The following is a 72,089-nucleotide window of genomic DNA, read 5'->3' as shown; positions in this document are numbered from 1 at the left end:
GGGGCTCACAGTGCCAGACGGGTACAATGTTACAGCGGCCCTGCCCCAGGAGGGCGCTCAGAGCGTCAGATGGGCACAACATCATGGCAGCCCTGCCCCCAGGGAGCTCAGAGTGTCTGACAAACCCATTGTCAGTTGTGGTGGCCCTGCCGCATCGGTGCGGTGCAGGGGGCTCACAGTGCCAGACGGGTACAATGTTACGGCGGCCCTGCCCCAGGGGGGCGCTCAGAGCGTCAGGTGGGCACAACATCATGGCAGCCCTGCCCCCAGGGAGCTCAGAGTGTCTGACAAACCCATTGTCAGTTGTGGTGGCCCTGCCGCCTCGGTGCGGTGCAGGGGGCTCACAGTGCCAGACGGGCACAACGTTATAGTGGCCCTGCCCCAGGGGGGTGCTCAGAGCGTCAGATGGGCACAATATCATGGCAGCCCTGCCCCCAGGGAGCTCAGAGTGACAGACAAGCCCACTGTCGTTTTCTGTAGCCTGGGGGCCACAATGTCACATAGGCACAACGTTGCAGCAGCCCTGCCCCAGGGGGGTGCTTAGAGTGTCAGATGGACACAGCATCACAGCAGCCCTGCCTCCAGGGAGCTCAGAGTGTCTGACAAGCCCGTTGTCAGTTGTGGTGGCCCTGCCCCTCGGTGCGGTGTGGGGGCTCACAGTGTCACAGGCTCAATGGTAATGGCTGCCTAATCCTAATCCTACCCCCAGGAGGCTCATAATGTCACACATTCATTCATCCATTCAATCGTATTTATTGGGCACTGTGTGTGCAAATCATTGTACTAAGCACTTGGGAGAGTACAACAATAAACAGACATTCCCATCCCACAGTGAGTTTACAGTCTAGAGATATGCTTACAGTGCCAGTGCCGGGCAGGTCCAACAACGTGGCAGCCCTGCCCCAGGTGGGCGCTCAGAGTGTCAAAGGGGCACAACATCACAGCAGCCCTGCCCCCAGGGAGCTCAGACAGGCACATCGTCAGTCACGGCGGCCCTGTCCCTCGTGCGGTGCTGGGGGCTTGGGGGTGGGAGGGGGGTGGCGGCGGCTCCTCGGTTTCAGACGGGCACAACGTTGCGGCGGAGCTCAGAGTGTCAGAAAGGCGCATAGGTCCGAGGCACAAAGCCGGCCCCCTTTTGCCGACTAGTATTTTTAGTGTGCTTCCAGGCACCCAGGCCGGGAATATCCAAATGGGTACCGTCAAAACCTGGGTATATGATATGGAGGTAGTACGGCCTTTTGCCAGCACTCATGTTATCGTTCTTCCCGGTGCCTGGGTCACAAAGCTCCAAATGGCAAGACAAATCTGGGGTTCGTGGCATGAAGCCAATTCCCCCTTTTGCCGGCACCCATGTCGTTATTGTTGTTCCCGGTGCCTGGGCCATGAAGACCCAAATGGGAAGAGTCAAATATGGGGTTCGTGGCATGAAGCCCCTACCCCATTTTGCCGGCACCCAAGTTTTTAAATTGTTCTCCTCAGTGCCCGGGCCATGAAGACCCAAATGGGAAGACTCAAATCTGGGGTTCATGGCATGAAGCCACGACTCCTTTTTGCCGGCACCAAATTTTTTTGATTATTTTCCCTGCTGCCCAGGCCATGAAGACCCAAATGGGAAGACTCAAATCTGGGGTTCTTGGCTTGAAGCCAGTCCCCCCCCAACTTTTACCGTCATCCATATTTTCATTGTTTTTCCTCAAAGCCTGGGCCATGAAGACCCAAATGGGAAGACACCAATCTGGGGGGTTTGGCATGAAGCCAGAACCCCCTTTGCCGGCACCCATATTTTTCATTACTGTCCCCGGCACCCAGGCCATGAAGACCCAAATGGGAACATTGAAATCTGGAGTTCTTGGCATGAAGCCAGTCCCCCTCATTTGCCAGCATCCATATTTTCAGTGTTCTTCCCGGCACCTGGGCCGTGAAGACCCAAATAGGAAGACACAAATCTGGGGGCTTTGGCATGAAGCCAGTTCCCCCACTTTGCCGGCACCCATAGTTTTCATTACTCTCCCCGGCACCCAGGCCGTGAAGACCCAAATGGGAACATTGAAATCTGGGGTTCTTGGCATGAAGCCAGTCCCCCTCATTTGCCGGCACCCATATTTTCAGTGTTCTTCCCGGCAGCGGGGTCATGAAGATCCAAATGGGCACATTGAAGTCTGGGGCTTTTGGCATGAAGCCAGGTCTCCCTTTTGCTGGCACTCATATTCTCAGTGTTCTTCCCGGCACTTGGGCCTTGAAGACCCAAACGGGAACAATGAAATCTGGGGTTCTTGGCATGAAGCCATTCCCCGCTTGAGCCGGCACCCATATTTTTATTATTCTTCCCGACAACTGGGCCATAAAGACCCAAATGGGAACATTGAAATCTGGGGTTCGTGGCATGAAGCCACTCCCCACATTTGAGATATCCATATTTTCATTGTTCTTCCCAGTGCCTGGGCCATGAAGACACAAAATGGAAAAATTTAAATGTGGGGTTTGGAACGTGAAGCCAGTTCCCATTTTTGAGAGTACCCATGTTGTTGTTCTTCCCGGGAGGACCTAAATCTGGGGTTCATGACATCAAGCCAACCCCGTTTTTCTAGCATTCGGATTTCTGTTTGTTCTTCCCAGTGATCGGGACAAGAAGATCCAAATGGGAAGACTAAGGCCAGCCCCCTTTTGCCACCACCCATATTTTCAATCATTCTTCCCAGCACCCAGGCACTAAAGGCTCACAGTGCTACACAGACACAACGTTGCTGTGGCCCCGCCCTATAACATCACGGCGTATAACAGGTATAACATCACGGCGGCTCTGCCCTGGATAGGCTCACGGTGTCACACGGGCAGAACATTTTTGTGGCCCCGCCCTCGGGGAGGGGGACTCACAGTACCCGACGGGTCCAATGTTGGGGCGGCCCTGCTCTCGAGGGCTCACAGTGTCACCGGGGTACAACGTCACATTGGCTCTGCTCTGGAAGGGCTCACAGTGTCACATGGGCAGAACATTTTTTTGTGTCCCTGCCCTCAGGGGGGGACTCACAGTACCGGATGGGCCCAACGTTGCAGCGGCCCTGCCCTCGGAGGGGGGCTCCCAGTGTCACACGGGCACAACATCATGGTGGCTCTGCCCTGGAGGGGCTCACAGCTTCAGACCACTCCACAGTTGTGGCAGCCTTGCCCTCAGCAGTGGCGGGTGTGGAGGGAGGTTACAGCCACAGGTCACAGCCAGCCACCCTGGCTACAAAAATAATACCACTATTATCATTATCATTATTATCATCATTGTTGTTGATGATGACGATGGCGGCCCTGACCTCAGGGGGTTCACCATGTCCGACGGGTCCCAGGATGTGGTGGTCCGCCCTTAAGGTGGCTCCCTGTTTGCGATGGAGAGCCCGGTACGCTAAAGTAAGCACAATTTTACATTAAAGGTATTTAATAAGTGTAGTTGCATGCTAAACCTTTGGGAGGATTCAGAACAAAACACACCACCACTGTGCTTCAGGTGGTTACAAGTACTCTGCACAAAGCAAGTGTGCAATAAATACCATGGATTCATTGAACTGTACTCTCCTACATGTGTAGTTCAGTGCCCTGCACATATAAAGTGCTCAAATACCACTGACTGATTTGAAGGGACACAATGATGTTCCCTTCATTTATTAAGCATTTATTAAGTGCTTACTATGTGCAAAGCACTGTTCTAAGCATTGGGGAGATTACAAGGTGATCAGGTTGTCCCACAGGGGCTCACAGTCTTAATCCCCATTTTACAGATGAGGTAACTGAGGCACAGAGAAGTTAAGTGACTTGCCCAAAGTCACACAGCTAAGTGGCAGAGCCGAGATTTGAACCCATGACCTCTTATTCCAAAGCCCGGGCTCTTCCCACAAGCATTATAATTTTTTAACAACATTTGTAAAGTACTTACTATTTACCAGGCACTGTACTAAGCACTGGGATAGGCATAATTTATCAGTTTGGACACAATCCCTGTGCCACCTGGGGCTCACGGTGTCAATCCCAGTGTTACAGGTGACGCAACTGAGGCGGAGAGCAGTGGAGGGCCTTACCCACAGTGCCGCAGTCAACACATGGCAGAGCTGGGATTAGAATCCAGGTCCTTCTGACTTCCAGGTCCAAGTTCTAGCCACTAGGCCACACTGCTTCTTTGTTGTCTAATTCCTTACAACTGGTGGAAGAGAAAAGATTAAAAACCAGAGAGAGCAGGAAGCAGCCCCCCCACCCTCTAACCACCCCCCACACCCAGACCCGAGGAAGCGACCCGCTCTCTGCCCCCAGGCCGGGCTCCTCGCCCGCAACCCTGCAGGGGCGAGACCATCGAGCCCAGTACCGCGGCCTCGGCGGGGACGGCCCCTCTACGCCTTCGACCGGTACATACCGGGCATCGGGCACCATTTTGAGTTCTAGGTTCTTTGTTTACGGTACTTGTTAAATGTTTCCTGTGTGTCAGGTACTCTACTAAGCATAAGGATAGATACAAGCCTATTGGACTGTGTCCAACCTGATTACCTTGTAGCTACCCCAGAGCTTAAAACAGCCCTTGACACATACTATTATTATTAGATTGTGCCCCCCATGGGATTCCCAATCTTAATCCCCATTTTACAGATGAGTTAACTGAGGCACAGAAAAGTGAAGTGACTCGTCCATGGTCACACAGCAGACAGGTGGCAAATTTGAGATTAGAATGCAGGCCCGGGCTCTATCAATCGTATTTATTGAGTGCTTACTGTGTGCAAAGCACTGTACTAAGCGCTTGGGAAGTACAAGTTGGCAACATAGAGAGACAGTCCCTACCCAACAGTGGGCTCACAGTCTAAAAGGGGGGGGGGGGGACAGTCTAAAGGGGGGGGGACAATCTAAAAGGGGGGGGGACAGTCTAAAAGGGGGGGGGACAGTCTAAAAGGGGGGGGGACAGTCTAAAAGGGGGGGGGGACAGTCTAAAAGGGGGACTCTACCCACTAGGCCGTGCTGCTTCTCATGGTTGGAGAGGACAGTGTCCCAGATACTAGAGAAGCAGTGTGGTTTAGTGGAAAGGGCCCAGGTTTAGGAGTCAGAGGTTGTGGGCTCTAATCCCAGCTCTGCCACTTATCAGCTGTGTGACTTTGGACGAGTCACTTGACTTCTCTGTGCCTCAGTGACCTCATCTGTAAAATGGAGGTGAAGACTGTGAGTCCCATGTGGGACTTGATTACCTTGTATCTACCGTAGCGTTTATAACAGTGCTTGGCACACGGTAAGCACTTAATACATTATTACAGTGATTATTAGAGGGAGTGGGACAGACAGACCAACATTCAGATACACAAAGGTGTAGACAGACATCCAGACAGACAGTGAGCATGCATCACCCGACACTCAGCCCACACGCCCCATGCGTCTGTCAGTAAGGCGTCCTCTGTCCCGGCCCTAGGGGACCCTCAACCCAAGGTCCAGCAGTCACCCCAAAACCAGTCCAGATTTTCCCCCAGACCAAGTTTCCCCCAAACTTTCCCCCAACCAGCCAGGGCAGCCCTCAGCCTCCAGCCCCTCCCACCTCCGACCCTCCCCCCAGCCCCCAATTAACAATCAGCCCCCCACACTCCCTCCCCAATTTCCCACATCCTCCTCCATCCCAGGCAATGCACAACATAGGTACCTCATTGGTAATGTCACAACCCATTAGGCACCCAACACCCTCCTCCTACCCCTCAACGTGTGCATTTAAGTCATTTCAAAAACACTGGAATCAACCCCTCCCCTACCACCACCACCCCACCCCCCACCCTAATGGCCCTCCCCAACCTTCATTATCATTGTCATCATCATCATCATCAATACACTTGTCATCAGCAATTGCAACAATTTCAGTCCCACACCCACCCTTAAAAAAAGGGGGGGGGGGGGTGTAGCTGGAACAGCCAGAGCCCCCCTCCTTACCTGGACCCACGGCGGGCCACGCTCTGTCTCCTATCCTCTTCCAAACTGAGGAGGACCACGCTCAGAAACCTTATATAGGGCAGGGAGTAACCCAGCAGCCTCTGGGGCCATAAAGGGCCGGTGCCTCCTGATTTCATTGGGACGCACCTGGGGAAGAAAGCGTTGATTAGGCCTGGGGGGTGGGGGCCGGGCTGCCCTACAGCACAGAAAACATCCGAGAATACACTACAGCAGAATTAGCAGACACGTACCCTGCCCAAATTATTTTGTTAATATTTTTTGTTTTGTTGTCTGCCTCCCCCTTCTAGACTGTGAGCCCGTTGTTGGGCGGGGACCATCTCTATGTGTTGCCAACTTGTACTTCCCAAGCCCTTAATACAGTGTTCTGCACACAGTAAGCGCCCAATAAATACGATTGAATGAATGAATAACGTTAAGCACTTACTACATCCTCTAAACTAATCAATCAATCGTATTTATTGAGCGCTTACTGTGTGCAGAGCACTGTACTAAGCGCTTGGGAACTAATCTCATCCTCTAAACAGTTAACTCGTTGTGGGCGGGGAATGTGTCTTCTTATTGTTATATTGTACTCTCCCAAGCGCTTAGTACAGTGCTCTGCACAAAGTAAGCACTCAATAAATACGATTGACTGAGTAACTTAATTATTTACGTTAATATCTGTCTCCCCCTCTATAGGCTTTAAGCTCATAGGCAGGGAGTATGTTTGCTACTTCTGTGGATTGGACTCTCCCAAGCACTTAGTTCAGTGCTCTGCACATAGTAAGCACTCAATAAATATGATTGATTGATTACATTAATATCTGTCTCCCCTTCTATAGGCTGTAAGCTCATAGGCAGGGAGCATGTTTGCTACTTCTGTGGATTGGACTCTCCCAAGCACTTAGTTCAGTGCTCTGCACATAGTAAGCACTCAATAAATACCATTGATAGAGTTTGTACAATGACTAGAAATTGATCAAGACGGTGAGTACTAATAATAGTAATGATAATCATAGTATTTGTTAAGCGTTTACTGTGTGCCAGTCACTGTATGAAACGCTGTGGTGGAGTCAAGAAAATGGGTTGGACACATTTTACAGATGAGGTAACTGAGGCTCAGAGAAGTGAAATGACTTGCCCAAGGTCACCCAACAGACCTATGGCAGCGTCGAGATTAGAACCCAGGTCCTTAATACTACTAATAATTATGGTATTTGTTAAGTGCTTACTACGTGCCAAGCACTGTTCTAAGCACTGGGGTAAATACAAGATAAGCAGGTTGTCCCATGTAGGGTTATAATAATGACAGCATTTATTAAGCGCTTACTATGTGCAAAGCACTGTTCTAATCGCTGGGGAGGTTACAAGGTGATCAGGTTGTCCCAAGGGGGGCTCACAGTCTTCATCCCCATTTTACAGATGAGCGAACTGAGGCACAGAGAAGTCAAGTGACTTGCCCAAAGTCACACAGCTGACAAGAGGCGGAGCAGGGATTAGAACCCACTGCCCCCAACTTCTAAGCCCCTGCTCTTTCTCCTAAGGCGCGCCGCTTCTTGCAATCTTTGACCCAATGCCACAAATGAAAGAGCAGGCCTATAATTTGGGGGGGAAAGATATGATTATCGAGGCCGACAAGTTTGGGTACAGCATAACCGCCATCTTTGGAAAGGGCTCGTTTTAGCGGTTCCGCCAACTTTCTGAAGGGCGTGGGCGCCATCTTGTGGATGGGCAAAGGTACTGACATCGCCATGATATAAAAGGGCACGGACACCATTTGGGGAAAGGACATTGTAGCCAATTCCCCCATCTTACTTAAGGTTGTAGCCACCATTTTAAGGAAGGGCACTAATACCGGTAGAGCCATGTTTCTAGAGGTCACATTCTCCATCTTATAAATGGACAGTGAGGCCAGTATCACCGTATTGCCAAAAGACGTAAAAGCCATTGGCGGAATTGTAATTCCACCACCACCACCATGTTTCTTTAGGATAAGAACGTCACGGGGAAGCAGCGTGGCTCGGTGGAAAAAGCACGGGCTTTGGAGTCACAGGTCATGGATTCAAATCCCACCTCTGCCACTTGTCAGCTGTGTGACTTTGGGCAAGTCACTTTCCTTCCTCTCCCCCTCGTGCCCCTCTCCATCCCCCCATCTTACCTCCTTCCCTTCCCCACAGCACATGTATATATGTTTGTACATATTTGTTACTCTATTTATTTTACTTGTACATATCTATTCTATTTATTTTATTTTGTTAGTATGTTTGGTTTTGTTCTCTGTCTCCCCCTTCTAGACTATGAGCCCACTGTTGGGTAGGGACTGTCTCTATATGTTGCCAACTTGTACTTCCCAAGCGCTTAGTACAATGCTCTGCACACAGTAAGCGCTCAATAAATACAATTGATGATGAAGTCACTTAACTTCTCTGTGCCTCAGTTCCCTCATCTGTAAAATGGGGATTAAGACTGTGAGCCCCACGTGGGACAACCTGATCACCTTGTATCCCCCCCAGCGCTTAGAACAGTGCTTTGCACATAGTAAGCGCTTCACAAATACCATCATTATAATTATTATTATCTTGAGGAAAGACAAGGAAGCTACAGTGGCCATTAAAGAAAAGCACAATTGGTGATTCTTTCATGTTATCAAAAATGGGTAAATCAATCAATCAATCAACTGTATTTATTGAGCGCTTACTGTGTGCAGAGCACTGTACTAAGCGCTTAGGAAGTACAAGTTGGCAACATACAAGTACAAGGGAAGTACAAGTCGGCGTCACATTAGGAATGCAATTTTCATGTCACTCTATTAGTGAAGGACATAACCGTTATTTGGGGGAAGGGCCATGTAGCTAACATCGCATTCTATCTGCAGGGCCGAACGCCATCTTGGAGGAAGATAGAGACGCTTGTTCCGTCACGTTTCAGCAGGACCTGAACGCCATTCTAAGGAAGGGCAATAGCGTGGATACTGCCATCCTGCTGACGTATACGGACTCCCTTTCGGGTGTAGGCAACGTTGCCGTCGCCACCATGCCGTTTGAGGGTATAGACGCCATCCTTGGGGGAGGGCTGTGAAACCGGTGTCGCCATCTTTCTGAAGGGCAGAAACGCCATCTTGAAGCCGGATAGTTACTTCCAACCCTATGCTCGTAGAGTGAACAACCGCCCTCCTGGGGAAGGTTAGATGTCATTCTGTTTGAGGAGGGCAGCGTTCCCGAAACTGCCGGCTTTATGAAGGGGGTAACTACCATCTTGGGGATGGGCAAAATTCCTGGCGTGGCCTTGTAATTAAGGGACACAATCCCTATTCTTGGACATGGGCTATGTAATAATCATCACCATTTTGGTGAAGGACAAGTTGCCCGAAAAAGTCTCTTTGGTAAAGCGAAAGAACGCTATCTTAGAGATAGCAGTATGGCCACTAATACCATTTTGGGGAAGGGCACCTAGCTGCCAGCACCATCTTTTTGAAAGGCAGCCCCACTTTTTTGGAGATCATCATCAATTGTATTTATTGAGCGCTTACTGTGTGCAGAGCACTGTACTAAGCGCTTGGGAAGTACAAATTGGCAACATATAGAGACAGTCCCTGCCCAGCAGTGGGCTCACAGTCTAAAAGGGGGAGACAGAGAACAAAACCAAACATACTAACAAATTAAAATAAATAGAATAGATATATACAAGTAAAATAAATAAATAAATAGAGTAATAAATATGTACAACCATATATACATATATACACGTGCTGTGGGGAAGGGAAGGAGGTAAGATGGGGGATGGAGAGGGTGACGAGGGGGAGAGGAGGGAAGGGGCTCAGTCTGGGAAGGCCTCCTGGAGGAGGTGAGCTCTCAGCAGGGCCTTGAAGGGAGGAAGAGAGCTAGCTTGACGGATGGGCAGAGGGAGGGCATTCCAGGCCCGGGGGATGACGTGGGCCGGGGGCCGATGGCGGGACAGGTGAGAACGAGGTAGTTTCGGTTGTTTCGGTTGGAGATGGTTTCCGTTGTTTGGCAAGGGCTGATACTATAACTTTGCATCATTCTCCTCTTTGTCACCATCGACGCCTCACCCATGTCTCATTTCTGGACTGGAACACCCTCCCCCCTCAAGCCTGAGAGTTACTCCCCCCCACCTTCAAAACCTTATTGATGACACATCTCCAAGAGGCCTTCCCTGACTAAGCCCTCCTTTATCTCTTCTCCCACTCCCTTCTGCATTACCCTGACTTGCTTCCCCCGTTCATCTCTCTTCCCAGCCCAACATTTATGTACACATCTGTAATCCATTTATTTACATTAATGTCTGTTTCCTTCCCTGGAATGCCCCCGGGCCTGGAATGCCCTCCCTCTGCCCCTCCGCCAAGCTAGCTCTCTTCCTCCCTTCAAGGCCCTGCTGAGAGCTCACCTCCTCCAGGAGGCCTTCCCAGACTGAGCCCCTTCCTTCCTCTCCCCCTCGTCCCCCTCTCCATCCCCCCATCTTACCTCCTTCCCTTCCCCACAGCACCTGTATATATGTATATATGGTTGTACATATTTATTACTCTATTTATTTATTTATTTATTTTACTTGTACATTTCTATCCTATTTATTTTATTTTGTTGGTATGTTCGGTTTTGTTCTCTGTCTCCCCCTTTTAGACTGTGAGCCCACTGTTGAGTAGGGACTGTCTGTATGTGTTGCCAATTTGTACTTCCCAAGTGCTTAGTACAGTGCTCTGCACATAGTAAGCGCTCAATAAATACGATTGATTGATTCCCTCAGTGGGGGCAGGGACTGTGAAGAATAATAATAATAATGGCATTTGTTAAGCACTTACTATGTGCAAAGCACTGTTCTAAGCGCTGGGGAGGATACAAGGTGATCAGATTGTCCCACGTGGGGCTCATAGTCTTCATCCCCATTTTATTCATTCATTCAATCGTATTTATTGAGTGCTTACAGTGTGCAGAGCACTGTACTAAGTGCTTGGGAAGTACAAGTTGGCAACATATAGAGATGGTCCCTACCCAACAGCGGGCTCACAGTCTAGAAGGGGGAGACAGACAACAAAACAAAACATATTAACAAAATAAATAGAATATGTACAAATAAAATAGAGTAATAAATACGTACAAACATATATACATATATACAGGTACTGTGGTGAGGGGGAAGAGAGGGAAAGGGGGAGGAGGGGCTGAGGCACAGAGAAGTTAATTGACTTGCCCAAAATCACACAGCTGACAGGTGGCGGAGTTGGGATTTGAACCCATGACCTCTGACTCCCAAACCTGTGCTCTTTCCATTGAGCCTTGCTGAATGTGTCTATTGATGGTTATATTCCACTCCCCCAAGCGCTTAGTACATTGATCTGAATGCAGTAAACACTCAATCCACCCCAGCACTTAGGAACAGTGTCTGCCACTAGCAAGTGCTTAACAAATACCATTACTATTATTTTAGGTTTTATATTTTTTATTATTAGTAGTATTATCTTCAGCAAGGAGGGCCACAGGCTGAGGAGAGGCAGGATCGCCAATAGCGGCCAGATTTGGTAAGTCAAACAGCCATAGAGAAGCAGCATGGCTCAGTGGAAAAAAACCCGGGCTTTGGAGTCAGAGGTCATGGGTTCAAATCCCGGCTCTGCCACATGTCTGCTGTGTGACCTTGGGCAAGTCACTTAACTTCTCTGAGCCTCAGTTACCTCATCTGTAAAATGGGGATTATGACTGTGAGCCCCACGTGGGACAACTTGATCACCTTGTATCCACCCCCAGCGCTTAGAACAGTGCTCTGCACATAGTAAGCGCTTAACAAATGCCATTATTATCATTATTATTATTATTATTATTATATTCTGGAAGGGCAAAGTCGCTAATGCACCACTCTCAGGGAAGGGCATTTCCGCCTACCATCAATCAATCAATCATATTTATTGAGCGCTTACTGTGTGCAGAGCACTGTACTAAGCGCTTGGGAAGTCCAAGTCGGCAACACATAGAGACGGTCCCTACCCAACAACGGGCTCACAGTCTAGAAGGAAGAGGGGCATTCCCGAGGACAGAGTGAACGCTGACGATATTTTGGTGAAGGAAGCACCATCTTAGCGATGGGTAAATTCTCCATCTTGGAGAAGGGCATTCCTGCCGTTTCGGCCATGATTGCAAAGGGTGGCGAGGCCATCTTTGGAAAGGGCCGAGGGGCCCCCGATGACGTCTAAGTGAAGGGGGACGGACGCCATTATGGGAAAGGGCAGGGGTGGGACGTAATCTCCGCCTGAAACCACCAGGGGGAGACGGAGAGGCGCCACCTCAGACCAAAGCGTCTCGAATTCCAAGCGTCAACGGCTTTCCCTGGAGGTAGCAAATTCTCCACGGTGGCGGGGAGGGATGGGATGGGGTGGGTGGGGCAGCATGTGAGAAGGATTGTGGTGTAGTGGAGAGAGCACGGGCCTAGGAGTCAGAAGGCCATGGGTTCTAATCCCTGCCATGCGGCTTGTCTGCTGCGTGACCTTGAGTACATCACTTCATTTCTCTGTGTCTCAGTGACCTCACCTATAAAATGGGGATAGAGACTGGGAGCCTCACGTGGGACCAGGGACTGTGTGCAGCTTGAATAGCTTGTACCCACCCCGGCACTTAATATATGGTAAGCGCTTAATACCACAATTATCATCATTATTATTTTTATTGTTGTGGAGCAGGAAGGAATGAGGTGGGGCCTGCATCAGCAACATCCTGCCACTGGATCATGCTTCCCTCCAGGGGCACTAACAGTAGCCCCGGTTCTGTGGGGCTGCATTCATTAATTCAATCGTATTTATTGAGTGCTTACTGTGTGCAGAGCACTGTACTGAGCACTTGGGAAGTACAATTCGGCAACATATAGAGACGGTCCCTACCCAACAGCTTGCCTTCCCCAGGCCCAGTTCCCATCCCCGCTGGCAGAACCTGGCCCTGCCCACCTCCTACAGGTTCCTGCTGTCCTTGCAAGCCCAGTGGACATTGGCAGAAGGGGACCCGGGATGCTGATTTTGCCCGCATTAGCCGCTGCCCGAGACATCCAACCCCCAGAGCCCTTTGGGTCTGAGGGCAGGGCAGGGCAGGGCACAAGACACAGGTCAAGGGACACGATATAGGGCAAGGCAGGACAGGCTGAGGGTTTTTCATTCAGAGGGTGATGGTCGCCACTTGACAGGTAAGCTTGTGTCACCATTCCAGGCAAGTGGGGATTTTCTCCAAGTCAACTGTCAGCACTGTGGGGGCAAACCCTCTGCACAAGCATCAGTCAGAGCCAGACAAAATTAGGGAAATATGAAAGAAAATATTTGTGTTTGTAGATAGATGATAGAAGCAGAGAAGAGTGCAGGCAAATGAAACAAAACTGGAGAGATGGGGCTGGGGGATATCCAGGTAGGAAGGAAGAGACAGCACGAGACGAAAGTCAGGGACTGACCATTGGTGTGTGACAGGTCATTGCTGGGCTGGGGGTCATCCTGGCGAGTGTGAAATGCTGAGGCCGTTGATAGATTTTACTCAGCCTTCCTTCTGTTCCACAAACTCTTTCTGGGCGATTCTTTCACAGAAAGGTGACAATCCGATTTTGATCATTGTACCTAATGATTGGTTGACAATTCCAGATTCTCCACACCCGAGTGGTAGTACTGAAAGTAAATGATCACAAGTGGATCCTCTGCTGCTCCAAAATGCTCAGGTTAATCACAATGCTGTGGAAAGACCAGTCAACAGGTAAGGAAACCGTCAGCGATCCCTAATCGTAGGGGTGGTGGGCAGTAGTAGTGACATTGTATATGTGTATAAGTATTTTCTAAGCAATCATGAAAGTTGCAATTGTTTTTCCTTTAATTATACAATATCAATCAATCAATCGTATTTATTGAGCACTTACTGTGTGCAGAGCACTGTACTAAGTGCTTGGGAAGTACAAGTTGGCAACATTTAGAGACAGTCCCTACCCAACAGTGGGCTCACAGTCTAAAAATATGTGCAAAGAATAAAGCTACTGCAAACTAAAATAGGTTCATGAACTGTCAAACCAGTATTTTTTTTTTTGGATCAACACAAATTCATTTATTTTTTTCTAGTTGAAGTATTTATTGTCATGAACATGTATAAACAGTACCACAACGATGAGGAGAAAATGGAATATAATGAATCTCCCAAGTATTTTATTTTACAATGCCAAAGGAATTGACAAAAATAAAATTCAGTTGGCCTAACCCCAAATAACTAGACCTTGAACGAGTTAGCACTGCTAATCTAGACTTCTAAGCCATCAGTTCATTTAATCTGACATGTATTTAGTGCGTTGCCCTTGTTCCAGTGTGAAGAAACTGGCTCTAGGAGTTATTGCGACCAGAGTTTTTAGTCCCAGCAATACTTGCTGGGACCAGGCCCTCAGAGAAGAAGGTTTCTGACCGAAGAGTCGCCTAAGGCATCCCGTGAGGTAGATAACCCCCACAGAAATCCTGGAAAACAGCTGCCAGTAATGTGATGTGAGCGACTAATAGGGCAGCAGCTGCCACGCCAACTCACTGGCCAGCCATGATGCCGCAGCACCAGGGTCACCACTGGGTTGGGTTCACTTCGTTCAGGAATGGGTGTCACGCGATGCAACATCTTTGCACGTCCTTGATGCCTCTTCCCTCCTGGCACTCCGAGCTCCAGCGAGAACACGACTGGCAGAGATGAGAGAGTAGGAGTGATGCGATCAATTCCTTTGCCAGATTCTCGGGCTCTACGTCTCAAGGCCAAGGTCTGTCTCCAAACGCGTATACATCAGTCAGTGCCGTTCAAGAGATGTTCGTCGGCTAATTTCCTAAGGTGGTACGCGAAAATTAGCAGCATGTTTCCCATTCAGTAGGAATCTCTCTCTCTGGGTACACTGAAATCCAATTTTAGTTTTTGAGTAGTCTAACAAATACCTTACAGATTTTTGAAAAGACCAGAAGAAACACTCTACTTTGATTTATATCAGTTTGGGCATCATGTGTATTCATTTCATGTACTAAGAGATGGTAGGTCAAACAGGAATACTATTATCCCGAATTTGGAACTACTTTCACATTCTCAAAGAATAGTATTCCAGTAAATGTTTGCTTTGCATCTTCAGCTAAAAGCTCCAGGACTTTATTTTCAGATTATTCTTAGTCCATAAAGAACATAACGGCAATCAATCCAACAATCGATGGCATTTATTAAGCATTTACTGTGTGCAAAGCACTGTACTAAGTGCATGGGAGAGTATGATACCACAGAGGTGATACCCACAAACCCCTACCCACTGGGAGCTTACGGTCTAATGGGGGAGACAGACATTAAAATAGTTTGCGGCTATGTACGTAAGCAGTGTGGGGCCAAGAGTGGGATTGATACGAGTGCTTAGAAGGGACGGATCCAAGCGTGCATGAGGCGCAAAAGAGAGTGGGAGTAGGGGAGATGAGGGCAGAGTTGGGGAAGGCCTCTTGGTGGAGAGCTCAAGGGTCACGTACCTGGGGTACTGGCCCTTCTCCATTCCGGGCCCCAGGCATCTGATTCTCGTGTTCGGTACAAATTACCCGTGGGTGGTGGCAACGGCAGCAGTGGTCTGTGCGCTGAAGTCACCTGGTAAGTGCAGGTAAGAGTTCCCTTCCTAGGTTAGCCATCTTTCCTCTGTGCCCGCTTCCTTGCTCCCATTTTATTTTCACTGTTGTTTTCCATAGGCTTAACAGACCAGCAGTTAAAACGCTCTCATGATCTCTCCCCCGCCTCAAGTCTCACGTTTCGGGTGCTAGCTACATCTTTGTATTAAGTGGGAAAATATCTTAACGATTAGTTTGGATACTGGAATATCATAGGCAATAATAATAATAATAATGGCATTTATTAAGCGCTTACTATGTGCAAAACACTGTTCTAAGCGCTGGGGAGGTTACAAGGTGATCAGGTTGTCCCACGGGGGGCTCACAGTCTTCATTTCCATTTTACAGATGAGGTAACTGAGGCCCAGAGAAGTGAAGTGACTTACCCAAAGTCACACAGCTGACAAGTGGCGGAGTCAGGATTTGAACCCATGACCTCTGACTCCAAAGCCCGGGCTCTTTTCCACTGAGCCACGCTGCTGTGGGCCTGAGGGTGGGGTGAGTAAAGAGTAAAGATCCCAGCGCAAGAATGATGCAGAACGGAGTGGGGAAAGAAGAAATGAGGGCTTAGTTGGGGAAGGACTCTTGGAGATGTTCTTTTAATCATTTTACTGTGCTTTTAATAATTTTACTGACTTCAAACCCCTTTTTCAGACTTCATTTTTCCTAACTGAAGAACCCAAACCTCTTCAGCCTAAGCTTGGAGAAGCTGTTCTGACACCTGATCATCTTAGCTACCCTTCTTTGAATCCTTCCTTGCCTTCACGCCCCCGCTAAAGATACAGCCACCGGAATATACAGAACGTTTCAGGTGCTGACATTTCCTGTTCCTGTCGTTTACAGTTTACCACTGCTTCAGATGAAAGAGGCCCAATTAAAGTAACTTTGAGACCATGAAACACTCCCTGGCTACAAAAACTGGTCACTCTGCAAGAAAAACTAGTATGGAAGTAGTCCAGGGTTTAATAAAGCACATGGAACAGCTGTTCTTGAAATAATGGGAAAACAGAAAATGTACACATTTTCAAGAAGAAATCAGACAAATCAATAGCTTTTAAAGGGAATGACGGGCCTGCCACAAAATAGGAATTTGTCTTTAAAATTCCCCAGCTACACAATGTTTTTTTTTTTTTTTTACCAGCTCCTCCTCACCACCCTTTTTAAATAAGACTAATGAAAGGAAATTAGCAGCTTTTTCTACCCCCTTGCCAAATGAGTAGGTAAGCGGCCATCTGCAAAGCTGATGGATTCAAGCTCTAAAATCCTCGAACCCATAACTAATGTCAGAAACTGTAAGTACGGGAGGCAGAAATAAAGAGTAGTTAGATTTGGGGTGACCCCTAAATTTCATACATCCTAATTTCTGGTAGGACCATATATTCTAGACTGTGAGCCCATTGTTGGGTAGGGATTGTCTCTGTTGCCAAACTGTACTTTAATAATAATAATGATGACACTTGTTAAGTGCTTACTATGTGCAAAGCACTGTTCTAAGCACTAGGGAGTATACAAGGTGATCAGATTGTCCCATGTGGGGCTCACAGTCTTCCTCCCCATTTTACAGTTGACATAACCGAGGCCCAGAGAAGTTAAGTGACTTGCCCAAAGTCACCCAGCTGACAATTGGCGGAGCCTGAATTTGAGCCCTTGACCTCTGACTCCCAAGCCTGGGCTCTTTCCATTGAGCCACTCTGCTTCTCTTTCCAAGCACTTAGTACAGCGCTCTACACACAGTAAGCGCTCAATAAATATGACTGAATGAATGAATTCTACAAAAAAGGAACATGTCTACCAACTCTGTTATATTGTACTCTCCCAAGCATTGAGTACAGTGCTCTGAACACAGTAAGCACTCAACAGATAGTACTGATTGACTGAAAACGAACTGTACTTTCCAAGGTCTTATTACAGCACTCTGCACACAGTAAATACAATTGAATGAATGAATGAAAAATCTAGTCCATATTTGATTCACTAATGGTGTCGCACTAAAGTGATGAAAGGATACTCTCTAATTTTCTCTGCATCGGGCTTTCCCCATAAGAACGGTGCCTTCGACTCATCAACCACAGGCCTGAGGTAAGCCTCCACCACTGCCGGATTGGGGAAGCCAGGAGCAAGCTGCAGTTGTCGGAGTTTTTTTTTCCACTTCGGTGTCATGGGGATTAGGTCTCATCTTACTCTTTTGAGCTTCATTCCACCATTCTGTAAAATTTAAGAGAGGCTCCAGACCATGTCCAGGGAACTCATTGAGAATTTCCATTGCTGTTACACAGCCAACAGCTGGTATTCCTTCTGTGTAGTCACTTCCCAGCAAATAGGCCAAATTGATTAGCTTGCTCCGGTCTAATCCTAGTTGGTAGTAAAAATCCACATATTGGTAATACTCTATAAACTTGTTTCTATTAAAGAAATTTTTGTAAACGTGCCGTGCTCCAAAGAGCCAAACATCACTATTATCCGTGATCGTCCCAGAGGTCTGATCAGTTAGATCCAAAATGGCACACTGGGCCTCTGCTTCCATGGGGGCCTCAATGAAAGGACTACCAAAGAGTCGTAGGAGTTCCTGACTTTCCAGGAACATCTGCCCAGTTACAGTAGAAGCAATGCGTTCCTGTTGCTGTTTTTGAGCTTGAAGCACATTCTGCTCCACTAAAAGGTCTTTTTCCACAGTCTCCAGCTCCTCCAAATTAATATCTTGCCATTCATCTGCTGCCTCTTCGACAGCCTTTCCAACGTCTCTCTCCTGAATAGCTAACTCCACTTCTTCAGCCTTGTCTCTCAGGACAGTCTCTGAGTCACCAGCTCCTTTTCTTTCAATGTCGGCAGCCTCCTCCAGAGCAATTACTTTTTCCTCGTGATCAGTAGAAACTTCGGATACGTCACACACTTCTGTCGGAAGTTCATCATCACTAGATTCACTGTCCACTGCAATGAAACTACCACCAGATGCACTCTCTTCAAAATCAATTTCTACTACTTGAGCATCAGGCATCAGTGTTTCAGAGGAAAATTCATTCTTCACATCTTGCATTGTCTTTAGTAGATTCTCAGATTCTTTAGCCTTACAGGACATTACTGTTCCTCCATAACTCCCAGGCTCTGAAATAACCTGCCTCGGCAATTCTACCAATTTTGTTATAGTAGTCCTTTCTTGAAAGGAATTAGTGCCACTTCTGCAAGTAGGATCTTTTTTGCTTTCTACTTCTTCATCGCTTGAAATAATCAGAGCGGAGGAATCACATTCACTTCGGGATATCCCTTGGTCCAGTCTGAACTCAGGAATCTGGGGACTGAGCTCATCCTCTTGACCCAAGACTAAGTGTGTTGAAGTACTTGTAGGGGTCAGGTCTTTTCCAACCTGAAACTCAGATTTTCCATCTTGACAAGAAACTGTAGTTGTGGGGTGAGTTACACTTGCTGGTATTTTTTCATCCTGAGCATTGGATTCAGCATCTTGCAGCTCAACTCAGAGAGCACCACAAAACTATAAATTGGGTGGTAAAGTTTTAAAACAAATTTATTTTACAAATCTGAAAACACCCACACATCTGCTGTATTTACATAATATACAACAGTAAGAGCCACATACTAAGTAGCTTAGAGAAACAGTTTTTCTGTTCTCAAGAGAGACAGGAAGGTTATTTAAAAAGGGAAATTCAGCACTGCTTCATGATCCGAGTAGCTTCGTGATCCAAGCTACAGCTTGGTATCCATGAGTACATTTCCATCCTTGTCCTTAATTCTCACACACCCAGAAACATATTTGGTTTCTTGGTGACCGGTAGAATACACAGTCTTGACAGTACCAACTGGATATTCATGCCTCTTGAACTTGTCTGTGTGGAGTTCTGTTTGGCCATTATTAAATTCAATGATTTTATTGCCATCTCTGTAAAAATCAAAAGATGGTTTCAGCAAAGGAAAGAATCAAATCCACATATTCTGAATAGAAAGTGAGTGACATTAGGGATAAGGTCACAAACTAAAATGACTCGAACCTCAGAAAATTACCTTGAGCGTTGGTACTTGAATCATGGATTTTTATGCTGTATTCGTTTATCTTGAATGTAAAGGGAGCACCCCCTTCTAATGACAAAGATGCATGTACATTAAAGAAACATTAAAATAAGTGAAAAAATAGAGACTGATCACTTTCTAAATCATGAAAGAAAAAAAAAAAAACTATACACGCTCCTTCCTCTCCAACTGAATTTACCAGGGATGATACGTTGTTCAATGACAACAGCTAGGAGAGAATGAAAAAAATTACTAAATTTTATAACCAGCCGTCTGACCTTTGAACTCGAACAATAGTCCCATCTGGAAAAATGCTTTCTTCTCGTCCATCCACAAATAAATTTTTAATGGTCTGATCAGGAAAAGTAATTTCTTTTCTTCCATCAGGGTAATGTTTTTCTGTTTGAGAGAATATTTTTTGTGTGTGAAAAAAATTAGATCTGTGAAGTGATTAGGGTGGATAGAGATTTTTTTTTCCAATTTTCACCTATTTGTCCATTTGAGAAATGCAAGACCTCCAGTCCCTCTGGATAAGTAGTGTGAGTCGTCTGGGCCACGGCATAGTAATAAACCGGTGAAGTGAAATGAGTCGGCAGCAGTAAGGGCTTTCTGTTCACGAGAGGAATGTAAACCACCAGAAATGATGCACGGGCAGGAACCTACCACCCTCTGGTCGGGCAGGATCTGTTTCACGTCACCGTTGAAGAACACGATGGTAATGGTCTTTCCATCAGAACTCACTTCTTTAAGGGTTCCATTAGGAAACAAGATAACATGGCAAACATTTCTCAAGACTTTTTCTAGCTAGACGACAAAAACAGATGAAATGTGACTATCAGAGACTCCCAAATCAGAGCACACAGAGCAGATCGCCGCTGTCCTGGCTGGCGCCTTCTGGCCCTATATGTGGCCTTGCTTCCCTGCGCATGCTCCCAAACGTTGCTCCTCCCTGCCCTAGTTGTTGCTCTCCAAGTTTGCTAGTTTCTCTTTTTTCCCGGAGAAGGGGGACAGTGCCTGTGACTGAGAAGTGGCTTGGCTTAGCGGAAAGTGCACGAGCCTGGGAATCAGATCATTCGGATTCTCAGCCCGGCTCTGATGCTTTGCCTGCTGTGCGACCACGGTCAAGTCGCTTCACTTCCCTGTGCCAGTTTCCTCTTCTGTAAAATGGAGATAAAATAACTGCTCTCCTCCTACGTGGACTGTGATCTCCATTGGGGACATAGACCAACTGACCTGATAACCTTGAATCTTCCGCAACGCTTTGTACAACGCTCTGCACCCAGAAAGGACTCAAGAAATACCACTGATTGATGCTGATTATTATTACTATGTGCATAAATACAGGGCTGGCAAACAGATTTTCCTTACATTTGAAAGGCCTCTGCCTGATATGGGGGTCTGGGAGTCCATGGGAGAGGGAGGAGGAGGGGCTGGCACAGAGCCCCTGGTTGGATCTGGCTGGTGGGCATGACGAGCTGCTCCGTTGCCCCTAGAGATCAATCAGTCAATCAATCATATTTATTGAGCGCTTACTGTGTGCAGAGTACTGTACTAAGCGCTTGGGAAGTACAAATTGGCAACATATATAGAGACAGTCCCTACCCAACAGTGGGCTCACAGTCTAGAAGGGGCAGAGAACAAAACCAAACATATTAACAAAATAAAATAAATAGAATAGATATGTACAAGTAAAATAGAGTAATAAATATGCACAAACATATATACATATATACAGGTGCTGTTGGGAAGGGAAGGAGATAAGATGGTGGGGATGGAGGGGGGGAGGGGGAGAGGAAGGAGGGGGCTCAGTGTGGGAAGGCCTCCTGGAGGAGGTGAGCTCTCAGTAGGGCCTTGAAGGGAGGAAGAGAGCGAGCTTGGCGGATGTGGGGAGGGAGGGCATTCCAGGCCCGGGGGATGACGTGGGCCGGGGGGTCGATGGCGGGACAGGCGAGAACGAGGTATGGGGAGGAGATTAGCGGCAGAGGAGCGGAGGGTGCGGGCTGGGCTGGAGAAGGAGAGAAGGGAGGTGAGGTAGGAGGGGGCGAGGTGATGGACAGCCTGGAAGCCCAGGGTGAGGAGTTTCTGCCTGATGTGCAGATTGACTGGCAGCCACTGGAGATTTTTGAGGAGGGGAGGCCCGCCCGCCCGCCATCACACCGCGCGTCCTTGCTGCTCCCGGAAGGCTCCTCTCCTAAGACTGCCGCCATAGATGCCCGCCCCCCCCGCCCGCCATTACACCGCGTGGCCCCCGCTGCTCCCGGAAGGCTCCTCTCCTCCGAGCACCGCCATAGACGCCTCCTGCTTCCCCCCCCCCACTTAAGCGACCTTCCTTCTAGTGCCCCCCAACCTCCCTTCCCGGTCCGGTCCTGTCCTGACTGACTCCCCCCCCGCCCATCCCGGGAAAAAGGCCCTTGTTAGCACCAAGTTACATTAACGACAACCTCATTCACACCTACTCAGCCCTCCTGTCCCGCCGTCGACCCCCGGCCCACGTCATCCCCCGGGCCTGGAATGCCCTCCCTCCGCCCATCTGCCAAGCCAGCTCTCTTCCTCCCTTCAAGGCCCTACTGAGAGCTCACCTCCTCCAGGAGGCCTTCCCACACTGAGCCCCTTCCTTCCTCTCCCCCCTCCATCCCCCCATCTTACCTCCTTCCCTTCCCCACAGCACCTGTATATGTATATATGTTTGTACATATTTATTACTCTATTTATTGCTCTATTTTATTTTGCTAGTATGTTTGGTTTTGTTCTCTGTCTCCCTCTTCCAGACTGTGAGCCCACTGTTGGGTAGGGACTGTCTCTATATGTTGCCAACTTGTACTTCCCAAGCGCTTAGTACAATGCTCTGCACACAGTAAGCACTCAATAAATACGATTGATTGATTAACATGCCCAGAGCATTTCTGGACAAAGACAAACTGGGCAGCGGCATGAAGTATGGATTCAAGTGGGGAGAGACACGAGGATGGGAGATCAGAGAGGAGGCTGATGCAGTAGTCCAGACGGGATAGGATGAGAGCTTGAATGAGCAGGGTAGCAGTTTGGATGGAGGGGAGAGAGTTGGAGAGATCCAACTCACCTGACACTTACCCCGCATGTCCCTGTGCATAAAGCAGAAACTTCAAACCACTTGTTTCAAATTCTTCACCAGCTAACTCCCCCTTGCAAAACAGGCCTCTTCAACTGCTGCTCTGCCCAGGGGCCCCGACTCTTTATGCCTCCTCCTTTCCACAGCCATAACAACTATGTACGCATCAATTTATGCACTCTACTATTTCACCATTTATTCACTGATCCAGCTCTCCATTTCCCTTATTTCCCTATATCATGGATTGTTCTCGGTCTGTCTCCCCCGTTAGATTGTAATTTCTTTGACAGCACGGATGGTGTCTCTTGTTGGGAAAGGAAAGGGTTAATATTGAGATGGAGGACCCCATTTCTAGGGGAACCGGCTCCCCAAGAATTCTGTGAAGAGCAGAAACTACAGGGAGGCAATACTGAAACAGACTTGCTGGCACCAAATGGAAACTGACTAGTGCCCCCACCTCCCCCCAACCTGCCTCTGTCTCCCCCAACCAAACACTACAGATCCCCAACCCCGGGGGGTGGGGTGGGGGGAATGTAGGTGGAGCTTGGCCACCTGGGAGGTAAGCAGTCCCCTTGCATTGCCACAGCAACCAGTCCTGGGCAGGTGCAGAGATGATGAGATTTTCACATGGCGAGAGACTCGGTTGAATGGTCACGCCAACAAAACACACGAGTACAGACTGAATCGGCACAAGTGGCCGGGACAGGCGGAGACAGAAGTGACCAACACCACTCCCACTCTGGGTGACGCTCACATGAACGGCAGAAGATAAGACGTGAGCCCGACGGTAGGACGGTTTTGGAGTCTGGTTTGCTGGGATCGGGTATTTCCTATGGGACGAGGGTGTGAAGGGAACCCAGCCAATAAATTTAACTCGCCTCATGTCATGGGGGTCACTTGAGGATGGGGAACAGGAAGGGGATGAGCGATGGGGGCCTAGTTTACTGCTCTGACCTCTGTCAAACTCTTCTCCCAAGCACCAAACTCACAGCTCTGCAAATGGGACGCGCTCAAGAGATACCACTGAAATGGCTTTCAGGCTACAGATGATTATACTGCCACTTATAATGGAGAGAGCTGAAACTCTGAATTGCCCTGCACTGATTCTAAGAAAAAAATGTCCATTTTGATTTTTGAAAATTCCTGCCAAAAAAGTCTCCTTTGGGTATGACTGCAAGAAAGAATAAAATTGATCCCTTATCATCTTACCTTTCCATCAGGGTGACTAATTTCTTCCTGAATTTCTTCTTCTTTAGATCCCGGAGGTAGGCAATTTGTTGATTCAAATATTCTGCTGGGGGAAGGATTCTGCAAAAGAAAACATTTTCACTAATTTTAAGGAACGCAGAACCCAATAGAGAAAGTCTGGCAAAAACAATTAAGAGCAGTAGAAGCAGAAGGAAAAATAAGGATAAAATAGGGAGTAGAGGAAACATCCAGGTAATGTATCAGAATAAAGAATTGACTTATACAATGGTAGGTAAGTGCTGGGAATGGATTAAAAATTAAACAGGTACCTTGAGTGGCTGTGGGGTTAACATTCATTCACACCCTATTTATAACCATCGAGGCACTTAGTTGAAACATTAATTATAATGTCGGGCCATTCAACCCATCAGAATAAAATCTGCAAACTTACTTCCATTAAAATCTTAGAGGATTCTGCCACACTCGCCGGTCTCCCATCTGAATTACTTTGGTCATCGGTAGGCATTGACCTGCATCTTCTGGAAAGTTTTTCTGTCAAAGAGCAAATTTAGATTAGAAAACATTTATCTGGTAAACGCTCACCAGTGAAATACTGGTGTTTATTCCCAAAGGGACCTATTTACTTACAAGTTACCACACCAGGCACCTATTCTCGGGTGGATACCTTGTAGTATTCCAGTGATTACCCCCATCCTCTGGTGCTGTTAGAATGATTTAAAATGGCACGGCATCTACGAATCAATTTTTGGTCCTGTACTTGGTCGTACTTCGTAAGGAAGATGAAATGGAACCAAAGACCTTCTACAACACAGCCCTCTTTCCTTCTTCGGATGTGCTCAACTCCAATACCGGCAGCCTACTACACTGCTAGAGTTTACTCACTCAGTCCTATTTTTGTAGTTAAAGGGAGGCGTCTTTCCATGAAATAAACTACAGAGAAGGGGGAGGCAACAGAGTTTAAGATATGTTCATATGGTTAGCAGGGGTGGAGGTGTACCCAAGTGTTTAGGTGACCAGAAGTGGCAGGAGAAGGGGAAATAAAGTGGAGAGGTGAGAGTTCAATTCGGGAAGTCGTCCTGAAGGGGACGGGATTTCAGAAAGGCTGCGAAATAACTAATGTTTGGACTAGGACTGCGACACGCTGGGTAGGAGAGGAAGGGGCACACCCTGAAGATGTTGTGAAGAAAGAACAAACGGGATTTGGTGACGGAATAAATATGGGCCCTGAGATAAAAAAAAATCAATAATAATGCCAAGTATGCAAGTTTAGGTGAGGGGAAGGGTGATGGTGGAGTCAACAGTGATGGGAGAGTTAGGAGGAAGAAGATTTGGGAGGGAGGATGAGTTCAGTTTTGGACACAGTTTGTATACATCTGTAGTTTATTTATTTATCAATCTATTTATTTATTTAATGTCTGTCTCCCCCTCTGGGCTGTGAGCTCGTTGTGGGCAGGAATGTGTCAGTTGTGTTGTACTCTCCCAAGCGTCTAGTACAGTGCTTTGCACGCAGTATGAGCTCAATAAATAAATGCGATTGAATGAATTTGGGAAGGAAGATGAGGAGTTCAGTTTTGGACACACGGAGCTTTAGGTGCCAGTAGGCTATCCTTGTGAAGATAATCTTGGACTGAAGATCAAGGTATTCAATTTCTAGTTCCCACTCTTCTCCAGACTTGCTGTGGCGACCAAAAGGTCTTGGCTTGCCTTCTAAATGTAAAATTTACTTTCCTCCTAAATAGGAATAATAATTTTCCAACTAGACATTAACTACTCAATTACAGTAGCAGTAATGGTCTTTACTGAAGGAAATGCACTCTCCTCACTACAGAAGCGGCACTGTAAGCTCACAGTGGACAGAAAATGTGTCCGTTACTACTGTGCTCTCCCAAAAGCTAGTAGGGTGCTCAATACATCACGAGTGACCGACTGGCTGACACGGTAGGCAGGTTCCCTGCGACAAGGAGTTTACACACTAACAAGGGAGATGGAGGTAAAAATAGTCACAAATTTTAAAACTTCTCGGAACTATCATCAAGGACTCTATAAATATCAATCAAGATTTGACTCAAGACCCGATTTCTTACCTTTTACTGTCGGGTGCCCTTCTCCAGGCTTCTTGTATTGTGTTACTGAAGATGGGCTTTGACATTTCTGCGATCCTATTGATGAATTCTGTGGTCACATTACACATACTTGTTTTAGCTTTAAAACAAAAATCTAGTAGACGGGTCATATTATTCATGAAGTGAATGCATGCCTAGCTGGAGTGGCTACGAACGGCCGCCTAGGACGAGCTACTCATTACGGCCGAGTTGTTCATTATTTCACAGCTCACGGGGAGGAGTTTGACCAACTTGAAGAAAACACGAGAAGATTAGGAGGGGAGGGGGAAAAAAGCATTTTACTCTCTGAGAGGCCGCAAAAGATAACAGGTTTTCCTCAGCATTCAGGGAACTGGGGGATCGCGATAGTACAGCACTTCATCATTCTCCCTCTGCAAGTGTGGGACTTGGTGTTCTTCTAAATTTAAGATTTGTATCATTCAAATTTTACATTTTCCCAGCGGCACCTGAGCACAATGCTGTGCTCTCGCTCCCCACATCCAGGAGTGAGGCTGGGTGGGGGCCAGACTTCTGGGGTCAACTTGGGCCTGGCCCTGGGATATTGGCCTAGGCGGGGCTCCAACTGGGAGTTGGGGCAAAAGGGAGGCAAGGGAACAAACAGGGAGTGAAGGCAGACAACCAAGAGATCAGAGTCAAAACGTACCCCACATTCCCCTTTCTTTGCAGGACCTGTTGACAGCTCAGTCTTCTGGTGGCTTTCAACAGCTTCCACTTTCTTCCAGGCTTTGACCCGGAATCGTTAGATGACATTGATTTCTTCCCGGAGGTCTGAATTCTCCCTCACTAATGTTTCTATTTGGTTTCTCAGATGGCCATGTGTACTGGACCATTTTGCTTCTTTTCGTTTCAGATCCTCTTGCAATTCCATAATTTGCTGTTTTAAAGCCTTGAAAATAAACATCGGTTACAGTCTAAGAAACTCGGAGATTAGACATTTCTCTCTCATGAGTTTAGGCTGTTTTGACACCGCTACCTTCCATAATCAGCAGCAGTCTGTTAGAAAATGTTTCTAAAAAATTAAAATCTGCTTTGGGTAGTAGAGAGGACAAGGGATTTGATTTCTTAGTTTGATCGCTAAGGCTCAGTGAAAGCCACCACGATCAGTGGCAAGCCCCTCAAGTACCTTCTGACATACAAAACTGATGCATTTGCCTTTAAAATAGGAAGATTTCAAGTAAAAGCTTTTAAGCCTACAGGTGCCCTCTTCAGTAGAAACTCGTAAGTCAGTTTGTGAGTCCAAGTAATTAACAGACTGAAAACTTCTTGAGGGGAAGGATCATGTCTATTGTTTTGCCTCTAAGCACTTAATACAGGCCTCTGCACACAGTAGGTACTCATTATAACTGTATTTATACACATAAATGGATGTATGCTCTAAGTGTGCATATGGGTGTGTATGCATGCGTGTTTGTGATACTGTACTCCCCCAAGCAGTTAGTACAGTGCTCCGCAAATAGTAATTGCTTGATACCATTAAATGAATGGATGCACTTAGAACAGTGCTCAGCGCTTAGAACAGTGCTCAGTGCTTGGAACAGTGCTTTGCATATAGTAAGCGCATAACAAATACCATTATTATTATTATTCAATCAATCAATCAATCAATCAATCGTATTTATTGAGTGCTTACTATGTGCAGAGCACTGTACTAAGCGCTTGGGAAGTACAAATTGGCAACACATAGAGACAGTCCCTACCCAGCAGTGGGCTCACAGTCTAAAAGGGGGAGACAGAGAACAGAACCAAACATACCAACAAAATAAAATAAATAGGATAGAAATGTACAAGAAAAATAAATAAATAAATAAATAGAGTAATAAATATGTACAACCATATATACATATATACAGGTGCAGTGGAGAAGGGAAGGAGGTAAGATGGGGGGATGGAGAGGGGGACGAGGGGGAGAGGAAAGAAGGGGCTCAGTCTGGGAAGGCCTCCTGGAGGAGGTGAGCTCTCAGCAGGGCCTTGAAGGGAGGAAGAGAGCTAGCTTGGCGGATGGGCAGAGGGAGGGCATTCCAGGCCCGGGGGATGACGTGGGCCGGGGGTCGATGGGGGGACAGGCGAGAACGAGGTACAGTGAGGAGATTAGCGGTGGAGGAGCGGAGGGTGCAGGCTGGGCAGTAGAAGGAGAGAAGGGAGGTGAGGTAGGAGGCGGCGAGGTGATGGACAGCCTTGAAGCCCAGGGTGAGGAGTTTCTGCCTGATGCGCAGATTGATCGGTAGCCATTGGAGGTTTTTGAGGAGGGGAGTAATATGCCCAGAGCGTTTCTGGACAAAGATAATCCGGGCAGCAGCATGAAGTATGAATTATTATTATTATTATTATGAAGAAGAGTTATTGACTGACTGATGCAAGTCACCGAGCTCAGGAAATAAGGTTGTAAGACACATGGCAATTGGTCGGTCACTCGGAGACCAATTTACCACCTTCCAGTCTGCAAGCGAGTGGATCCCACCAGGCAATCCTCGGTCTTCAGCAATAGTATGCAGGCAGGATGATTACATGCTATGTTTTGACTCCATGCCCATTCTGGGCCCTGGGGGCTGGGGCCACAGTCTGGAGGAGGATTGGCTTGGGCCAGAGAAAGGGAGGCCCTTCAGGTCTTGGTGGTGCCAGTGGGAAATCGGTCTCTGAGGGACTGACTGACCCATTGACTGGTGGCTACAGCTTTATTTCTTGAGTTCATGTGACTTGCATCAGTCAATCACCAACACTTTGCCATCCTCCAGGAAGGAAAGCCAGCCTTTTTGCTTGCCCAGCGTGCTACCACGGGACAATGCTGAGGGACCAGCACGAGGTCATCCGGCAGGGCTCGCCAACCACAGGACGACGTGACTCGCTGCTCTGGGGCCAGGAGGACATGCTGCCCATCCACCTTAGGGAGCCGAGTTAGTCAGTAGTTATCTAGTTGATTAGGTAGCCCCAGAGAACCAAATCTAGTTTCTAGGTCCTGCTAAATTATATTGAATTCCGCACTGGGATCTTGAAACAAGGTAGAGTTGATCATTTGACTTCTGTAATCACAGTCCAAGAACTTAACAGCCTGATGACTTACAGAGAAGTGAACAGTTTTAAGGTGAGTGGCAAAGAATGAAGCGCCAGTAGTAGGCGCTTAATAAGTTCCACTACTACTATCTAGATGCATGAAAATGGATTTCGGTCTGTTGCCTGATTTCATTATTGGCATGATGCTAAAACAAGGCTGGTGCCCCACTGGTCATGGTAAAGCATTTGAAACAAATTCCATATACCCTTGCAAGCATCTGGTGCAGTGCACAGCGAGCACTTGAAGTGATTGGGAGTGAGCGATTACCCTCGACCGGCCACCGTGAACCAAGGCTCCCTATATGTTTTGTTTGGTTGTCTGTCTCCCCCTTCTAGACTGTGAGCCTGTTGTTGGGTAGGGACCATCTCTATATGTTTCCTACTTGTACTTCCCAAGCGCTTAGTACAGTGCTCTGCACACAGTAAGCGTTCAATAAATGACTGAATGAATTAATTAATTAATGTTAGCAAGGAAAGCTTCCATTAGGCTTTCAACACAGAAGGGACTGTGCCTAGCGCCAATGACGGAAACATTCAACCCTGTACCTGATCATCACCAAAGAGAAAGGAAGAGCTGTATTTCTTGAATATTATGGGGGAGGAAATTCCGGCAAAGGAGGAGCTTGTGAGCTAGAAGTCAATAGCGGGAAAGATGAGTCAGAAGCACAGTGAACAGATTTTAAGCTCATCCTCTAGACCGTGAGCTCGCCCTCTAGACCGTGAGCTCGTTGTGGGCAGAGAACATGTCAACCGTCTCTATTATACTGGACTCTCCCAGTCACTTAGTATAATGATCTGCACACAGTAAGCGTGCAATAAATATGACTGATTGATTTTCTAGCAAGGTATTCAGATTACCAACTGGAGTGAAGTGGGATATATAAGCCGACTGAGGGCTTGAACACCAGGAATCAAGAGTTTTTTGCTTAGACACAGAGAGAAATTGGCTACCATAGACTCGGTGTACCTTTCTCCCCATCCTTTAATTTCATGATCGGATCCGGGTACTTCTCGTCTCACAGTGAAATCACTTTCTTGAGCTCAGCTCCCTTAGATTCGACTCCCAAATCCGGAGCTCCAGCCCCAATCTCCTACCTGCTCTGCAAGCTCACACATTTCCTGTTTTAAGATGTCTCCCATCTGGCCAATATTTGGCAGCACCTTAAATTCAAAATGAACAAAAGCAAACACCTGTTCCCCTCTTGGGTCTCTGGTCCTCCCAAGTAACTCAGTGTTCTGGCTGTCCACTTTCCTGCCTCCATCCACTCAAACTTTTTCCCTCCCCCTTCAAGGAAGCAGCAGGGTATAGTCGATAGAGCACGGGCTTGGGAGTTGGAAGGGCATGGGTTCTAATTCCAGGTCCATCACTAGTCTGCTGTGTGACCTTGGGCAAGTCACTTAACTTCTCTGTACCTCAGTTACCTCATCTATAAAAGAAAATGGGGATTAAGAGTGTGAGCCCAATATGGGACAGGGACTGTGTCCAAACTGATTAACTTGTATCAACCCTAGTACTTAGAACAGTGCTTGGCACATAGTAAGCACTTAACAAGTACCATAATTATTATTTATTCAAAGAGGCGAGCAGGATTGCTTGGGTGGAGCGGAGAACACCGATGTGGTTGGGAGCAAAGTGAGGTCAAGACGACGGAGTGGCTCCAACGCGAGGTCGACCTCCCAGCCCACGGCCAGAAATTTAAATTTAAGAAAGCAGTAACCGGTCACCATTGTGAGGCTTTCTGAAAAATCAACTCATTGGACCCAAATGATACAATGTGGTGTGGAAAAAAAGAACACAGGCAGACAGGGCCTGACACCCAGGGCTGGAATTGCTGGCAGAAGGGTATGAACTATTAGAGAAGAATCAGCATCACAAGGTAACAACTGGATGTGGGAAGCAAGGAGTTAAACGTGATTCTCAAAATTACAGTCAGGGGAAACTAACCCAGAGGTTGGTGCCATTTACAGTTTTGTGAGGGAATTTTCAGCTTGGCTTTCAAATAATATAGAGAACTAAACAAGATAGCCAGGGATGAATGAAGCCCAACTCCCACACTGACAGTTGGCAGCTGCTATGGTCAACCTTCACCCGCTGCTACATGACTGCACCAAAAATAACTTCCATACCTGAATTTCTTCACGTTCCTTTTTATCAGGAATGGCTCTTGCAGCTGTGGCATACTTTTCAATAACTTTTCGTTCTCTTTGTAGTTTTCTCTTTTCTTCCTTTTTAAAGTCTTCAAATCGAACCAATTCTTTTGCCTTCTGTTTCTCAAAGTCTGCAATTTCTTTTCTAAACGACCAAACATAAATACCACCTATCATCAAGGGGAGGCCTGTAATTTATTTATATTAATGTCTGTCTCCCCGCCTTTTATCATCAATCGTATTTATTGAGTGCTTACTATGTGCAGAGCACTGTACTAAGCGCTTGGGAAGTACAAATTGGCAACATATAGAGACAGTCCCTACCCAAATACAGCTTTTAGGCTGTAAGCTCTTTGTGGGCAGGGAACGTGTCTGCTTATTGTTGTACTGTACTCTCCCAAGCACTTAGTATGGTGCTCTGTACGCAGTAAGTGCTCACTAAATACAACTGAATGAATGAATGAATGAATGAATACAGTGATAAAACTGTTATTCTTAGGTGGAATTTCTGATCAACACTGTCAGGAGTCCTAAGATTCTGAGACTTAGGAAGCTTACATTCCCAACAGTGGAACCAATGGGTTAAAAATTTCAGAACTCACTGAGGTCACAATGAATCCTAAATTGGTGCCATAGAGTGTGGAATGGGAATTTGGGGAGCAACAGTAAGCACTTAATACTCTACTACTTGCAAAGAGGCTTAAAAAAAACCTTCAAGAAAATCTTGCAATAGTGATTTGTCGAACTGATCCATGGCAAAGCATCCCCTCTACCGTGGGACAACCACAGAGGGTTGCTTTCCACCAGGCCGGAGAGAGCCAGGCTAGTCTGGAGCTGGTAGGCAGGCTGGAGGAACAGACAGCAATGCAGTGCTGAGCCAGCTCGGTCCTGTCACCAGCTACTATAGATATGACTCGGGGGCAGCAGGCCACATGCTTAGTTGAGCTCTACCTCGCCTCCAGCTTGCTTAGCCAGGAAACCTAGAGCTCCAGCCACCTGAGGGACGGGCATGACTCTCACCCACCTTGACCAACAGAGAACTTCCCAAGCCCCTACCATGGTTGGCAGACCAATGCCGATTCAAGACAACTGGGCAGACAGGCAGAGGGCAGGAAATATTCATTTTTTTTTCAATCAATGATATCTATTCAACTGGCTCTCGAGAGCTTACTGTGTATAAAACACTGCACTAAGCACTTGGGGGAGTACACTGCAATAGAGTTGGTAGACATGATCTCTGCCCCCCAAGGAGCTGACAATCGAGTGGCGGCGGCAGATATTAAAATAATAATAATAATAATTACAGGTAGGCAAAACGTCAGAATATGAGGATATAAACCTAAGTGCTGTGGCCCAAGTATCAAAGTGCTGATGGGGTACAGACTCAAGGGCATATGTGGTACAGAAGGGAGGAGAAATGAGGGAATAGTCTGGGAAGTCCTGCTGTAGGAGACGTGCTTCAAGTAGCGCTCGGAAGATGGGGAGAGTAGCGGCCTGTTGGATGAGAAGGCAGAAGGAGTTCCAAGACAGTAGGAGGGCAGGAACTTTTGGACTGCACTTATGTGACCCATTCCCACCCCGTTTGTCTGATCACTCATCCATCATCTTACTTGAGATGCACCACCTTCAGTGTTTCTAAAGCAACAACTGTGTACAGAGCACTCGATGTACAGACACTTTGGAACACCCAATAAAAGTAGAACAGGTCCCAGCCCGCAGGCACTTAGAATCTAAAGGGTGAGACTGGCAGATGCATACAGTAGGAATAAGAGTAAACACATACGTGCAACATATGAAAACAAAAGCAAAAACAGGTAACCTGACATACACATAAATGCTAAGTATGGGTGAAGGCATGAAATGAGCAGAAAAATGGGAAGAATCTGCACTAAATTCTGAAGACAAAAATACTTTGTTGAACAATCACCTATATTTCATTGGAAACTTTTACATCGGGTAGCTGTGGGATCCCTAGGCTTAAAATATGCTTACATCTACCTAGATAGATCTATCCATAGGCCTCAAGGGTCAACGGTATGGAAAGCAGAGTGGATGGCTTGGCTTCTGTCCTCTCTAATAATCCGAAGGATTAAGAAGGTTGTTTCAATGATACTAAAATGAAAGTGTTTCTCTATTAACGAAAGTAATGATAATTGTGTATTTGATAAGAGCCTATTATGTGCCAAGCACTATTCTAGGCACTGGGGTGAGCGCAAGTGACTGGTGAAGAGTTTACCTGAGCTTTTCCAAGCCGCTTTCTCTATCATGGCGAAGTCTGGCTAGACAAGCATTTTCAGCTTTGAATCTTTCAATGTCCGTTTCCAACTCAACAACTTTCTCTCTCAAAACCTGAGATTGGACACTGTCACCTGCAAGATAACATCAGATCATATACATTCTGTGTAACAAAATGACATATATAAATGGAGCAACAATCTCCTGTCTAATGAAACAATAGCGATTTGATTAAGCATTTCTTCCCCCTCCCCCGGAAATAGTGACTGTTGATCACACCACATGCCAATGGTGGGTTATGCAATTTTGTCAACTGTGCTACTCTTTTGTCGGTTACATAAAAATCTCCAAATTGGCATAACTTTTCTCAGGAAAACATGCCTTATGGAAGACAAGCACAAGATGAGGAACGACATGGCGTACCCAAAATTTTACACATCAAAATGTGCCCATATTAAATCGTCTGTTAGACACATAGCCAGGCCCTAAAAATGAAACAAGTGAACGAACCACATATGAATGCCTAGAATGAACTCATGACACTATGATCCCACATCTAATTCCATGCTAAATTTCTACAGAGTCCTCAATAGATTACTTCAAACTGGTTAAAATGGTTTGAGCTTCTTGATGGCACTAATCAGAATCAGCAATAACAAAGGCAAGTTTTAAATATGCCAGGGGATTTGGGAGATCCACGAAATGAATTGATTCAATCGCATTTATTGAGCACTTACTGTGTGCAGAGCCCTGTACCAAGCGCTTGGGAAGTACAAATCGGCAACATATAGAGACGGTCCCTACCCAGCGACAGGAATGGAGTATGCTTCTGAATTTGAGAAAGACAAAATGTTTTGATAAATCTACAGACTTCTGTTCAACGACTTACCTCCTCGTTGTTCTTGCTCAATATCCAACTTCGACTCGCACCCCGGGGAAGAACCTGGCTTCTTTTTTGGCTTCAGGGAAGGGAAGAGCTTCATCATGAGATTGGAGGCGGAAGGAGAATCTGTATCCCTCTCTATTGTACTGGCCTTGCAGAACTCCTCGTCCTTCCTTATTGGAGCCACCTTCCTTCTTATCGCTTTGTCTGGGGAAGATATTTCACTCTTATTTGAACAGTCTGCCTGCGGCAGTCCACGGCCAGGAGCGTCCGGATCACAGTCGGTGTCTTCGAGGTCAGTCCAGGTTCGGTCATCATCGAACTCCATCTCACTCCTATTCAGACATAAAATCCTTCGTGGAGATGCCAACACTTTTTTACTTATGCTTTCGCCCATGCTGGACTCACTGCTGCTGCAATTTTTATCTGACAAATCCAGATCCATATCCCTGCTTTTACCTTCTTTTTTGGTGTGTCTAAAAGGTTCTTGGCAACCTTGGTTTTCTGGGTCACCTCCTCTACTTCCAAAAAACTTATCAGCACCTGCACCTGCGGTCTTTACGATGACGTCTAGTTTGCCGGAGTCAGCTCGGACATCACAGCTGCTACCCTCATTCCCCTCCTCTTCGTCCCTCACCTGCCATTCTATTTGCTCCTCAGCAGCCAGACTACCTTGAAATGCATTCCTACTAGCTTTGCTGGCCTCTTTCCTCTGAGTAAGGGATGAGGCTCTTGATTCACAACATGAATGCAGCATTTCCCACGGATTCTTCTCTTCCTGCAGAAGATGATGGTCTGACTTTTTATTCGGGTTGCTTGGAGAGCTCTCCTCTGCATTTGTTTTCTGTCGCTGAGCTGATTTCACAGGTGTAGAAGACATTCTGCGACAGGCGTTCTGGTCTCGTTCCAAGATTTTCAGTACAAAGGAGGAATTACTAGAGAATGATATTTCATCAGCAGCTTGTTCTAAGAACTGAAATTCATCTAACTCTAGATTTTCTTTTTCCTTTTCTCTTTCCCAGTTTTCCCACTTCTTCTGGAATGAAAGCTCTTGGAAATGTTCCAAGCCCCTTACAAGACGGCACGTAGGACTGTTAGAAAAAGAGAGGGAGTTGGACGTTGGAGAAGGGTTTTCTAAACCCTGGGCCAGATTTTTCACTTGGCAGCCAACTTCAACAGGTTGTGAGCACTCTAATTTGTTTTCTTTATTATGTTCCAAATGACTGCTATTTTCTACTTTGCTCTGGTCTCGAAACTGTCCCTTAAGTTTCTTCTCAGGGGGGACCATCATGGTTGAACTGGAGTGAATTTTTCCGCTGAAACTCTTGAGCACTCTTGCCTTCTGAGTGAGAAGGCCAGAACCATTTTTAAGTCTGGCAGCTTGAAGACATTTTTTAATGGGCACAGAGTTCTCTGCGATATGCTCTTTATTTATAAGAGAAGTTTTCCTCTGGATCTGCTGTTTTTCCACCCTACCTATAGTTTGGTGCTCTAAAGTGCTTTGAGTCATTGCTTCGTTTACTCCGTGTCTCCGAAATCTACATTTAGCATTAGTAAACCTAGCTAAACCTTCTCCTCGTTTCAAAAATGGCCTTCTAGGTATTGTTTTGGCAACAGTAGATCCTTGTACTTCCTAAAAACCAAAGAGTAGTAGAGTTAATTTTGGAATTAACTGTGAAAGTCACCTTAGCTCAATTTTGAGCCAGTTGGACACCAACAAAAGAGCGACTTTTGTAGTCCTTGAATATTTTCATCAGTTTCCATGCTAACCTGTAGCTGTTTTTACTTCAGTTCTTCCTCTTCTATTCGAATTTGCTCCTCTAGGAATTCTTCAACTGTCTGCTTCCTCTCTTTAATAGCAGCTTTAAGTGGTCTTAGAAGTGAAAGAAATAAATCTGCTTGATCATTATATATTAATGAGATGGTTCCCAAAGTGGAAGACAGAAAAATGGCTATGCAAGTGGATTTATCATTAACTGTCAAGATAAAATTAAAAGTATTAGCCCAGTAAAGTTGTTATTCAGACAGGGCAGATCAGAGTACATATTCTAAACTGTGCAGCATTCACTGAGCTGTCTGTTTTACTGTTAGAAAAAAGGATGGATTTTTACATCCAGAAGGATTACTAAGAGGGTTAATAATTTTTTTTGGTTTACAACATAAGATTTTATATTTTATGGCTTTGGCTATTAGCAACACAAGATGTAATTCTAATTTCCTTTAAAATACACACTGTTCTGTGATAGGTATAAAGAGAGCCATGTTCTATGCCAGAGAGAAAAAAATTCTATTGTCACAGGCAATGCAATTCAACCTTTAATAACATGTACAAGGCTGGCCACTTTTTCAAAACAGATGTGAATTTTGACCTTTGTCATCATTTTTATAAGTGAAAAACAAGATTTTGTGCCACATTTGCACAAATCGCCCTCTAAGTCAAGTTGATGAGATTGAGCACTAAAAGTTTTGGCCTCAACGCTTCATTACAAGATTGCTGCAAAATCAGGCAAACCGTGCTCAAGGTCTGGTAAACGGAAACAGACTTCCATGAGGATTTTATGGTGGGTTCTCTAATCTGGAACTCCAACTGGGAAATGGAACTGTGGTTCACTTGCACTGAAAAAATACTCTGGTCAAATAATTAGTGTCTTAAAATATGTTCACTGACCTTTCTTCAAAATTAGCCCCATCCCCAAACTTGCTTCCAGTGTAACTACCAGAAGAATCTTCCCTTTTTGAGTTTAGGACATCAGTCTCTTTTCCTACTTGTAGCTGCTCTGTTGTTTTCTCCCAAGGGGCGCTACATTCCTCTACAAAGTGAATGGGAAACATTTACTTCAGTTTGAAATGGTCATCAAATATTTACCAGTTTCCGTAAAGTTGAAAAGGGGACTTTCATAGTGTTGAACTACTAAGGCTTACAAAACCAAGAACTAGGCATAAAACTCATATTTGCCTGAACGCTAAATAAACCTAGAATTCTTATTGTATCTAAAGGTATTCAGTTCTCCCACACTACATTTTGGCTAGAACACAAGAGCAGAATTAGGGAAAACTGTTCTGACGACATGAGCCTACCCAGCCAGAGTTCCTGGCACTGGACACCATGACTGCTACAACACAAGTTTCCCTTTATGTGTAGTTTTCACTAGGACAGAATCCCTACATTCTAGAACTAGGATCATGATTAAAAATTAGTACATGAATGAAATCAGGACACTAGTTTAACCATCTGTACATCATTAAAGAGAAAACATGGGTTGTGAATAGCAGCAGGCCCAAAATATCATTAACGGAGGTTTCCACATCTGACCGAGGTGCCACCTTCCTGGTAACAAAGGGGGCGGTCACCCCCAAAGGCTTGGTACCGGAAAGCTCTCGGCATCACCCTCACGGATTTTTGGGGCAGGACGGGCAGATGCAACTACCCCAACCCACCCCTCAGACCTGGAACGGAGTCAGAGGTGGCCTGAGTTGGAGCCACGATAGGACTCCACATCTTGGTTCCCGCCGGCAGGATGCAGCGCTCTCCAGCCCCGACGTCTAGTAAAGTTGTCAGCGTCCCTCCTGGAGGCGGCCTTGGCACCAGCCCCAGTTGAGGCGAAACAGCAGGGACTATCGTGCTCCTTCTCTGTCCCACGGGCTGCCATCAGAAAGCAGCAGTATCAGGTCAAATCAGCGTGATGACCAGAGTGGAAGCAGAAAAGCCTGCTAGGCAGGGAAAGGGCACAACCGCCGTGGCCCGCTCACTCCTGTGGGGGGCAGGGACCACAGCGGCACCGCACCTTAGTGGTAACGATGGGCTAAGGGATGGCGACAGTCCCCGGAGAGGGTCAGTTAATTCACTGAGCGTCTACTAGGGACCGAGCACTGCACTGGACACTTGGGAGCGTATTGATGACGACGGCAGACGGGCTTGCCTGTCCAAAACAATGGATGCGTCTCCGCCCCAGAGATGACATTAGGACTGAAAACCTGTGCAAAACAACTGATTACAACAGAAGACACAGAGAGGCTCAAATGTCCTCTTACCTTCCTCTCCTGTCCCCGCTCCTTTCCTTCCCCTCCTTTCCCCCTCTGATGCTCCACCACTACGCACAAATGAAAAGTTGGGACCCCTGCATCCAGCCCAGGTGCACCCCCACCCCACTCCAACTCCTCGCAATGGTATGACTGATTGATTCATGGATTTAAAGAGCAGATTTGACTCTCTGAGACCAGGGGATCAAGCTTGCTGGAATCAATTCGCTTGTGAGGGGAGGGACTCTGACAGAATTATCTTGTGGAACAGGCCACATGATAGAAATTACCCCTGATTTTTACAGCCAAAGCTGTTTTATCCAGAACTTCTTCAACCACAAATCTCTTCTGAAACCCATGCCCATCACCCCTGCCAGCTCTTCCGTACATTCAACTCCTTTCTCAGGCCCCCGGTTCCTCCCCCCCAACGATCTGGCCTCCTACTTCATTAACAAAATTAAATCCATCAGGTCCAATCAATCAATCATATTTATTGAGCGCTTACTGTGTGCAGAGCACTGTACTAAGCGCTTGGGAAGTACAAGCTAGCAACATATAGAGACAGTCCCTACCCAACAGTGGGCTCACAGTCTAGAAGGGGGAGACAGAGAACAAAACCAAACATACTAACAAAATAAAATATAATAGATAGGTACAAGTACAATAAGTAAATAGAGTAATAAATATGTACAAACATATATACATATATACAGGTGCTGTGGGGAAGGGAGGAGGTAAGATGCGGGGGATGGAGAGGGGGACGAGGGGGAGAGGAAGGAAGGGGCTCAGTCTGGGAAGGCCTCCTGGAGGAGATGAGCTCTCCGTAGGGCCTTGAAGGGAGGAAGAGAGCTAGCTTGGCGGATGGGCAGAGGGAGGGCATTCCAGGCCCGGGGGAGGACGTGGGCCGGGGGTCGACGGCGGGACAGAAAGGCTGAGTAGGTGCGAATGAGGTTTTCGTTACTGTAACTTGGTGATAACAAGGGCCTTTTTCCCGGGGTTGGGGAGTCAGTCAGGACCGGACCGGGAAGGGGGTTTGGGGGCACCATAAGGAAGGTCGCTTAAGTGGGGGGCGTGGGGGGTGGACGCAGGGGGCGTCTATGGCGGCGCTCGGAAGAGAGGAGCCTTCCGGGAGCAGCGGGGGCCACGCGGTGTGATGGCAGGCGGGGGGGCGGGCCTCTCGGGAACGGAGTCCCGGGCGTCTATGGCGGGCCTCTCTGGCGCTCTGAGGAGAGGAGCCTTCCGGGAGCAGCGGGGGCCACGCGGTGTGATGGAGGGCGGGCGGGCCTCTCGGGAACGGAGTCCCGGGCGTCTATGGCGGGCCTCTCTGGCGCTCTGAGGAGAGGAGCCTTCCGGGAGCAGCGGGGGCCACGCGGTGTGATGGCGGGCAGGCGGGCGGGCCTCTCGGGAACGGAGTCCTGGCCGTCTATGGCGGCGCTCTGAGGAGAGGAGCCTTCCGGGAGAAGCGGGGTCCGATCTCCCCAGTGTCACTCCCCCCCCTTCTCCAACCCCCCGGCTCTCAACACTCTCCGCTACTCTCCCATCCTTCCCAGCAGTATCCTCAGAGGAGCTCTCATCCCTCCTCTCAAGTGCTACTCCGGCCACCTGTGCTTCAGACCCCATTCCCTCTCATCTCATGAAATCTCTCGCTCCATCCCTTCTCCCCTCCTTAACTTCCATCTTCAACCGCTCACTCTCCACTGGTTCCTTCCCCTCTGCCTTCAAACATGTCCATGTCTCTCCCATCCTAAAAGAACCCTCTCTTGACCCCACCTCACCTTCCAGTTATCGCCCCATCTCCCTGCTACCATTCCTTTCCAAACTCCTTGAACGAGTTGTCAACACGCGCTGCCTCAAATTCCTCAACACCAACTCTCTCCTCGACCCCCTCCAGTCTGGCTTCCGTCCCCTACATTCCACGGAAACTGCCCTCTCAAAGGTCACCAATGACCTCCTGCTTGCCAAATCCAACGGCTCATACTCTGTCCTAATCCTCCTCGACCTCTCGGCTGCCTTCGACACTGTGGACCACCCCCTTCTCCTCAACACGCTATCTGACCTTGGCTTCACAGACTCCGTCCACTCCTGGTTCTCCTCTTATCTCTCCGGTCATTCATTCTCTGTCTCTTTTGCAGACTCCTCCTCCCCCTCCCATCCCCTTACTGTGGGGGTTCCCCAAGGTTCAGTTCTCCGTCCCCTTCTGTTCTCAATCTACACGCACTCCTTTGGTGACTCATCCGCTCCCACGGCTTCAACTATCACCTCTACGCCGATGACACCCAGATCTACTTTTAGACTGTGAGCCCACTGTTGGGTAGGGACTGTCTCTAAATGTTGCCAACTTGTACTTCCCAAGCACTTAGTACAGTGCTCTGCACACAGTAAGCGCTCAATAAATACTATGCGATTGATGATGATCTACGCCTCTGCCCCTGCTCTCTCCCCCTCCCTCCAGGCTCGCATCTCCTCCTGTCTTCAGGACATCTCCATCTGGATGTCTGCCCGCCACCTAAAACTCAACATGTCCAAGACTGAACTCCTTGTCTTCCCTCCCAAACCCTGCCCTCTCCCTGACTTTCCCATCACTGTTGATGGCACTACCATCCTTCTTGTCTCACAAGCCCGCAACCTTGGTGTCATCCTCGACTCCGCTCTCTCGTTCACCCCTCACATCCAAGCCGTCACCAAAACCTGCCGGTCTCAGCTCCGCAACATTGCCAAGATCCGCCCTTTCCTCTCCATCCAAACCGCTACCCTGCTCGTTCAAGCTCTCATCCTATCCCGTCTGGACTACTGTATCAGCCTCCTCTCCGATCCCCCATCCTCCCGTCTCTCCCCACTTCAATCCATACTTCACACCGCTGCCTGGATTGTCTTTGTCCAGAAATGCTCTGGGCATGTTACTCCCCTCCTCAAAAATCTCCAGTGGCTACCAATCAACCTACGCATCAGGCAGAAACTCCTCACCCTAGGCTTCAAGGTTGTCCATCACCTCGCCCCCTCCTACCTCACCTCCCTTCTCTCCTTTTACAGCCCAGCCTGCACCCTCTGCTCCTCTGCTGCTAATCTCCTCACTGTGCCTCGTTCTCGCCTGTCCCGCCGTCGACCCCCAGCCCACATCATCCCCCTGGCCTGGAATGCTCTCCCTCCCCACATGCGCCAAGCTAGCTCTCTTCCTCCCTTCAAGGCCCTATTGAGAGCTCACCTCTTCCAGGAGGCCTTCCCAGACTGAGCCCCCTCTTGCCTCTCCCCCTCCTTCCCCTCTCCATCTCCCCCACCTTACCTCCTTCCCTTCCCCAAAGCACCTGTATATATGTATATATGTTTGTACATATTTATTACTCTATTTTACCTGTACATATCTATTCTATTTATTTTGTTAGTATGTTTGGTTTTGCTCTCTGTCTCCCCCTTTTAGACTGTGAGCCCACTGTTGGGTAGGGACTGTATATGTTGCCAACTTGTACTTCCCAAGCGCTTAGTACAATGCTCTGCACACAGTAAGCACTCAATAAATACGATTGATTGATTCTGATCAGTACTTCCAGTTATTCCCCCAATCTTGGCTGACTGTGAAAAGCCTTTGAGAACTCCCTAAGCATGTAGCTGCCCTGGAGCATTAACATGAACTCCGTGGAATTTACTTATCAGATTACCAAAGAGCTTCGGCTCCGCCGATGACAGCTCCTGTTTCCGCTGATGTAAAATAAATAATGGTATCTGATAAGCACTTACTATGCGCCAAGGACAATACTAAGAACTGGACCAGATACAATACAATCAGAGCAGTCACAGGCCCTGTCCCACACTGATTAATGGGAAGGGAGAACAGATATTTAATCCCCACTTGCCAGGTAAGGAAACTGAAGCACAGAAGGTAAAGTCACTTGGCCATGGTTTAAGTGTGGAGTCTTCTAGACTGTGAGCCCACTGTTGGGTAGGGACCATCTCTATATGTTGCCAACTTGTACTTCCCAAGTGCTTAGTACAGTGCTCTGCACACAGTAAGCTCTCAATAAATATGATTAAATAAATACGATTGAATGGAGTGACCTGAGCCACTCCATACACATTATTACCTATTGGTAATAATCACCAATTGATAAAGGAGAGTATGTGTCCATAAAGAACTTTGAAAAATATAAACCCCAAATGCTAAATGGTACCTGAGAGTGCCTTCTGCTCAGATACCATTGTAAGTAGCTTCTCTTGCTCTTCCATGAGCCGCTGAAGCTGCTTTAATTGTTGCCTTGTCAGCTGTTCCTTTTTCTTCTGTCGTATTTCCTTTAGCTTTTAAATCACAGAATAATTACGCTTTATTAAACTGCCATTTTCCCTTGTTGTGTTTTGCTCCTAGCTTTCCGCTCATGCCACCCAAATCCCACACATAAAGAAAGGAGCGCTCCAGGATGTGATTATGTTCTACTTATGTATGCCGGGTCATTTTGATATGAAAGCAGCTTATCGCTGGCAGGGATCATGAACCCACCCCAAGTGGCAGAGAAAACAATTCACCTACCTTTGATTCATCCATCTTACTTCCAAAGTGCGGATGCAAATGCACGCAGTAAGCGCTCAATAAATACAACTGAATGAATCAAAAACCATGGTCTTTCCATTATTTTAAAATGAACGATCTTGTCCAATACTATTCAACCTGGCTTCCCCCCATGAGCTTTCACTTTAAAATCCCTCCAAGTTGTTTTCTATTTTATGTATTTTAATGTGCACAGTAGAAATAAGACCAGTAAACAAATTCAGAACAAAACTTTTTACCTGCTCCAGCTTTTGAAAAAGGGGATCTTTATAAGCTGCTACTTTGACGTCCCCCATACTATCAGATACAGAATCATTTATGGACTCTTCCCTTTGATCTGGAACTTCTTCGCATGCCACCATTTGTCTGGTTTTAGCCAAAAGGAAACCCTGCACACGTTTCAGTTGCGACCAACTGTATTAGGTTGGGATTGCTAGGTGCCAAGATATGCTCTTCAGAAAGGAAATCTTCACTCATGAAACTCCAGCTGTCTGAAAAAGGTGTAGTTTTAACAGGGAAATGAGAAGACAAACTTCTTATAGATTGATTTTCTCCATCTCTTTCCAAATCGGGAAGGTCACAGTTCAGTATGACGCCAGCACGAGAAGGCTCGGTCATCCACTGAGCTCCCAAGCTCAGCCAGCAGTTTAAATCTGGTGACGTGGGCATCTGGAAATTCTTAATGTATTGTACACACTACTGATTAAAGTGGTGCATAAATTTTAATAACTAGGGCACCACACTGTTACAATGACTACCGACTTTCAATACCTGCAGAGTGGAAGGGGGAAAAAACCAAACATGGATTAAATTATAATGGGAGGTAAATCTCCGGCCAAGTTAATCAACTGTAGTTACTCAGTGCCTACAGTGTGCAGAGCACTGTACTAAGCGCTTGGGATAATATAACACAATATAACAGACATATTCCCTGCCCACAACGAGCTTACAGTCTGATCCCTGCATCCTCAAACCACTATTAAATGTGGATCTTTTAATCAATCAATCAATGGCATATATTGTGTGCTTACTGGGTGTAGAGTAAGCTTTACCGTTGATGGTATACTACAGTTGATCGACGCATTCTCTGCCCACAAAGAGCTCACAGTCTACAGGGGGAGGCAGACATTCACAAATTACTGAAAGGGGAACGGGAGAGGATAAGGATGTACATAAGTGTTCCATGAGTGGGGCAAAAACAGATCCAAGTGCATGGCAGGACAGAAGAGAGGGCGAATAGGAGAAGTGAGAGCCTAGTCAGGAAAGGCCTCTTGGAGGTGGTGTGAATTCAGTAAGGCTTTAAAGGTGGGGAGAGTGGTGGTCTGTCAGATATGAAGGGGGGGGAGGGGGCGAGTTCCAGGCCAGAGGGAGGACATGGGCAAGGGGTCGGTGGTGAGACAGACAAAAATCGAGGTAGAACGAGTAGGTTGGCATTAAAAAGTGAAGGGTGCAGGCTGAGTGAGAGATTGGCGAGTTAAGGTGTGGTGGAAAGCCAGCTGAGTGCCTTAAAGCTGATGGTAAGGAGTTTCAGTTTGACGCAGAGGCGGGTGGGCAACCATTGGCGATTTCTGAGGAATGGGGAGATGGGGACAATCATTTTAGAAAAATGATCTGGACAGTAGAGCAAAATAGGAACTGGAAAGGGGAGAGCCAGGATTCGGGTGGGTGGGGGGTGGGGGTCAGCAACAAAACTGATGCAAAAGTCAAGGCGGGATCTGACAAGAGCTTAGCTCAGTCAATCATCAGTGAGGCGGCCATTTGTATGGAGAGGAAGGGACAGAGTCTAGAGATGTTGCAAATGTAGAACCTACAGAATTTCGTGACAATGGAAGAGACGAATCGAGGACAATGCCAGGTTTATAGGCATGTGAGACAGGGAGGATGGTGGTGCAGTCTACAGTGATGGGAAAGTGGAGAGGAAGCTGACGAGTTCTGTTTTAATAATAATGACATCATTTATTAAGCGCTTACTCTGTGCAAAGCACTGTTCTAAGCGCTGAGCTTGACTTGTGGTAGGACATCCAAGCAGAGACATCCTGAGGGCCACAGGAAATGTGAAACTGCAGAGGAGAGAAAGCGGGGGTAGAGAGGTAGTTGGGGGAATCATCTGCATAGAGATGGCAGCTGAAGCCAGGGAAGCGAATGAGTTCTCCAAGGGAGTGGGCATATGCAGAGAATAGAAGGGGACCCAGGACTGAGCCTTGAAGGACTCCCACAATTCTGGAGGGTGGGAGGCAGGGGAAGTGCCAGAAAATGAATTTGAGTTGAAGCAGTCAGTGAGACAGGAGGAGAACCATGAGGGGACAGTGGTAGTGAAGCCAAGGTTGGATCACGTTTCCAGAAGGGTCCCCAGTGTTGAAGGTACTTTGGAATCACTCCGAATGTTACCGTATTAACATAAAACCCACACATGTACCTGACCCAAGCTATGTAAAATAAAAAGCTTCCCGCGCAAGGGCCATATCTAATTATGAGGTTTATACAACCCCCAAACTATTGCTATTGTAGAAATTCACTAGTCACAACAGTGACTTTTGCTACCTCCTTTTAACAGGGTCATTTAGAGTACTGGAAATAGGAAAGGTAAATTAGGAATGATACCACCTCAATCGGGCCCCATCATGTCGGCGGAAGGGTCAGAAGCTGGAGTCGGAGCCAGAGCTGTGGGGGTTGCTCTGGCCGCCGTTGGAACTGTGGGCCATGACCGGCCCGAACTCTGCTCCTCTAGACACAGTACCCTACTTAATGCTTTTGTTTTGTTGTGTTTGTTTTCCCCTTTGTGGGTATTCACCCTTGTCTTAGGTTGTTTTGGTGATTCTACTGTTTCATTTCTCTGTAGGTATCAGTGGCCAGTACCCTTTTCCCCATTGTATATTTAGATTGTGAGCCCCTTGGGGGGCCATGGATCTAAGTTACTTCCCACCTCTGTACTCTTTCCCAGTGTTTAATATGGCGCTTTGCACTCGGTAAGTGCTTAATTCCATTACTACTATTACTACTATAGCTACAGCAACAAGAAATTAGGTTAACTAATTTACCCAAAGTAAGCACTCAAATCCCACGGATTGATTGATTCAAAGAGTAATCCTTGTCTGCTTTGATCTGGATACTTGGCAGGCAGAATTCTAGGCATAAGACACCAGGTATGTCCCTAAGGTAGTACAAAGGGATCAACTTCAGCAGAGTTGATGGCAAATGAACCACAGATTTAACAAGAGAGAATTTTTCCCAGCTTTTTCTAACTGCCTACTCCATCATAAACAAAGAAAAAAAGGAGTACATCATGATCTCCAAATCCCATCCTTTAGCCCTTCAATATATAAACAGATCACAGTATATATCCCAACAACATTCGAGAGTAAAGGCAACATGCAACCCTTTATCAACATCAAACATATTGCAACAAAAGTTGAAATAGGTTGAAATTTTCAAGACTTAAAGTAATGAATTCTTTTACCCCTCTTTAAAGGATTCTTAAAGTTACATCAAAATAACAACCTGAGGGAAAGATCACACAAGTATCACAGTTAGAGAAGCAGCAAATCGACTGATTATTATTCTCAGTCACTTAAGAATTCCTTAGACGAATGATTCGGCATGCCACAGCACAAATTTAGCTATTGCCTCGGTTCTAGGTTTTTGTATTTTTCCCCTCGACTTTTAACTTAATCACAAGCACACTAATGTCCCACGTTTTATCAACGGGAGTCATTTGGTATTCTTTTTAAATTCAAAATTCAAAATTAGGGATAGGGCAGATTCTTCCCTGGCTTTGTAAAGATAACAAGGAGAAATGGCTATTTTGAACTGTTTAAGAGTAGCCAAATTTGACCAGTTTCAGGATCAAAGGAATATTCGTTCAATCGCATTTATTGAGCACTTCATGTGTGCAGAGCACTGCACTATGCTATTGGGAGAGTACAATATAATAAACAGACATATTCCCTGCCCACAGTGAGCTTAGTCTAATAATTGACAATCTCGGAAGAATATCCCCAAAACTAAACATGGAAGTTTTCCCCATCTTATAGCTTTCTACAGAGCAGAAACTAGTCTGGTACCCTCATCAAACCTCCTAAGACTCTGAAATGGATTTATACAGTGATTCCTCTTGTCTAGCACTCAAGATGTAAACAGTTCTAAATCACAACTGTTGGTCAAATTTTCTCTTAGTAACAAAACAGATGGAAAATGGGGAAGACACTGGACCTCCGTTGAAACCCCGTAGCCCTTCCGTACATAGCAACTCATATAGTTTACTATGTGATCACTGACTCGTCTACCATAACCCCCTTTTCCTCCTTCTGCAAATTCTTTTAGTGGCCATCTCCCCAGACAGATAGTAAGCTCCTTGCGGGCAGGGCTCATCAATCAATCCATCGATCGAATTTACCGTGCAGAGCACTGCACTACGCACTCGGGTACCTACAATGTAACAAAGTTAGTAGACACGTTCCCTGCCCCCACAGCGAATTTACAGTCTAGAGGGGGAGGCAGACAAAAACATAAATAAATGACGGATCCGGGCATAAGTGCTAAAGGGGCTGAAGGAGGGGTGAATAAGGGCTGCAAAACCAAGTACACGAGCGACTCGGAAGAGGGGGAGAAGTAGGTGTGAGCCTAAGCCTACACTCCGGTCCCAGGATCTCAGGACATTCCTCTGTGAACAATATGCACTTAATCATATTTATTGAGTGCTTACTGTGTGCAGAGCACTGTACTAAGCGCTTAGGAAGTACAAGTTGGCAACATATAGAGACAGTCCCTACCCAACAGTGGGCTCACAGTCAATCGTATTTATTGAGCGCTTACTGTGTGCAGAGCCCTGAACTAAGCACTTGGGAAGTACAAGTTGGCAAGATATAGAGACAGTCCCTACCCAACAGTGGGCTCAGAGTCTAGAAGGGGGAGACAGAGAACAAAACCAAACATACTAACAAAATAAAATAAATAAAATAGATATGTACAAATAAGATAAATAGAGCAAGGAATATGTACAAACATATATACATATATATACAGGTGCTGTGGGGAAGGGAAGGAGGTAAGATGGGGGGGATGGAGAGGGGGACAGGAAGGAAGGGACTCAGTCTGGGAAGGCCTCCTGGAGAAGGTGAGCTCTCAGTAGGGCCTTGAAGGGAGAAAGAGAGCTAGCTTGGCGGATGGGCAGAGGGAGGGCATTCCAGGCCAGGGGGATGACGTGAGCTGGGGATCAATGGCGGGACAGGCGAGAACGAGACATGGTGAGGAGATCAGCGGCAGAGGAGCGGAGGGTGCGGGCTGGGCTGTAGAAGGAGAGAAGGGAGGTGAGGTAGGAGGGGGCGAGGTGATGGAGAGCCTTGAAGCCGAGGGTGAGGAGTTTCTGCCTGATGCGCAGATTGATTGATAGCCACTGGAGATTTTGAGGAGGGGAGTAACATGCTCAGAGCGTTTCTGGACAAAGACAATCCGGGCAGCAGCATGAAGTATGGATTGAAGTGGGGAGAGACATGAGGATGGGAGATCAGAGAGAAGGCTGATGCAGTAGTCCAGATGAGATAGGATGAGAGCTTGAACGAGCAGGTTAATGGTTTGGATGGAGAGGAAAGGGCGGATCTTGGCAATGTTGCAGAGCTGAGACCGGCAGGTTTTGGTGACAGCTTGGATGTGAGGGGTGAACGAGAGAGCAGAGTCGAGGATGACACCAAGGTTGCGGGCTTGTGAGATGGGAAGGATGGTAGTGCCATCAACAGAGATGGGAAAGTCAGGGAGAGGGCAGGGTTTGGGAGGGAAGACAAGGAGTTCAGTCTCGGACATGTTGAGTTTTAGGTGGCGGGCAGACATGCAGATGGAGATGTCCTGAAGGCGGGAGGAGATTCCAGCTTGGAGAGAGGGGGAGAGAGCAGGGGCAGAGATGTAGATCTGGGTGTCATCAGTGTAGAGATGATAGTTGAAGCCGTGGGAGCCAATGAGGTCACCAAGGGAGTGAGTGTAGATCAAGAATAGAAGGGGACCAAGCACTGAACCTTGGGGAACCCCCACAGTAAGGGGATGGGAGGGGGAGGGGGAGGAGGAGCCTCCAAAAGAGACTGAGAATGAACGACCGGAGAGATAAGAGGAGAACCAGGAGAGGACGGAGTCTGTGAAGCCCAGGTCAGATAGCGTGTTGAGGAGAAGGGGGTGGTCCACAGTGTCAAAGGCAGCTGAGAGGTCGAGGAGGATTAGGATAGAGTAGGAGCCGTTGGATTTGGCAAGCAGGAGGTCATTGGTGACCTTTGAGAGGGCAGGAATAGGTGAGGAACATTTAGGGGCAGGGCAAGCATCATCTGCTTGGTTATTAGTAACAGTTGATTAAATACTCTCCTAGAAGACATCCCTGTATTTAGCATTGGCAGTCGTCTCAGTGGCAAGGAAGGAGTAGGGAGCACTGGGGATTTAAGGCAGGATTTAAGTCTACCACAGAGGTTAAAGGCTATAGGAATGGGCATTAATGATGCACAGGAATCATTGTTGCTGGTTGCAGGGGACAACAGAGTTGAATTCACTCACCTGTTGAGAGGCATGAAGGGTCCTAGTGCCCACATTGCACCCAACAGCGCTCCAAGGCAAGAGAGCAGGAATGGAGAACATCTGATGCGGCTCCTGGGGGCTGAGAAGGAAAGGGGAGGAAAGGAAACAACTGTCAGCTGTGTGACTTTGGGCAAGTCACTTAACTTCTCTGTGCCTCAGTTGCCTCATCTGGAAAATGGGGATTAAGACTGTGAGCCCCCCGTGGGACAACCTGATCACCTTGTAACCTCCCCAGCGCTTAGAACAGTGCTTTGCACATAGTAAGTGCTTAATAAATGCCATCATAAAAACAATGCAGTTTCTCTAAAGCACACATTCCTCCACCACCCCAAATCAACTTATTCAAAAGCACATGAGGACAGCCACAGACACCCTGGCTTTGCCACACTTCCCTCCCCCTGGATCCCCACACATCCAGGCCAGGAAAGACCAAGACACAAACAACAAGAGATTTCCAGGGCAATTGCTGACCTAACAGGGATGTGGGAAAGCCTGCAGTGTCCAGGACTTTACCCGCTTTCTAGGGTCCCTACCAAGACTCAGGAGGCTACAACACTCCAGAGACAAACAGGGGTAGACAGGCAGACACATACACACCATTTTAGTCTTAACATGGACCTCCCTCTCCCTTGAGAACATCCCTTTACAGCTATGGAAAAGTCTTTTCTGTGAGAACTATACAGATGTGTACGGCATTTGCGATGCCAGAACTGCTCAGTATGCTCTATCCTGCCTTTGCACTGAGCCCCTCTCTACCTCTAGAGATCTCTCCCCATGTTGCCCCAGATATCAGACATGTACAACTGATTTTTCTGACTTCAAAAGATACCCCACACTTCTGTATATCGTAAATTCAGTTTCTAGACTTTCAGTTTGTACTAGAAACTGATACAATGCCTGCATTTTCAGCCCTCCTGCCTATTTGCAACTCACTCACTTCCTCAATCTGTCTCACCACACACCTCTCTCACATTGAGGACTCCTTAATTGAGTTTAAAAGGATAAAGGAGACCGTGGTCTTCGCTGCCCCTCTCCTCAAAAAGCACCTTCCTCCTCTCTTCCCCAGAAGCGACTGTCGGACACAGAAGAGTCCCTTTGTGGGAGACCGAGGATGTACAGAGTGACTCTGGAGACGGGACTGTGAGAACCCAGAGATTAGACCCATCTATAGAATTAAGGGCCCTGGGTCTTCTCAGGCCCACAGTCAAGTCAAACAGAACCAGTTCCCTGCACAGAGCCCCAGCCCCCATTTCCAGAAGCAGCTTCTGTGTCCACAGTGGTCTCCTCTTCCTCCCTGCTCTCCCCCTCAAACCAACTAACCCTAACCCCTCCACTCACACACATACCATGTGCTCACACGCACACACAAAAAAAAAAAAGAAAAAAAAAGAAAAAGCCAACACCTTCCCTTTTATGTAGCAGCAGAGCTCACAGCTCCATCTCAATGCCTGATCTGAGATTAGAACCAAAAGGTCCCAATGGCTGACGGATAGTTCAAGAGGCCAGGAAATGCACTGGGCATCTGCTGTAGAGTTACTAGAAAAAAAAATTAATCTCACTTTGGTCATCCCACCCTAACCTATACACTGCCAGGGGTGGAGACTGAAGAACTTCATAAAAAGAATATAGAGCTGGAGTGGTGGGTCAGTATTTTTTTTTTGTTAGTGGAACTGGGGCATATTTGTAAACATTGAGGAAGGAAGTACTTCAACACAAGGAATAGTAGAATATGGTTATTTGCAAGATACGAGAAGGGGATGTGAGTGTTTAGAATGTGTGAACTAAAGAGAATCAGAGTTGACGGAATGATTTGGAAGTCGGGCAAGTGTGATGTCTGAAGAATGAGGGTGGCTGTGAAATAGGTGAGGAAGATTTAGGGGCATGGCAAAGCCAGTGGCTTCAGGAGAATTATCTGCTTGGATATTAGTAATAGTTTATTAAATACTCTCTCAGAAGAGAGCCCTGTTTTGAGCATTGGCAGTTGCCTCAGTGACAAGGAAGGAGGAGGGAGTACTGGGGATTTAAGGCAGGACTTAAGTCTACCACAGAGGTTAAGGGCAATAGGAATGGGCATTAATGATGGAGAGGAATCATTGTTTCAGGTGACAACAAAGTTGAATTCACTCACCTGTTGAGGGGCTTGAAGGGTCCTAGTGCCCACATTGCACCCAGTAGCGTTCCAAGGCAAGAGAGCAGGAGTGGAGAACGTCTGATGGGGCTCCTGGGGGCTGAGAAGGAAAGGGGAAGAAAGGCAAACAATGCAGTTTCTCTAAAGCATACATTCCTTCACCACCCCAAATCAACTTATTGTTCAAAACACATGAGGACAGCCACAGACACCCTGGCTTCTCCACACTGCCCTGGATCCCCACACACCCAGGCCAGGAAAGGACAAGACAAGAGATTTCCAGGGCAACTGCTCACTGAACAGGGATGTGGGAAAGCCTGCAGTGCCCGGGACTTTATCGGCTTTCTAGGGTCCCTAACAAAAAACTCAGGAGGCTACAACACTCCAGAGAAGAGTAGGGGTAGGCACACAGACACATACACACCCTCTTAGTCTTAACACTGACCTCCCTCTCCCCAGAGAGCAGCCCCTCACAGCTAGGGAAAGGTCCTTTCTGTGAAAACTATAGATGTGTAAGGCATTTGCAATGCCAGGACTGCTCACTATGCTCTACCGTGCTGTTGCACTGGATCCCTCTGTACTTCTGGAGATGCCTCCCCATGTTGCCCCAGGTAGCAGACCTGTACGACTGGTATTCCTGACTTCAAAAGATACCCCACAGTTCTGTATATTGTAAAGTCAGTTTCTAGTACAGTGCCCACATTTTCAGCCCTCTGGCCTCTTTGTGACTCACTCACTTCTTCAATCTGTCTCACTGCAGACATGTCTCACAGTGAAGACTCCTTAATTGAGTTCAAGAGGATAAAAAGGAGACCATGATCTTTCCTGCCTCTCCTCAAAAAGCACCTTCCTCCTCTCTTTCCCAGAAGCGACTGCCAGACACAGAAGAGTCCCTTCGTGGGAGACTGAGGATGTACAGAGTGACTCTGAAGACGGGACTGTGAGCATCCAGAGATTAGACCCATCTATAGAATTAAGGGCCCTGGGTCTTCTCAGACCCACAGTCGAGTCAAACAGAACCAATTCCCTGCACAGAGCCCCAACCCCCTTTTCCAGAAGCCGCTTCTGTGTCCACACAGTGGCCTCCTCTTTCTCACTGCTCTCTCCCAATCCAGCTAACCCTAACCATCTACACACACACACACACACACACACACACACACACACACACACAAAAAAAAAAAAACCTTCCCTTTGAGGTGACAGTACAGCCAACAGCTCCATCTCAAGAGCAGGTCAAGTCTGATACTTGATCCGATGGTCCAACTGGCAGAGGGATAGTACATGAGGCTGGAAAATGCATTGGTCATCTACTGTAGAGAAATAAGAGCTTGTCAAAAAAAAAGTTATATATCTTGCTTTGGGCATCCGACCCCAACCTATCCCTGGCCAGGTGTTGAGGCTGCAGAACATGTGGGAAAAGAATATAAAATTGGAGTGGCAGGTTGCTTTTTCTTTTGTTTTCTTACTTAGGGAAAACTGGGGCCATGTTTGATAACGCTGAGGAAATAATTCAGCACAGAGAGCGGTAGAAGGAGGTCATCGGGAAGGGAAATAAAGTGGTTGTGAGTTTCAGCTGTGCCAAGCTAGGGGAAATCACAGTTGGAAGAAATACTTAAAAAAGTCAGATGGGACAGCTGGGAAGAATGAAGATGGATGTGGAATAGGTGGGACAGCTGGGAAGAATGACAATGGATGTGGCATAGGTAAGGAACATTTGGGGACAGGGTAAATCCAGCGCCTTCACAGGCACCCGACTCTTGGGTTGTAATAACGTTTATTAAATCCTTCTGATGTACAGACCTCTGCTTTGAACACTGGCATTTGCCTCAGTGGGCAAGGAGGGAGTAGGGAACAGTGGGGATTTAAGGCAGGAGCTAAGTCTAGACCAGATGTAGGCAATACCCAGAGCGGTGTCAATGATGGAGGGAAACCATTGTTGGTGAGCACAGGAGAGTACAAAGTTGAATTCACTCTCACCTGCCATGACATGACTGAGGTGGTCCTAGTGCCCAGACGGTCCCCAGCAGCACTCCATGGGCACAAGAGCAAAGAGTGGAGGAGATCTGATGGTGCTCTTGGGGGCTGAGAAGGAAAGGGAAAGAAATGCAAACGGTGCAGTTTCTCTCAAGGACATTCCTCTACAACCCCCCAATCAACCGATTGTACAAAAAAAAAAAGGCACACCACACATAACTAGGCACCCACACAGACATCCTGGCTACTCTACTTTTGCCTTCCCCTGACACTGGATCTCCACAAACCCATGCCAAGCATAGCATGGACAAGAAATGACAACAGGGCAACTACTGACTGAACAGGGGTGTGTTAAGGCCTGCAATGCCTAGGACTTTATCTGCTTTCTATGCTCCAAAAAACAAAACAAACAAAAAAAAACCTCAAGTAGGCTACAATACTCCAGCGAAAAATGGGGGGGGCACTCACGTGCACATGCGCACATACTTTTAATCTTGACACACCTCCGTCACTCCTGAAAGCAACTCCTTACAGATACTAAAAAGGTTCCTTCTGTGGAAACTACATAGGTGCAGGACAGTTCCAAAGAGGACTTTTCACTATGCTCTACCCTACTCCTGCACTCAGCCCCTCTCTACCCTCAGTATCAGACCTGTAAGGCTGGCATTTCTGACAACTATACCCCACACTTCTACATACTGGAAAGTCAGTTTCTAGTACCATGCCTGCATTTTCAGCTCTCCACCCTCTAGGCAACTTACCACACCTCATTCTCTCACTGACATCTCTCACCAAAGTCCCCATTATTCAGTTTCTCAGATGATCAGGTAGACCAACTTCCCTACCTCTCTCTTCACACCTCCCCCTGGCCCCCCAGAAGAAATTGTCATACACAGAAGAGTCCCTTCGCAGGAGACTGAGGATGTACAGAGTGACTCTGGAGACAGGATTGTGAGCACCCAGAGGTCAGACCCGTCAATAGAATTAAGGGCCCCGGGTCTCCTCAGACCCACAGTCGAATCAAACAGAACCAGTTCCCTGCACAGAGCCCCAGCCCCATTTCCAGAAGCAGCTTCTTTGTCCACAGTGGTCTCCTCTTCCTCACTGCTCTCCCCTTCAAGCCAGATAACCCTAACCCTCTCCACTCACACGCAGACACACACACACACACACACACACACAAAAAAAAAAAGCCAACACCTTCCCTTTGCTGTAGCAGCAGAGCTCACGGCTCCATCTTAATGGTTAGTGAGATTACAAGCAAAGGTCCCCAATAGGTGACGGATGGTTCTCGAGACCAGGAAACACTGTGGGCATATGCTGTCGAGAGAATAGAAAGAAAAAAAAAGTTATCTCCCTTTGGTCATCCAACCCTAACCTGTGCACTGCCAGGTGTGGAGACTGCAGAACTTTATAAAAAGAATATAAAGCTGGGGTGGTGAGTCAGGTTTTTTCTTTAGCGGAACTGGGGCTTGTTTGTAAATATTGAGCGAGGAAGTAATTCAATACACGGAATAATAGAAGACAGTCATTGGGAAGATTCAACAAGGGGATGGGAGTGTTTAGAATGTGTGAACTAAAGGAAATCAAGGTTGACAGAATGATTTGGAAGTCGGGCAGGTGTGATGTCTGCGAAGAATGAGGATGGATGTGGAATAGGTGAGGAAAATTTTGGGGCAGGGCAAATCTAGTGGTTTGAGGAGCATCATCTGCTTGCTTATTAGTAATAGCCATTATTAAATACTCTCTCAGAAAAGAGCCCTATTTTTAGCATTGGCAGTTGCCTCCGTGACAAGCAAAGAATAGGGATGTAAGGGCTTAACTTAACTGGGGATTTAAGGCAGGACTTTACATCTACTGCCAAGGTTAAAGGAATAGGAATGGACATTAATGATGGAGAGGAATCATTGTTGCTGGTCACAGGTGACCACAGTTAAATTCACTCACCTGCTGAGAGGGTTGAAGGGTCCTAGTGCCCACATAGCACCCAACAGCACTCCAAGGCAAGGAAGCAGGAGTGGAGAAGATCGGATGGGGCTCCCGGGGGCTGAGAAGGAAAGGGGAGGAAAGGCAAACGATGAAGTTTCTCTAAAGCACACATTCCTCCACCACCCCCAAAGTCAACTTATTGTTCAAAACATATGAGGACAGCCACACACACCCTGGTTTCTCCACACATCCAGGACAGGAAAGGCCAAGACACAAGCAGAGGTTTCCAGGGCAACTGTTGACTGAACAAGGATGTGGGAAAGCCCGCGGTGCCTGGGACTTTATCTGCTTTCTAGGGTCCCTACCAAGACTCAGGAGGCCACAACACTCCAGAGAAGAATAGGGGTAGGCAGACACACACACACACACACACACACACACCCCGTCTTAGTCTTAACACAGACCTCCCTCTCCCCTGAGAGCATCCCCTTACAGCTACAGAGAGGTCCTTACTGTGAAAATTACAGATGTGTCAGGCATTTGCAATGCCAGGGCTGGTCACTAGGCTCTACCCTACTCTTGCAATGGACCCCTCTCTACCCCTAGAGATCCCTCCCCACGATACCCCAGGTATCAGACCTGTATGGGATTTCTGACTTCAAATGATACCCCACACCTCTGTATATCAAAGTTTCTAGTAAAATGCCGGCATTTTCAGCCCTCCAGCCTCTTTTTAACTCACTCACTTCCTCAAACTGTCTCACCACAAACATTTCTCACAATGAAGACTCCTTAATCGTTTTAAGAGGATAAAGGAGACCATGGTCTTCCCAACCTCTCCTCAAAAAGCACCATCCTCCTCTCTTACTGAGAAGCGACTGCCAGACACAGAAGAGTCCCTTTGTGGGAGACTGAGGATGTAGAGAGTGACTCTGGAGATGGGACTGTGAGCACCCAGAGGTTAGACCCATCTATAGAATTAAGGACCCTGGGTCTTCTCAGACCCACAGTCGAGTCAAACAGAACCAGTTCCCTGAACAGAGCCCCAACCCCCATTTCCAGAAGCAGCTTGAGTGTCCACAGTGGCTTCTTCTTCCTTGCTGCTCTCTCTCCCCCGATCCAGCTAACCCTCTACACACACGCACACACACACACAAAAAAAACCACCCATCTTCCCTTTGAGGTGACAGTACAGCCCCCAGCTCCATCTCAACAGCACATCAAGTCTAATACTTGACCCGATGGTCCAAATGGCAGAGGGGTAGTCCATGAGGCTGGGAAATGCACTGGGCATCTGCTGTAGAGAGCGTAAGAGCTAGTCAAAAAAAATTTTGCTTTGGGCATCCCACCCCAACCTATCCTTGGCCAGGTGTTGAGGCTGCAGGACTTGTGGGAAAACAATGTAAAGTTGGAGTGGCAGGTTAATTTGTTTTGTTTTCTTACTTAGGGAAAACTGTAGCCATGTTTGATAGCACCGAGGGAATAATTCAGCACAGAGAGCGGTAGAAGACAGTCATCAGGAAGGGAAAAAAGTGGTTGTGAGTTTCAGATGTGCCAAGCTAGGGGAATCAAAGTTGGAAGGAATATTTACAAGTCAGGTGGGACAGCTGGGAAGAATGAAGATGGATGTGGAATAGGTGAGGAACATTTGGGAAGAACGAAGATGGATGTAGAATAGGTGAGGAACATTTGGGGACAGGGTAAATCCAGGGGCTTCACAGGCACCTGACTCTTGGGTAGTGATAATAACATTTATTAAATGCTTCTGATGTATAGAACTCTGCTTTGAGTACTGGCATTTGCCTCAGTGGGCAAGGAGGGAGTAGGGAACAGTGGGGATTTAAGGCTGGAGCTAAATCTAGACCAGATGAAGGCAATACCCTTTGGGGGGGGGGTGTCAATGAGGGAGGGAAACCATTGTTGGTGAGCACAGAAGTGAACAAAGTTGAATTCATTCTCACCTTCCATGAGATGATCGAGGTGGTCCTAGTGCCCAGATGGTCCCCAACAGCACTCCATGGGCACAAGAGCAAGGAGTGAAGGAGATCTGATGGTGCTCCTGGGGGCTGAGAAGGAAAGGGAAAGAAAGGCAGATGATGCAGTTTCTCTCAAACACATTCCTCCACAAACCCCAAAGCAACAGACTGTACCAAAAAATAAAAATAAAACAAAATCCAAAGGAAAAAAAAAAAGCCAACACACATGATGAGGTACCCACACAGATAACCTGGCTTCTCCACTTTTCCCTTCCCCTGACACTGCATCTCCACAAACCCATGGCAAGGATAGCATGGACAAAAAAAAAAAAGTGACAACAGGTCCCTCTCCGGGGCAACTACTGACTGAACAGGGGTGTGTTAAGGCCTGCAATGCCCAGGACTTTATCTGCTATGTTCAAAGTACACACACACACACACACACACACACACACACACACACGCACACACACACACACACACACAATCTTGACACTCACCTCCTGCACCCCTGGGAGCAACCCCTTACAGATACTGAAAAGGTTCCTTCTGTGGAAATTACATCTGCGCAGAGCAGTTCCAAAGAACTGTTCAATCAATCAGTCAAATCGTATTTATTGAGCACTTACTGTGTGCAGAGCACTATACTGAACACTTGGGAAGTACAAGTTGGCAACATATAGAGACAGTCCCTACCCAATAGTGGGCTCACAGTCTAAAAGGGGGAGACAGAGAACAAAACCAAACATACTAACAAAATAAAATAGAATAGATATGTACAAGTAAAATAAATGGAGTAATAAATATGTACAAACATATATACATATATACAGGTGCTGTGGGGAAGGGAAGGAGGTAAGATGGGATGGAGAGGGGAACGATGGGGAGAGGAAAGAAGGGGTTCAGTCTGGGAAGGCCTCCTGGAGGAGGTGAGCTCTCAGTAGGGCCGTGAAGGGAGGAAGAGAGCTAGCTTGGCGGATGTGGGGAGGGAGGGCATTCCAGGCCCGGGGGATGACGTGGGCCGGGGGTCGATGGCGGGACAGGCGAGAACGAGGCACGGTGAGGAGATTAGCGGCAGAGGAGCGGAGGGTGCGGGGTGGGCTGTAGAAGGAGAGAAGGGAGGTGAGGTAGGAGGGGGCGAGGTGATGGACAGCCTTGAAGCCCAGGGTGAGGAGTTTCTGCCTGATGTGCAGATTGACTGGTAGCCACTGGAGATTTTTGAGGAGGGGAGTAACATGCCCAGAGCTTTTCTGGACAAAGACAATCTGGGCAGCAGCATGAAGTATGGATTGAAGTGGGGAGAGACCCGAGGATGGGAGATCGGAGAGGAGGCTGATACAGTAGTCCAGATGGGATAGGATGAGAGCTTGAACAAGCAGGGTAGCGGTTTGGATGGAGAGGAAAGGGTGGATCTTGGCCATGTTGCGGAGCTGAGACCGGCAGGTTTTGGTGATGGCTTGGATGTGAGGGGTGAATGAGAGAGCGGAGTCGAGGATGACACCAAGGTTGCGGGCTTGTGAGACGGGAAGGATGGTAGTGTCGTCAACAGTGATGGGAAAGTCAGGGAGAGGGGAGGGTTTGGGAGGGTAGACAAGGAGTTCAGTCTCAGACATGTTGAGTTTTAGGTGGTGGGCAGACATCCGGATGGAGATGTCCTGAAGGCAGGAGGAGATGGGAGCCTGGAGAGAGGGGGAGTGAGCAGGGGCAGAGATGTAGATCTGGGTGGCATCAGCGTAGAGATGATAGTTGAAGCTGTGGGAGCGAATGAGGTCACCAAGGGTGTTCACTATGCTCAACCCCTCTCTACCCTCAGTATCAGACCTATAAGGCTGGTATTTCTGACAAATATACCCCACACTTCTGCATATTGAAAAGTCAGTCTAGTACCATGCCTGCATTTTCAGCTCTTCACCCTCTAGGCAACTTACTCACCACACCTCATTCTCTCAAAGTCCCCATAATTCAGTTTCTCAGATGATCAGGTAGACCAACTTCCTTGCCTCTCTTTTCACAAAACCACCTCCCCTCCCCAGAAGCTACCATCATACTCAGAAGAGTCCCTTCGTGGGAGACTGAGGATGTACAGAGTGACTCTGGAGACAGGACTGTGAGCACCCAGAGATTAGACCCATCTATAGAATTAAAGGCCCCGGATCTTCTCAGACCCACAGTCGAGTCAACCAGAACCAGTTCCCTGCACAGAGCCCCAACCCCCATATCCAGAACAAGCTTCTGGGTCCACAGTGGCCTCCTCTTCCTCGCTGCTCTCTCTCCCCAAATCCAGATAACCCTATCCATTCAAACACACACACGGGAAAAAAAAAACCTTCCCTTTGAGGTGACAGCACAGCCAACAGCTCCATCTCAACAGCAGGGCAAGTCTGATATTTGACCCGATGGTCCAAATGGCAAAGGGAGAATCCATGAGGCTGGGAAATGCATTGGTCATCTGCTGTAGAGAAATTAAGAGCTAGTCAAAAAATTAGAAAAAAAAAATCACTTTGGGCCTCCCACCCCACTTCGGTGTTGAGGCTGCAGGACTTGTGAGAAAAGGATATAAAGTTGGAGTAGCAGGCTATTTTTGGTTATGTTTTCTTACTTAGGGAGAACTGTGGCCATGTGTGATAGCAATGAGGAAATAATTCAGCACAGAGAGCGGTAGAAAACGGTCATCGGGAAGGGAAAAAAAGTGGTTGTGAGTTTCAGATGTGCCAAGCTAGGGGAAACAAAGTTGGAAGCAATATTTACAAGTCACGTGGGACAGTTAGGAAGAATGATGATGGATGTGGAATAGGTGAGGAACATTTGGGGACAGGGTACATCCAGGGGCTCCACAGGCACACGACTCTTGGGTAGCAATAATAACGCTTATTAAATGCTTCTGAAGCAGCGTGGCTCAGTGGAAAGAGCCCGGGCTTTGGAGTCAGAGGTCGTGGGTTCAAATCCCGGCTCTGCCATTTGTCAGCTGTGTGACTTTGGGCAAATCACTTAACTTCTCTGGGTCTCAGTTCCCTCATCTGTAAAATGGGGATGAAGACTATGAGCCCCAGGTGGGACAACCTGATTACCTTGTATCTACCTCAGCGCTTAGAACAGTGCTTTGCACATAGTAAGCGCTTAACAAATACCAACATTATTATTATTATTCTGATGTACAGAACTCTGCTTTGAGCACTGGCATTTGCCTCAGTGGGCAAGGAGGGAGTAGGGAAAGGTGGGGAATTAAGGCAGGAGATAAGTCTAGACAAGAGAGCGAAGGCAATACCCTGGGTGTCGATGAGGGAGGGGAACCATTGTTGTTGAGGACAGGAGAGAACTAAGTTTAATTCACTCTCACCTGCCAGGAGATGACCGAGGTGGGCCTAGTGCCCGGATGGTCTCCAGCGCACTCCGTGGGCACAAGAGCAAGGAGTGGAGGAGATCCCTCTCTCTGATCATAATCTTCTCACCTGCCTCCTCACTCACACTCCTTTCCCCTGTAAATCCGTATTACTCCCTCACAGAGATCTCCGCTCTCTGGACCCCACCCATCTTTCGGAGTGCCTCACACCCCACCTCGCCGCCCTCTCCTCTCTACCCAGTCTTGATGATCAGATTACTGCTCTCAACTCTACCCTTTCTACTCAGCTAGACTCGCTCGCTCCCCTTTCCCTTCGCCGCTCTCGCACCACTAACCCACAGCCCTGGATCACTGCCACTGTCCGCCTCCTTTGCTCTTATGCTCGAGCTGCTGAACGCTGCTGGCGAAAGTCTAAACACCATGCCAACCTCGTTCACTTCAAGTTTATCCTTTCCTGCCTTAACTCAGCCCTCTCTTCTGCCAGACAAAACTATTTCTCCTCCCTTGACACCCATGCCCATCACCCCCGCCAGCTCTTCCGTACATTCAACTCCCTTCTCAGGCCCCCGGTTCCTCCCCCTCCTCCTTCCCTCACCCCCAACGATCTGGCCTCCTACTTCATTAACAAAATTCAATCCATCAGGTCCGACCTCCCCAAAGTCTCTTCCCCCCTTTCTCCAACCCCCCGGCTCTCAACACTCTCTGCTACTCTCCCATCCTTCCCAGCTGTATCCTCAGAGGAACTCTCCTCCCTCCTCTCAAGTGCTACTCCGGCCACCTGTGCTTCTGACCCCATTCCCTCTCATCTTATGAAATCTCTCGCTCCATCCCTTCTCCCCTCCTTAACTTCCATCTTCAACTGCTCACTCTCCACTGGTTCCTTCCCCTCTGCCTTCAAACATGCCCATGTCTCTCCCATCCTAAAAAAACCCTCTCTTGACCCCACCTCACCTTCTAGTTATCATCCCATATCCCTCCTACCATTCCTTTCCAAACTCCTTGAACGAGTTGTCTACATGCGCTGCCTAGAATTCCTCAACAACAACTCTCTCCTCGACCCCCTCCAGTCTGGCTTCCGTCCCCTGCATTCCACGGAAACTGCGCTCTCAAAGGTCACCAATGACCTCCTGCTTGCCAAATCCAATGGCTCATACTCTGTCCTAATCCTCCTCGACCTCTCAGCTGCCTTCGACACTGTGGACCACCCCCTTCTCCTCAACACGTTATCTGACCTTGGCTTCACAGACTCCGTCCTCTCCTGGTTCTCCTCTTATCTCTCCGGTCGTTTTTTCTCAGTCTCTTTTGCAGGCTCCTCCTCCCCCTCCCATCCTCTTACTGTGGGGGTTCCCCAAGGTTCAGTGCTTGGTCCCCTTCTGTTCTCAATATACACTCACTCCCTTGGTGACCTCATTCGCTCCCACGGCTTCAACTATCATCTCTACGCTGATGACACCCAGATCTACATCTCTGTCCCTGCTCTCTCCCCCTCCCTCCAGGCTCGCATCTCCTCCTGCCTTCAGGACATCTCCATCTGGATGTCCGCCCGCCACCTAAAGCTCAACATGTCGAAGACTGAGCTCCTTGTCTTCCCTCCCAAACCTTGTCCTCTCCCTGACTTTCCCATCTCTGTTGACGGCACTACCATCCTTCCCGTCTCACAAGCCCGCAACCTTGGTGTCATCCTCGACTCCGCTCTCTCATTCACCCCTCACATCCAAGCCGTCACCAAAACCTGCCGGTCTCAGCTCCGCAACATTGCCAAGATCCGCCCTTTCCTCTCCATCCAAACCGCTACCCTGCTAATTCAAGCTCTCATCCCATCCCGTCTGGACTACTGCACTAGCCTTCTCTCTGATCTCCCATCCTCGTGTCTCTCTCCACTTCAATCCATACTTCATGCTGCTGCCCGGATTATCTTTGTCCAGAAACGCTCTGGACATATTACTCCCCTCCTCAAAAACCTCCAATGGCTACCGATCAATCTGCGCATCAAGCAGAAACTCCTCACCCTGGGCTTCAAGGCTCTCCATCACCTCGCCCCCTCCTACCTCACCTCCCTTCTCTCCTTCTACTGCCCAGCCCGCACCCTCCGCTCCTCCACCACTAATCTCCTCACTGTACCTCGCTCTCGCCTGTCCCGCCATCGACCCCCGGTCCACGTCATCCCCCAGGCCTGGAATGCCCTCCCTCTGCCCATCCGCCAAGCTAGCTCTCTTCCTCCCTTCAAGGCCCTGCTGAGAGCTCACCTCCTCCAGGAGGCCTTCCCAGACTGAGCCCCTTCTTTCCTCTCCCCCTCGTCCCCCTCTCCATCCCCCCGTCTTACCTCCTTCCCTTCCCCACAGCACCTGTATATATGTATATATGGTTGTACATATTTATTACTCTATTTATTTATTTATTTTACTTGTACATTTCTATCCTACTTATTTTATTTTGTTGGTATGTTTGGTTCTGTTCTCTGTCTCCCCCTTTTAGACTGTGAGCCCACTGTTGGGTAGGGACTGTCTCTATGTGATGCCAATTTGTACTTCCCAAGTGCTTAGTACAGTGCTCTGCACATAGTAAGCGCTCAATAAATACGATTGATTGATTGATTGATCTGATGGTCCTCCTGGGGGATGAGAAGGAAAGGGAAAGAAATGCAAACAATGCAGTTTCTCTCAAGGACATTCCTCCACCAGGCACCAAAACAGACAGCCTGGTTTCTCCACTTTTGCCTTCCCCTGACATTGGATCTCCACAAACCCACGCCAAGGATAGCGTGGACGAAAAAAAGACAAATAGGGCAACTACTGACTGAACAGGGGTGTTTTAAGGCCTTCAATTCCCAGGACTTTATCTGCTTTCTATGCTCCCTACCAATAATAAACTCAGGTAGAAGGCTACAATACTCCAGAGAAGAATGGGGTGGACACACCACACACACACACATCCCTGAGAGCAAGCCCTTACACATACAGAAAACATTCCTTCTGTGGACTCTAAAGCGGTGCAGAGCAGTTCCAAAGAGGACTGTTCACTATGCTCTACCCTACTCTTACACTCAACCCCTTTCTACCCTCAGTATCAGACCTGTAAGGCTGGTATTTCTGACTTGAATAGATCCCACACTTCTGCATATTGGAAAGTCAGCTTCTACTACCATGCCTGCATTTTCAGCCTCTAGGCAACCTACTCGTGTTCTCTCTCACCACTGACATTGATCTCACAATCAACTCCCCTTAAGTCAGTTTCCCAAAAGATCAAGTGGACAATGGCCTTCCCTGCCCCTCTCTCCACAAAATATCTCCCTCCTCTCTTCCCCCCCAAAAAACTGTGTGACACAGAAGAGTCCCTTCAGGGGGGCAGGGGATGTACAGAGTGACTCTGGAGGCGGGACTGTGAGCACCCAGAGATTAGACCCCTCTATAGAATTAAGGGCCCTGGATCTTCTCAGACCCACAGTCGAGCCACACAGAACGAGTTCCCTGCACAGAGCCCCAGCCCCCATTTCCAGAAGCAGCTTATGTGTCCACAGTGGTCTCCTCTTCCTCACTGCTCTCCCACTCAAACCAGCTCACCCTATCCAGTCACACACATACCATGTGCATGTACACACACACACACACACACACACACACACAGAGAGAGAGAGAGAGAGAGAGAGGAAAAAAAGAAAGAGAAGAAAAAGCCAACACCTTCCCTTTGATGTAGCAGCAGAGCTCACAGCTCCATCTCAATGGCTGGTCTGAGATTAGAACCAAAAGGTCCCAATGGCTGACGGATGGTTCAAAAGGCCAGGAAATGCATCGGCCATCTGCTGTAGAGAGACTAGTGGAAAAAAAAATTCTCACTTTGGTCATCCCACCCTAACCTGTGCACTGCCAGGTGTGGAGACTGAAGAACTTCATAAAAAGAATATATAGCTGGAGTGGTGGGTCAGTTTTTTTTTTTTTTTTTTTAGGTGGAACTGAGGCACATTTGTAAACATTGAGGAAGGAAGTAATTCAACACAAGGAATAGCAGAAGATGGTAATTGGGAAAATAAGACAAGGGGATGTGAGTGTTTAGAATGTGTGAGCTAAAGAGAATCAAAGTTGACGGAATGATTTGGAAGTCGGGCAGGTGGGATGCCTCTGAAGAATGAGGGTGGATGTGGAATAGGTGAGGAACATTTAGGGGCAGGGCAAGCATCATCTGCTTGGTTATTAGTAATAGTTGTGATTAAATACTCTCTCAGAAGAGAGCCCTATTTTGAGCATTGGCAGTTGCCTCAGTGGCAAGAAACAAGTAGGGAGCACTGGGGATTTAAGGCAGGACTTAAGTCTACAACAGAGGTTAAAGGCAATAGGAATTCCCGTCTGGACTACTGCATCAGCCTTCTCTCTAATCTCCCAACCTCGTGTCTCTCCCCCACTTCAATCCATACTTCATGCTGCTGCCCGGATTGTCTTTGTCCAGAAACGCTCTGGGCATGTTACTCCCCTCCTCAAAAATCTCCAGTGGCTACCAATCAATCCACACATCAGGCAGAAACTCCTCACCCTGGGCTTCAAGGCTCTCCATCACCTCGCCCCCTCCTACCTCACCGCCCTTCTCTCCTTCTACAGCCCGGCCCGCCCCCTCCGCTCCTCATCTCCTCACCGTACCTCGTTCTCGCCTGTCCCGCCATCGACCCCCGGCCCAGGTCATCCCCCGTGCCTGGAATGCCCTCCCTCTGCCCACACAAGCCAGCTCTCTTCCTCCCTTCAAGGCCCTACTGAGAGCTCACCTACTCCAGGAGGCCTTCCCAGACTGAGCCCCTTCCTTCCTCTCCCCTTCGTCCCCCTCTCCATCCCCCCATGTTACCTCCTTCCCTTCCCCACAGCACCTGTATGTTTGTACATATGTATTACTCTATTTATTTTACTTGTACATATCTATTCTATTTATTTTATTTTGTTAGTATGTTTGGTTTTGTTCTGTCTCCCCCTTTTAGACTGTGAGCCCACTGTTGGGTAGGGACTGCCTCTATATGTTGCCAACTTGTACTTCCCAAGTGCTTAGTACAGTGCTCTGCACACAGTAAGCGCTCAATAAATACAATTGATTGATAGGAATGGGCCTTAATGATGGAGAGGTATCATTGCTGCAGGTGATAAAGTTGAATTAACTCACCTGCTGAGAGGCTTGAAGGAGGTCCTAGTGCCCACACTGCACCCAATAGCACTCCAAGGCAAGATAGCAGGAGTGGAGAACGTCTGATGGGGCTCCTGGGGGCTGAGAAGTAAAAGGCAAGCAATGCAGTTTCTCTAAAGCATACATTCCTTCACCACCCCAAATCAACTTATTGTTCAAAACACATGAGGACAGCCACGGACACCCTGGCTTCTCCACACTTCCCTCCCCCTGGATCCCCACACAGCCAGGCCAGGAAAGGACAAGGCACAAACAAGAGATTTCCAGGGCAACTGCTCACTGAACAGGGACGTGGGAAAGCCTGCAGTGCCAGGGACTTTACCTGCTTTCTAGGGTCCCTAAAAAAAAAACAACAAAAAACCACAGGAGGCTACAACACTCCAGAGAAGAGTAGGGGTAGGCACACAGACACATACACACCCTCTTAGTCTTAACACTGACCTCCCTCTCCCCAGAGAGCAGCCCCTCACAGCTAGGGAAAGGTCCTTTCTGTGAAAACTATAGATGTGTAAGGCATTTGCGATGACAGGACTGCTCACTATGCTCTACCCTGCTGTTGCACTGGATCCCTCTGTATTTCTGGAGATCCCTCCCCATGTTGTCCCAGGTAGCAGATCTGTACGACTGGTATTTCTGACTTCAAAAGATACCCCACAGTTCTGTACATCGTAAAGTCAGTTTCTAGTACAGTGCCCACATTTTCAGCCCTCTGGCCTCTTAGCAACTCACTCACTTCCTCAATCTGTCTCACTGCAGACATGTCTCACAATGAAGACTCCTTAATTGAGGTCAAGAGGATAAAAGGAGACCATGATCTTCCCCGCCTCTCCTCAAAACGCACCTTCCTCCTCTCTTTCCCAGATGTGACTGCCAGACACAGAAGAGTCCCTTCGTGGGAGACTGAGGATGTACAGAGTGAAACTGGAGACGGGACTGTGAGCATCCAGAGATTAGACCCATCTATAGAATTAAGGGCCCTGGGTCTTCTCAGACCCACAGTCGAGTCAAACAGAACCAATTCCCTGCACAGAGCCCCAACCCTCTTTCCCAGAAGCTGCTTCTGTGTCCACACAGTGGTCTCCTCTTTCTCGCTGCTCTCTCTCCCAATCCAGCTAACCCTAACCCTCTACACACACACAAAAAACCCCTTCCCTTTGAGGTGACAGTACAGCCAACAGCTCCATCTCAAGAGCAGGTCAAGTCTGATACTTGATCCGATGGTCCAACTGGCAGAGGGATAGTCCATGAGGCTGGAAAATGCATTGGTCATCTGCTGTAGAGAAATAAGAGCTTGTCAAAAACGAAATAGTTATATATCTTGCTTTGGGCATCCCACCCCAACCTATCCGGGCCAGGTGTTGAGGCTGCAGAACATGTGGGAAAAGACTGTAAAGTTGGAGTGGCAGGTTGCTTTTTCTTTTGTTTTCTTAGGGAAAACTGGGGCCACGTTTGATAACGCTGAGGAAATAATTCAGCAATGAGAGCGGTAGAAGGAGGTCATCGGGAAGGAAAAAAAAGTGGTTGTGAGTTTCAGATGTGCCAAGCTAGGGGAAATCAAAGTTGGAAGAAATATTTACAAGTCAGGTGGGACAGAGGGGAAGAATGAAGATGGATGTGGAATAGGTGGGACAGCTGGGAAGAATGACAATGGATGTGGCATAGGTAAGGAACATTTGGGGACAGGGTAAATCCAGGGCCTTCACAGGCACCCGACTCTTGGGTAGTAATAACGTTTATTAAATCCTTCTGAGGGACAGAACTCTGCTTTGAAGACTGGCATTTGCCTCAGTGGGCAAGGAGGGAGTAGGGAGCAGTGGGGATTTAAGGCAGGAGCTAAGTCTAGACTAGATGAAGGCAATACCCTGAGCAGTGTCAATGATGGAGGGAAACCATTGTTGGTGAGCACAGGAGAGAACAACGTTGAATTCACTCTCACCTGCCATGAGATTATTGAGGTGATCCTAGTGCCCAGACGGTCCCCAGCAGCACTCTGTGGGCACAAGAGCAAAGAGTGGAGGAGATCTGATGGTGCTCTTGGGGGCTGAGAAGGAAAGGGAAAAGAAATGCAAATGATGCAGTTTCTCTCAAGGACATTCCTCTACAACCCCCCAATCAACCGAGACATCCTGGCAACTCTACTTTTGCCTTCCCCTGACACTGGATCTCCACAAACCCATGCCAAGGATAGCGTGGACAAGAAATGACAACAGGGCAACTACTGACTGAACACGGGTGTGTTAAGGCCTGCAATGCCTAGGACTTTATCTGCTTTCTATGCTCCTATAAAAAAAAAAAAACCAGGTAGGCTACAATACTCCACCGAAAAATGGGGGGGGGGGGCACTCACGTGCACACGCACACAAACTTTTAATCTTGACACACCTCCCTCACTCCTGAGAGCAATCCCTTACAGATACTAAAAAGGTTCCTTCTGTGGAAACTACATAGGTGCAGGACAGATCCAAAGAGGACTTTTCACTATGCTCTACCCTACTCCTGCACTCAGCCCCTCTCTACCCTCAGTATCAGACCTGTACGGCTGGCATTTCTGACAAATATACCCCACACTTCTGCATACTGGAAAGTCAGTTTCTAGTACCATGCCTGCATTTTCAGCTCTCCACCCCCTAGGCAACTTACCACACCTCATTCTCTCACCGACATCTCTCACCAAAGTCCCCATAATTCAGTTTCTCAGATGATCAGGTAGACCAACTTCCCTACCTCTCTCTTCACAACCCCCCCCCGCCCCACAACCCCAGAAGTGACTGTCCTACACAGAAGAGTCCCTTCGTGGGAGAATGAGGATGTACAGAGTGACTCTGGAGACAGGACTGGGAGCACCCAGAGGTCAGACCCGTCTACAGAATTAAGGGCCCCGGGTCTCCTCAGACCCACAGTCGAATCAAACAGAACCAGTTCCCTGCACAGAGCCCCAGCCCCCATTTCCAGAAGCAGCTTCTGTATCCACAGTGGTCTCCTCTTCCTCACTGCTCTCCCCTTCAAGCCAGCTAACCCTAACCCTCTCCACTCACACGCAGACACACGCAGACACACACACACACACACACACACACAAAAAAAAAAGCCAACACCATCCCTCTGCTGTAGCAGCAGAGCTCATGGCTCCATCTTAATGGTTAGTGAGATTACAAGCAAAGGTCCCCAATAGGTGACGGGTGGTTCTCAAGACCAGGAAACACTGTGGGCATATGCTGTGGAAAGAATAGAAAGAAAAAAAAGTTATCTCCCTTTGGTCAACCGACCCTAACCTGTTCACTGTCAGGTGTGGAGACTGCAGAACTTTATAAAAAGAATATAAAGCTGGGGTGGTGGGTCAGTTTTTTTTTTTAGCGGACCTGGGGCTTGTTTATAAATATTGAGCAAGGAAGAAATTCAATACATGGAATAGAAGACAGTCATTGGGAAGATACGACAAGGGGATGGGAGTGTTTAGAATGTGTAAACTAAAGGAAAATCAAGGTTGACAGAATGATTTGGAAGTCGGGCGGGTGTGATGTCTGCGAAGAATGAGGATGGATGTGGAATAGGTGAGGAAAATTTGGGGGCAGGGCAAATCTAGTGGTTTGAGGAGCATTATCTGCTCGCTTGTTAGTAATAGTCATTATAAACTACGCTCTCAGGAAAGGGCCCTATTTTGAGCATTGGCAGTTGCCTCCGTGACAAGGAAAGAGTAGGGATGTAAGGGCTTTACTTAACTGGGGATCTAACATAGGACTTTAAGTCTACTGCCGAGGTTAAAGGAATAGGAATGGACATTAATGATGGAGAGGAATCATTGTTGCTGGTCACAGGTGACCACAGTTAAATTCACTCACCTGCTGAGAGGGTTGAAGGGTCCTAGTGCCCACATTGCACCCAACAGTGCTCCGAGGCAAGGAAGCAGGAGTGGAGAACATCGGTTGGGGCTCCCGGGGGCTGAGAAGGAAAGGGGAGGAAAGGCAAACGACGCAGTTTCTCTAAAGCACACATTCCCTCCACCACCCCCAAAGTCAACTTATTGTTCAAAACATATGAGGACAGCCACACACACCCTGGCTTCTCCACACATCCAGTACATGAAAGACCAAGACACAAGCAGAGGTTTCCAGGGCAACTGTTGACCCAACAAGGATGTGGGAAAGCCCGCGGTGCCTGGGACTTAATCTGCTTTCTAGGGTCCGTACCAAGACTCAGGAGACCACAACACTCCAGAGAAGAATAGGGGTAGGCAGACACACACACACAGTCTTAGTCTTAACACGGACCACCCTCTCCCCTGAGAACATCCCCTTACAGCTAGAGAGGTCCTTACTATGAATGTTACAGATGTGTCAGGCATTTGCAATGCCAGGGCTGTTCACTAGGCTCTACCCTACTCTTGCACTGGACCCCTCTCCACCCCTAAAGATTCCTCCCCATATTACCCCAGGTATCAGACCTGTATGGTTATTTCTGACTTTAAATGATACCCCACACCTCTGTATATCAAAATCAGTTTCTAGGAAAATGCCTGCATTTTCAACCCTCCAGCCTCTTTTTAACTCACTAGCTTCCTCAAACTGTCTCACCACAGACATTTCTCACAATGAAGACTCCTTCATTGTTTTAAGAGGATAAAGGAGACCATGGTCTTCCCAGCCTCTTCTCAAAAAGCACCATCCTCCTCTCTTACTGCGAAGCGACTGCCAGACACAGAAGAGTCCCTTTGTGGGAGACTGAGGATGTACAGAGTGACTCTGAAGACGGGACTGTGAGCACCCAGAGATTAGACTCAACTATAGAATTAAGGGCCCTGGGTCTTCTCAGACCCACAGTCGAGTAAAACAGAACCAGTTCCCTGAACAGAGCCCCAACCCCCATTTCCAGAAGCAGCTTGAGTGTCCACAGTGGCTTCCTCTTCCTTGCTGCTCTCTCTCCCCCAATCCAGCTAACCCTCTACACACACAAAACAACACCCATCTTCCCTTTGAGGTGACAGTACAGCCCACAGCTCCATCTCAACAGCACATCAAGTCTAATACTTGACCCGATGGTCCAAATGGCAGAGGGGTAGTCCATGAGGCTGGGAAATGAATTGGGCATCTGCTGTAGAGAACGTAAGAGCTAGTCAAAAAAAAAAATTTTGCTTTGGGCATCCCACCCCAACCTATCCCTGGCCAATGTTGAGGCTGCAGGACTTGTGGGAAAACAATGTATAGTTGGAGTGGCGAGTTAATTTGTTTTGTTTTCTTACTTAGGGAAAACTGTAGCCATGTTTGATAGCACTGAGGGAATAATTCAGCACAGAGAGCGGTAGAAGACTGTCATCAGGAAGGGAAAAATGTGGTAGTGAGTTTCAGATGTGCCAAGCTAGGAGAATCAAAGTTGGAAGGAATATTTACAAGTCAGGTGGGACAGCTGGGAAGAATTAAGATGGATGTGGAATAGGTGAGGAACATTTGGGGACAGGGTAAATTCAGGGGCTTCACAGGTACCTGACTCTTGGGTAGTAATAATAACATTTATTAAATGCTTCTGATGTATAGAACTCTGCTTTGAGTACTGGCATTTGCCTCAGTGGGCAAGGAGGGAGTAGGGAACAGTGGGGATTTAAGGCTGGAGCTAAATCTAGACCAGATGAAGGCAATACCCTTTGTCGGGGGGGGGGGGGTGTCAATGAGGGAGGGAAACCATTGTTGGTGAGCACCGAAGAGAACAAAGTTGAATTCACTCTCACCTGCCATGAGATGATCGAGGTGGTCCTAGTGCCCAGATGGTCCCCAACAGCACTCCGTGGGGACAAGAGCAAGGAGTGAAGGAGATCTGATGGTGCTCTTGGGGGCTGAGAAGGAAAGGGAAAGAAAGGCAGACGATGCAGTTTCTCTCAAACACATTCCTCCACAACCCCCAAAGCAACAGACTGTACCAAAAAATAAAAACAAAATCCAACCAAAAAAAAAAGCCAACACATATGATGAGGCACCCACACAGATAACCTGGCTTCTCCACTTTTGCCTTCCCTGACACTGCATCTCTACAAACCCATGGCAAGGATAGCATGGACAAAAAAAAAAAAAAAAAAAAAGTGACAACAGGTCCCTCTCCAGGGCAACTACTGACTGAACAGGGGTGTGTTAAGGCCTGCAATGCCCAGGACTTTATCTATGTTCAATACACACACACACAATCTTGA

The 72,089-nt window shown here is 47.6% G+C and overlaps 2 protein-coding genes across 2 annotated transcripts; both read right to left on the bottom strand.

Moving 5' to 3' along the window:
* Positions 1-17,524: 17,524 nt before the first annotated feature.
* LOC119949987 (DNA repair protein complementing XP-G cells-like) lies at positions 17,525-19,101 on the bottom strand. Its single transcript, XM_038771843.1, is given in 3 exon segments — positions 17,525-17,695; positions 17,697-19,018; positions 19,098-19,101. Coding segments are annotated over 3 exon segments (1,497 nt in total).
* On the bottom strand, positions 19,065-43,617 carry LOC119919610 (centromere protein J-like). Its single transcript, XM_038740170.1, is given in 16 exon segments — positions 19,065-19,442; positions 19,849-19,969; positions 20,058-20,143; positions 20,235-20,374; positions 23,868-23,966; positions 24,298-24,398; positions 25,952-26,039; positions 26,634-26,876; positions 31,166-31,331; positions 33,423-33,548; positions 34,307-35,937; positions 36,075-36,177; positions 36,973-37,114; positions 42,488-42,611; positions 43,098-43,238; positions 43,240-43,617. Coding segments are annotated over 16 exon segments (3,792 nt in total). The 5' UTR covers positions 43,528-43,617; the 3' UTR covers positions 19,065-19,249.
* Between the last annotated feature and the right edge of the window lie 28,472 nt (positions 43,618-72,089).

This window comes from Tachyglossus aculeatus, chromosome X1 (assembly GCF_015852505.1).
Source record: "Tachyglossus aculeatus isolate mTacAcu1 chromosome X1, mTacAcu1.pri, whole genome shotgun sequence".
In the NCBI taxonomy this organism is placed as follows: Eukaryota; Metazoa; Chordata; class Mammalia; order Monotremata; family Tachyglossidae; genus Tachyglossus; species Tachyglossus aculeatus.
The sequence above is the reverse complement of the archived record's forward strand: the minus strand, read 5'-3'. Positions and strand labels throughout refer to the sequence as shown.